The following is a 70,534-nucleotide window of genomic DNA, read 5'->3' as shown; positions in this document are numbered from 1 at the left end:
AGAGGGTGTGCGGAGTCGGAGGAAGTGGGAGACGGGGCGCAGGGAGGATGGAGCTGACCAGAGGGGTCGGTCCCAAGGGCTGCCGCGGGAGGCAGGGTCCTGCACGTAAAGAGGGATCCAAAAAGCCCGAGGGACCGCGTAGGAAGCCAGGAAAACTTCCCTGCCGGCCCCTCACTCCCCCACCAGCCGGCTTCCTGATAAATCTGAAAACGGGCCCCCAGCCCTCCGCAGGCTCTCGCGGTACCCGCCTCCGCTCAGGGTGGGGATCTGCTTCGAAGAGGAACTGATTAACACGCTGCGCTGAGCCCTACTGACAAGTTAAGGGAACGCCTGAAACGTCAGCTGAGAATGTGTTCCCAGAACTTTCGGTACGGGATCTTTCCCGGGCCGGCTCCTGGGGCCCTTCACCCCTCTCTAATATTTTCACCCCTCCCTCTTCCTTAACTCTGAATTCACAACTTTTACCAGAAAGAGAGAGGTTTAAGATGGAGAGGGTGGATTTTCCACAACTGTCCACAGGAACAATTTCTGCTTATCCAGATCTTAAATCTCACTTCTCTGGACGAAGATCGGCATGACCCCTTGGAAATGCCCCCTGGCATCCAAGCCCAGTTCAGCATTACCCCAGCCTCCCCCTTCTCTTGGCCAGGACTAGGTAATTAGGGCCTGGTGTCAAATGCCCATAGGCGTTGGAAACAGGAGCACAATTTGGTTGGAGATTGTGTATCAAGAAGGAAGTGAGAAGGACTCTTCTTTTCTGTACCAAGAAAACCTGGAGTTGTCATCAGCCAGGAAAGAGCTGGGTCTCTGAACCCCAACCTTAATACAGCCTGGCTATTCACTTGCATAAACACAATGTCTAGGGGTGGCAAATTTAGGCTGTTTCAACTCAGGTTCCCCCGTTAATAGTAAAATTCGCATGCCTTTAAGCCATCTGTAAGTGTTCAGTTACTGAGTAGAATGGAATTTAATAGCAAGTAATTGTTGCGGATTATTAAAACAATATAAGCCATGTCTGCATGAATTAGGGGATAAGAATTATCTTTGAAGGTCTGGGGTGCTCCCTCCAGCACCTGAAACTTTACTTCTTCACTTTATTAATAATTTCACTGCATAGTAAGATAAATACAAAATTCACAGATCCTGGCAGATGTCATTTTATAGTCATCAGTAAGAATATTATTAACACATAAGTTAATGTATACTATAGAATAATCTAAAAGATGTTAAAAGTTTTAGTGTCAGCCAAATGCAATCATTTTACCTTTAATGAATGTTAATTTCATATGCAAATAAATTTTCAGCAAAGATTTTCTGAACTACTCAACTCATAAGAATAAATCAGTTACCTTCATTTCTCAACTGTAGTTATAAACTAATTTTAGATCTATTTTTTCCTCTAAGGAAAATAACATTACTATAAGAGCTTGATTATTTTCAGAAATGATAAAAATCTTTCCTCCTTTATTTTCCATTAAAGTTGTGTTATTCATTTTAATAAGAATGGTTTTGGCAACTCTGTATCAATATTTTGTGTCAATAAAATTACTATATGTAATCTTGAGCACTGCCAGAAAAAAACACATACAGACTTCACAATATGAATATTTGATGATATTTTAACTTTTGGCCAAAAATATGCACAATTTCTAGATGTCTTCCAGCAATAAGATTGAATCGATCATCTCTTCAATTTGACTTATTATAATAGAATAACTAAATGAACACAGAGACTAAATAATTGTTGATACCTAGAATATATGTGAAATATGTTTTATATAACAGATATTTTCTAACCAGATATGGTTTATTAAAATGTATCTATTTAAAACTAAGCAAATTTGGAAACGTCTTGGTTTCCTAAACTGATTTTTACAACAACTAGACCTGAACCTCTCTTTTATATTCATCATCATGGGTTGTGGATTCTAGGTCCCAATTCACCCATAAGCCTGAACAAACTTCATCTACCTCAAGCACAACTGTAGGATAGCTGGAAACACATTGCTAGGGGCTAGAAACATATTATGCCCTCCATATATATTCCTCCATATATTTCTCCACATCATTGTAGAATATCTCAAAGGACTGAGCCCTAAAATGTACATTCTACCTCTTTAATTTCTAAATTCTCTAAAAGATTGGGGAACGGTGACAAGGGGCAAGGAGGGAAAAGGGAATACCTAGAGTCATTTTACTTTTAAATGAAAAAAAATTTTAATAGTTTAAATGATTATAAGTTTAATAAAACAAGCAAATATTCTCTGAGAACTTAAGTCATATTTCTGTGTATATCCAATTTCCTACATTCCTAAACCTAAAGGCAAAATACACAGGCTATCATTCACATTGTTTTCTGTGAAACTGACATACTGTTTTGAAATGAATCATACCTACCACATTATTAATTAAATAACAAGGATAAACTAACAAATCTTATATGTAAATGAAGAAATTCTTAAGGAGGAATTATTGAAAAGTAGAAGTAGTGTCCTTAATTTTCCTCTATATCTGTTACGTTTATTCTCCTTTTGAGCCCCTCCTGATTCCAATTACTCTGCAAGTTACCTGTTCTCAAATTTATCTTTTTCTTTGCATTCTGGGCTTGTTGGTTTTACCTTTCTACTGTTTTTTGTGCTACACCAAAATTCTATGGGGGACAAAGGTTTATGTTAAACAAACTTCCCCCAGCTCTGACCCATAACCTCCGGGAGTGAAAAAGTAAATTCAGCCCAGAGAACTAGAGAAGGGCTTCCAAGGAGAACCGGTGACCCACCCTCCTGTCCACCTGTAGAAGCTTAAAGGAAACCTCAAAGAGACCCGGCCAGCGTTTGGAGAAACCGCAGAGGCTCTCGGGACATTCAAATCTGCATCCCCAAACTGCGGCTGGAGTTCAGGCTCCTCTGGTCAACACCATCCTTTTGGAACAAAGTGAACACTCCACTCACCCAAAGGAATGACACTCCCTACAGGGAGTGCTTCAAATGCCCCAGTGCTTTTTAATTTGTCCTCCCTGTTACTACAGATCTACCTGCCACAGAAATTAAGCCCTGGAAATTGGTGGTGTGTTGCCATCTTGATGGCAAAGAAAGGAATGTGGAAAATTCTGAAGCCAGCTAGGAAACAAAGCCAAGGGAAGTTCATTTTTTTCCCCTATGTCAAAGTTCAGGGGAAGGCAGCCCAGCCCTCTAAATCATTTCGGATCTACAAAGTACTCGTTAAAAAGCGGGTTTAAACCAATTTTAGATTTTTACAAGATGTTTTTCTCCACCTGCTAAAGTATTTAGTTTTATTGGAGGAAGTATTCAGAACCATAAAACTCAAAAGTCGAGAAAACTTCCCCAGTCCCACAGGGTTCCTGGGGACCCTGAGAGCTTCTTCACTCTCATTGCTCCTCCAGGAACAATAAATCCTCCAGGATCTTTAGGTTCTTTCCTAAACCTCCCCATTACCAATTGTCCTGAGCATTAGTCCCCCAGTTCTCCCCACTGTTCCTCTCTCTTCCTTCGCCCACTATCCATCTTTGTGGAAAAGTCATTTGTAGGAGAAATACAGTCTTGTGTCATGGCTGTGATCAAACAAGAATCTCTTGACTCCCCCAAATATAAACTTTTCTCCACTACCAGTTTTGTTTCCTGATTATCTTATTGAATTTTTGAAGGGGGGTGAGAAAAAATAAAAAAAAGACCAGAGAGAGATGTGTATGCCACACCCGAACTGTCTTCTATGTAACTAGCAACTAGCAATCACCCGACATTAATTTATACGGTTTGCACAAATACCTAAGCGATTTAAAAGGCTGCTCTGGGCCGTGTGTGGCGGGGAACATCTATCTGCTGAATAGGCAGTGTCACACGGTAACATGCTCCCTTGTCAAGGCCGATTGTGTTTTAGGCAAACATTTGCGCAAACATAAAGGCAAAGGTCAAGGACTGTTCAGTCCCAGTATGTGCTAATTCACCTAGCGAACCAATGGGGCAAAAGTTGCATTTTATATGCTCGCCCCGCCAGACCCAAGCGCAGGAGTCGCGCCTGCTAATGAACAAAATCGCCTCCGATTCGCGATCAGCTCTCTTGTCAACTTCTCTCCGGCTCCCTAAGTCAGTTTCTCTGGGCTTCCTCAGCAATAACTGCAAAGATTTGTTTGTCAACAACTGGATCGGCTCTGCCCAACCTTTGGCGCAGTTCGCGTTTCTTCCACTTTCCTGAGTAGGGGAGAACTAAAACTGATTAAAATCTGGCTCGTGGAAGACGCTTGCAGGTTTAGCGCGTCAATGAACGACCACTCGGCACGGATGCCTAAATATTCGTGTCATGAAATACACAGCAGACCAACAATATTATTCAAACCACAAAACCGAATCCCAGAGCCGCGGGTTCGCGAGAGTAAAATGCATATAAGTACGCATCTCCAACACATATCTGTGGAAATGTGTGCGCGCGCGCTGGGAGCCGCCTTCCAGTTTCTTTGGGGCCACTTTTCTACAATTCAGCGAACATGGGGTATCGCTTTCCGGTGAGATGTGTCTCTCACACTAATACATGTCTACACCATCTCCCACAGCTCACTCCTAGTTATTTTTCCCACCCCTGGAAAAAAAAAAAAAGATACAAGCGATTTCGAGTGGATGTCAGCGTAAGCAATTCGGAAGTGGAAGACTTTTAGGGTTAAAGAAACGCGCCCGCGCTCCAACCCGTAGGGTTCACTTTGCATCAATAATCATCTGGGCGAGAACCAATGGCTGACTTTTTCCGAAACCCTCCATTTAAGGGAGAGTTTTTCCCCCTGATAAACCAGAGGGTCTCAGCTGTGCGCGTCCACAGGCAAATAGTTTACACGTGCAAAATTCACTCCTGCGAGGCGAGCCCCTGGCTCGGCGCGGCGCGGCGCGGCGCTCGCCCGGGGCCAGAGGCCAGGACTTGTTGCCCGAGCCGCTCTCCAAGCCCTGGGCGCTCCGGGCTCCGGGCCTCTGGGGCCGTGACGACAGGGCTCGGGGAGAAAACGCCTCCCTGTGAAACGCCCGCAAAAACACGGCGAAGTACCAGGAGGCAGCCATCCCAGGAGGGAGCCTGGAGTTAGTTTCTTTTCCCCCCAAACAACAGGTTTCTAGAGAGGAAAAACTCTTCCCGAAGTGCATTTTTACTGCTATCCAAAACCAAAGAGAACATAGGAGAGGGAAAAAAAAAGTAACTTACCCCGACCTGCCACAACACTACATTTTGGGCGTCCTTTTAACACTTTGATTCTTCTTTTAATGCTGCAGCCTTTTCTTTCCTCTTGCCAGAAACCAACTTTCAAACTAGCTACCATGTAAAAAATAAAAATAAACAAAAACTAAATAAAACCAAGTTTTACCCTTCTCACATCTTGCCAGTTAGAATCTGCCTCAAGTACTTCTTCTTTCATTCTTTCTTTACCCAAATTTCCTAAACACCACCTGGGCAGCTTCACAAGGCTTAAAGTTTGTGTGGTTTGTGTGCGCAAATGTGCTCGTGTGTGTGTGAGTGTGTGTGAGTGCGCGCGCGCGCCCGCGCGGGTGTGGGAGTTAGTTGCTTTTAAAAAGACGTCGTTGTCATTCAGAGTAATAGAAGTGTGGCCCCCATCTTTGGGTGTGGGTTTTTACATGCACCTCTCACTTCAGTTAACTTTTTTTCGAGCTGAGAAAAGCTGCTAGCTTACTTTCGGGAGACTTTGCTCGTTATTCATCTGTTTAGTCGCCTCAGAGGCACAAAAGCCGATCCGCGGCGTTATGAAAAATGGCCGGGGCGCGGAGAATGTCACAGTGGTCGGCGTATTATTTTAGCCTTCTTAAAAAAAAAAAAAAAAAAAAACTCAGGGAAAGTTTGCTTTTGATGAATTCAATAAAAGCGAAGCTGCAACGGAAGAGATTTTCAGCTAAAATCATACACCATGGGGCAGAGCTTACAACAGCCAGATGGCCAAAGGTAGACTCTCGGTTTCAAAACCCAGATCTGGAGTTCCGCCGGCTGAGCTGCTTAGTTTATTTAATCCCGCATGTATCTTTATTTATTTTTTTCAACTGATTTCCCCCGCTCTTTTTTGCACCTCTCTTGTGGTCCCCCACCCCACTATCCACCCCAGAGCTGCTGGCAAGACCCCGTCTTGGGATTTGCAGAAGTCACTTTGCAATTTCCCCTTTGATAATAGAGTTAAACTTTGCAGCGCACGCAGCCTGGAGAGAAGCTAAGTCTGAAGGCGGTAGGCCCGCTGTTTGTGACCCATCGTCAGGTTCTTAGTTCAAATGCCGCGGCCTTTGACAGCTAAGGCCTTTGAATACAAGGACAAATGTGTTCATCCCACTCTGCCTGACCGCGCCCCCTCCCCCATACGCAACCGCGGAAAAGCAGAAGAGCTCGGCTCACTCAGTTTTTTACCCTCATGGGTCCCTCCCTTACGATCCCAGCCTGCACAGCGTTAGACTCCCAGTAAATGTCTTAAGGGTCCCCTATAATATCCTTAGGCGTCAAAGAGGAACAGGCTGGAGTGGCCACTGTGGCTTCATTCCGACTTGGAAGGGGCGTTGTGAAATTAACACATATGCTATTTAAACCTTGTTCTTGAAGTCTGATGTTGGCTAAACAGAGAACTTGGGGAGGGGACAGTGAAAACGGATGACAGGACTTAAAACCTGCGCCCCTCCTCTCAAGATGTAAGGCAGGATCAGAAAGCACCCAGGATCCCATTCCTCGGACCCGGCCCTCAAAGGATTTAATTTGGTTTGCCAGTTTGACCACTGTCTCCAGGAAGGCCTCCGGATGAACTCTGTCCTAGAATCACTGAGACTCTCCAGGCTAAGGCGGGTGTGAAGGGGGCGGGTCTTCAGAAGGAGTTGGCGAATTGGGCAGCAGCCTCATCTAGGCTAAACCCAGAAGACACCTCCCCGCCGCCCCCATACACATGGCAGATGGTTAGGGGCATGGCTGGGAAAGAGGACAGAACGATCCAGAGGAACAAGGATTAGCACTGGAGATGCTGCAGGGGCAGAGAAAGGGGAGGCACCCCTGACGTGCTCCACCTCCCCAAGCCAAAGGGGGGATGCAGCCCAGGAAAGGAGAACCCTGGGGCCTTCAGGGCCCCCTGCCCCTAGCACCTGCGGTGCCACTTCATAAGGGTCCCTGAATAAAGTCCCAGCCCTCTGTTTCCTTGTGGCTCAGCTGTAAGGAATCCGCCTACAAGCGGGAGACCTGGGTTCAATCCCTGGTTTGGGAGGATCCCCTGAAGAAGGGAAAGGCTACCCACTCCAGTATTCTGGCCTGCAGGATTTCATGGACTGTAAAGTCTGTGGGGTTGCAGAGAGTTGGACACGACTAAGTGACTTTCACTTCTGCTTCCTCATCTCTAACATGGGCATAAAAGTAGGCTCTGTTTCAAACGGGGGTTTTGGTTCATTCGTTTTAAATAGGACTGAGAGTGCAAAGCGCATAGAGAAGGAGCACAGTAAGCATTTACTGCCCGGGTGTCAGGGTTACTTCCGCTGTTTTTGCGATAAATGTGGAGGCAGGCTTTGTGGGGACAGTACCTTGAGGCATAGGCTCACAACAAGCAGGTCTCCGGACCCACTTCCTCCCTCTCCCGGCTCTGGAGATCCAGGATCGGGTCCCTGGAAACTGACGGGAACCTCGACAGTCCTGGGGTTGGACTGGCTGTCCCCTCCCGCGTCGACCCGGTCCTAGAGGCTGCCGGGCTGTCCCCCTCCTTCCAATGCGGAAACCTGGGGAAACCGCGTGCCTCTGGGAAGGCCTGGAGTGTCCCCCAGCCTGGTCGCTCAGCAGTGCCCAGACTCCAAAGAAAGCCTCCCGCAGGGACTGGAGAAGACAAGGCGCTCGCTTTTCTTTTGGAGCCGAAGGGGAACGAATGGGAAGGGGGGACTGGTGGAAAGACGGGGGCGGCCAGGAGGCTCAGGCCACGCACCCGCTCACTCCAGGTTATCACCTCGGAGCTTCCTTTGCAAGTGTTTCTTGCAGGGATGCCTTTCTTTTTTTTCTTTTTTCAGGAGGAAACCTCTGCCCTGGGCCTCGCGGACCCGAGAGCAAGCGGGCGGGGAGGAGCCGACTGGGCCCCCCGGAGTGAGAGCTGTAGCCCCCACCTGCTCCAGGACCCTGGAGGAAAGAAGCAGACCGGAAACCAGACCTCGTCTCTGAATGACTGTCATAATCAACGTCCCCATCCTGTGGGACAAACCGGGCTAGACATCCACAAGACCCGAGGCTGGTTCATCAACCAGCCTTAAGGGGCACATAGCCCACCAGCCCCTTAACCCGCTTGGAGTCCTCGCTCCGTGTGGTGTCGGAAGTTGAGAAAGGTGATTCCTGGTCCCCACCTGGTCTGAAGAGGCAGTGAGAACGGGTTCCGTCAGTGTTTTTCCTACTCTGGGCATCGTGCACCTCAGACCTAAATTAGAGCACTCCCACGGGCCCTCAAGAAAAGGGGGTCTCCACAGAGAAGGGGGTACCTCAAGAGAAGGGCGTACAACAAAGTCCAGCTGAGGCCTCGGCTTCTCCCTCCTGCAGGGGAAGCCGGGTCAAGCATCCCTGACTTTCGGCGGGGTCCCCGCCCTCCCCTCCTCTCCCGGCTGCTGCCCAGATCTTTCTCAGACAGCCTCCTGGTCGCGCACCACCTCGAATATTGACACCCTCAAGAAGGACAGCGGGGGCGAGAGGGATTCCAGGACTGACTTCAGTGCCTAGGTTGCTCTGAAATGGGGGGGATCTATTGGCTTTCTTCTGAAGATTCCTGTAGTTTTCACTCAGAAGAACAAACTGCCTGTGGCCGACAGACATTTGTGAGGGTGGGGTGGAGTGATTTACATAACTGTCCTAACACACCTCTGACCTCTGGGCTGAAGATTCCATGTGATTGATGAACAGCCTCTGCTTTGCGCTTTACAGTTATAATTAAACTACTAGGGACTCAGCCCAATTAAACACCTGTCCAGCTCTGACCTGATGAACCTGTGGTTCGTCCCAGGCACCGGCTTAACCTCAGCTTTTAGGGCACTCCATTCAGACAAGGCCACTGGGCCAACGTTTACTCACGACATATTTCACTCGTATTTCACTCACTCCCTACCCGAAAGATCCCCCTCTTTCTTTTCTCCTGTCTCTCTCTCCCCCCCTCTCTAGTTCTCCGTGTTCTCGGCTTTCTGAGTTGGGCAAGTACCCACAGAAAGGAACTTGGGCGCGGGGTGGATGACTTTCCCACCCAAAGTGGAGCTCGCGCATCAATTGTCCCAATAAATTGAGATATAGTGTGCATAATGCAACAGAACAATATGGTTATAGTCCACGTGTATGACTTAATTAAGCTATTTGCAGCTTGATGCTGCAAGTCAACGGGTGTGCAAGTGGATTAACAATTGCCTGCTCCCTTATCCTCAGGATGGCGCATAATTACTTTACTAGCGGTACATATCAATTTTTGATGATTGCGGAAGCCACGCTCGCTTCACCAAGAAGCCGCTTAATAACTCTCCGTTGTGTATTAAAAAAGTAGTGTTTGGAAATATTTTGAAGTCGCTCTCAACGTTTTTATAGGTACTGATGGTGGCCTTTAATGGGCTGCCGTTTTATTCCTGATGTATATTTTATAAAGGGGCAAAGGCTAAATTCTTAAGTCCCTGCTCCGAGAGAGAATTGGAGCACCCCTCCTGCTCTCCTCCCAGCGAACGCCTCGCGCTTCGCTCCAAGCCAGCTGGCTGACTGGCACGCTGTGGATCCCTATAAAGGCCGGGGCAGCGCCCTTTAAAATCCCTTACAGATTCCCCGCGCCCGCTCTCTGTCACACACAAACACACACACACATCTCTTTCTACTTAAAGGTGATTCAGAGTGACTCTGAGCGCCCCGCTTCCAGGAGCCCCGTCTCAGCTCCACAAACACCTCTGTCCTGAAGGATGTTTGTCCCTCATGGGTAAGCCTGAGAGAAGCGAGGCGTCTGGTGGCCCAGCGGGGAAGTGTGTATAACACGGCTTGATAACATTTGCCAGAGGACTAATAAAATTACACAACCTGAGGACAGACATTGACATTTTGACTTCCTCCTTCCTCGCCCTTTGTTTGGAGTAAGATGGCGCCAACGCCCCCGCTCACTTCCATCCTGGTGGCCTGCTGGTTGGGGATGGTGAGGACGACGTGCATTTGTTTCCTGTGATTCGCTATTTGAATCTCAAGTCAAGGCTGATCGTTTGACCTCTCTGGATTGAACTAAAATTCATCACCTATAATTTTATTAAAAAGCCTCGTGGCCATCAATCATAATGAGAGCTGGAGAGGCAAGGTTTCCCAGGGAAACGCGTCAACTTCACAGACGCACGGCGCTTGCACCATCCCTTTCAGGCCGTCCTGAGCTGAGCACGCGCACCCAGCGCTCCCTCTGAGGACACACGGCTCATTCCGCTCCCGTGGGTGATGACATCTGAAAAGAGGAGCTCTTGGCTTGCCTAAGGCCAAAGCTGAGTGAGATGATGCCAAGATTCAGGCTGAGTTCTGAGTCCCCTTCCTTTGCTCTCAAGAGATGGTTTAGGAACTGTGTGCCCATCCCCAATCCAAAGAAAATTTTAAAACATCCCCCAAATTCCTGTGAAATCAGGGTCAGAGCTGATCTCCCTCATTCTTAATATTGCTGCTGTAAATCACTTTGAAACTACAGTCTATCTCAGCCCTACATCTTTCTGAGTATCCATGTTATTGCCTTCTAGTGAAATAAGTGTTACATCGGTGTCATTAAAACAGTTAAGAAGGGTAAAAATTTCCAGTGGTCTTTAGACCCAACTCAACATTAATTCTTAAATCTAAGGTGACAGAGTCCCTATTTTGGAGGTTTCTGGGTTGAAGTCTATTTGTCCTTCTACCTGAAGCAGGTGATGTTTCAGCACAGACATCTGAATGACAGCGGGAGTGAAAGACAAATCTAATAAAGCCTAATAAAGCGTGAGCATCGAAATGTCATTAAACTTACAAAGATGAGACTCAGAATCACCAAAAAGGTAAATGTCTTCATTAGTCTGATCTCTGAAGACTGTCGAACATTTCATTAATTTATAATTTATGATTGTTTGACAAATATTGAAAAGTATGTAAATATGAGCCAGATAATGTCTTTTCTGCGGGAGATGAGGAAATGACCCAAACTGTACGTGCCTGCAAGATTACACATAGGACCCAGCTCTCTGTTATCAAACTGTGCCGCCCCTTTAGCCAACATATTGTGCAAGTGACAAGTGAAATAGTGCAGATAAACCAATGGTTTAAAACGTAATAAAGACAACAGCCATTTGCATTTTTTACATTTTATTACAAAGGTAATTTACTATGACACATTTCTGAATGTAATTTATGAAAACATGTTAAAGCAATTACATCGCATATACAGCCCTCAGAGCTACAAAATTCAGATAAATAATAATATTATAGACCTTCAGAGACTTTCACTATTGAAAACATATCCTTTATTTCAAAAATGGGTTGTACAGAAGAAAATAATGGCATTAAAATTTTAAATTAAGAATAAAAACTTAGAGAACAATAGAAAGTAAATGAATAATATTCTTTGCTGGAGTTGCAAAATTAAACCTTTATGATGACAATGTGCTTATTTCACAAGGTTTATTATTAAGTTGTTTTTTTTTCCCCCCCTCTCCTTCCTGGAGTCAATGTTAACTGCAAAGTATTAAAGGCTTTGGGGGAGGGAGAGACAAGAGGAATGTCTGTTTCCTCTTTCAAACTTCTGAGCTCATTCCTTCACCCCATTTCTCTTTTCCTAAGAACAGGACTGTGCCAGCTTAAACCTAAAGAAAAATCCATTCCCTGAAGGTCAGTACTGTCTGAGCTGATCCTTCAGGCAGATTTTCTACACCAGTCTGTCATGAGTTATCAGAATGGGAGAAGATTTTATGGGGGAAAGGAGGAGGAAAGTTTACATACTAGAACAGGAAATAAAAATTGAAATTAACCAAGAAATGTTTAATTTGGGCTCCCACCTCCCAGACACTAATTTATTTCATAATAGCTTCATATTATGTTTTAAATCTGGAATGCAGATTTAAGAGTCAGCCTTCAACTATTCTTATCAACTTTGGCAGGGGAGGGGGGGAATGTGCCTTCTTTTTGTCTTTTTAGGTAAAATGTTTTGCAAATGCTTTAGCTTTAAAAGTCAATGATAAAAGCAAGCCTGAAATGGGCCCTTTACTTGCCTGTGTGGGGAATGCCATGAGTTTATTGTGCAACCTTGAGACTATCTGCAAGGCCTGTTGTATATTTGCCTGTTTTGCTTGGAAGATCCCTTAGGCAGTGTGACCTGCTATGATGGACTTACAGCCACAATTTCCCTCCCAGCCATATTAAACCTTCAACTTGAAAAAATAAATAAATAAATAAAGGCCTCGACACAACTCAAATCCGAATCTAGGGGCACTGGAAGCATATAAGAATTGTGCCTAGACCTGTTTTTCAATTGGGAAATGTAACCAGCCTACAAAATTTCCCCCAGGCCTCCATGTTGGAGGGCTCAACACAGTCTAGTGGATGCACAGGTACAAGGGTTCTTGGAGGGGCCCATGGTGCTGTCCAGTCACCACACGTGGACCATCGCTGAATGTGGCACAGTACTTGAGAGGCGTGGGCAAGCGAGGCCCCGGTCTAGTGACCTGGACTCGCGAACTCTCAGCTCACGAACTTGTGCTCTGCCCCTCCCCCTAGTATACAGAGCACGTGCCTGACACTCCTTCCACCTTCAGGAGAAGAAGGCCCCATCGGGAAGGCTCCTCCGCCAAACATCCCTCGGGCTGACGTCACTGATGGACAGACCAGCAATTATTCCCCTACCCTGCCCTTTCAGCGCCCTGGGTCGCCCTTCTACCCGGCTTTGGAGAGAATTCTCACTTTAACGCCAGAAATCGCCCCACCAGCGATCCAAGTGCAGCCAAGGCTGAGGCCTACGTCTGTAGTCCCTGGCCCTAGCCGGGAATCGGTACCCCTCTTGGCCTCCAGAGCTGGACAGCGCCAAGGGGCTGGGCTGTGGGTTAGTTTTCACCAGGGCTAAGTCAGCCCTCGGTTCCAGCCTTTCTCTCTTGGGATGTTTAGGGGCTGCATATGCTTTCGTGTTGCAAACAGCAAGCGGGGTCCCCAGGAGTCCCTACCCCATGCCTTGACGCGAGACGAGTTCCCCTGGACGATGTGACTCGGTGGGCCTCTGGGTGACGGTCCTGAGCAAGCGCATTGCCACGCACATCCGAGGCGGAGCAGACAGGCAGCGCCCGCGCGCTCACATACACACAGAAAGTTCCTAGGTAAATAAATAAGTTACGAATGAATTGCACTGATGATGAACTCTCTGAATTCAGGGACTAGATGAAGGAGGGAAATATGAGAGAGGGGATCAATAAAGAGAAGGGGCAGAGAGAGAAAAAATACCTGCTGACGCGTCAACTGCAATGGGCCAACTCTCTTCTGACAACAAATGAAACAATGAGAGGGCTGCGTTGCTTCCTGTTAAGCGCTCCATCCATGACCCCGTTTATATCTGCACAGCCACGTTCTGATGACTTCGAACATATGCAAAAACAAACTTTCCCGTGGCGTTGTTTTTTTCCTCCTTCTACTCTGCTTGTCAAGCTTTTCTTTCCAGACAGTCAGATGGTTTTAAAAACAAGGCAAAGGAGAAGAAACGGGCTGAGGGGGTGGGGAGGGAACTCCACCACCATCGCTACCCAAGAAATGATAAATAGCTTCGAATAGCTAATCGCTGGAGGGCGCGTTTACCAATTCATAATCATTTATTCTGGGTGATGTATGGCTCTTACTCTTAAATCTGAAAAGCTTCTATTTGAAGGTGTAAATAGCTTTTTTTCTTTCCTGGAGTAAACCTTCCTGCATTAGCAGTGATTGATCTCATGTACAATCCGTCCCAGAGTGCTATTTTACAGGGGGAACACTAGCTTTTGGAGATTAACTGGGGAGTCTGTTACATATTAATGAAGCCGGGAGATATACTAACGTTTTGGTAATTTAGTTATTTGTGTCTATAGCTATCGTCGTTATTTTCTTTTAGACCCCTGCGGTTGTTATCCATCGAATTAAAAAGTGGTCCTTAGAATTATTTTTTTTCCACTGGCGACTAAACGCCATTTAATGTGAAAAACAAATGTTGACTTCTCTCTTGAAGGAAGTGTGTTTCTTGGCAAGACATCAAAGTGTTTTAAACTGTATTAGTGGGTAATGTTAGTTTTCTTACTCCGCGGAGCCTGCGCTGAAGTAATAGCTAACTAGAGGAAAAAGAAGTCTTGGATTGCCTCTAAGAAAAATTATTTGATCTTCTAGGAGAGGGGGAGGTTAAAACTCTAGGATAAAAGGGTTCCTGGCAAAAGGTCCCCCAAAACATCTGGAAATCCAAGTCAGTGTTGGGAATGGAGGTGGGGGGCGGAGATTGCCCATTGATTTGCAACTTGATAATTAATATCCCATCAAATGAGACATCAACGTCATTAATGCCTGTGTATTCCCGGAGAGAGACTTAGTGAATTGCAAACCCGAATAAAAGCCACGTTCCGCAAAGAGATTGCTGCAGGGCCCGGGATAAGATAGCACTACTTCTGTTTTCTCGTAGGAATTTTATGGGGAAGGTTTCCCAAAATGCTCCGGATTCCCACCGAAGATCTGGGGGAATGTCTGCGGGCAGGAAGTCTCTCCTGACACACCCCAATTTCCCAGGGTCTGTTGGGAACGCGGGACCACTGCCGATGGCGGAAGTAGGGCTAGGAGAGAAGCGGCTGCGGAACGCTCTGGAGAGAGGAGCGAGGTCTTGCATAAGGAAAAGTGGATCCCATTTCCACTTCCGGGAATTGCCCGCTGAGCTCAGGAGCGGCCCGGAAGTGGCATAACATCCCCAAGGGACACAACTGACCCCGGGGTCCTGACCCTTTGAATCTTAGCCCCTTGGCCCTTGGGATCGCCTACCCCAACCCGGTGCGTCTCCCCTCCCCAAAGGGAGTCCCCTCTATATTCCCCGCGCGTAACCCATTACCACAGTCCTTCCAGAAGCCCGACCCTGGAGCTCTAGAGGATTGGGGCCTTCCAGCGCATCGTTTGCAGCGAGGGTAGCTTCTAGACGCAACACACTTTCTAGAACCGCGAGACCCTGAAGCGTGATGGCGCCAGTTGGCCGGGGCGCGCCCCTTTTGTTTTCGGGGGGCGATTTATGTTCTTTATAAAAATGTGGTTTGGGAAAATAGAAAGGGCCTTGAAAACGTTGTTACAATGAAAAAGGGACAAATTAGAAGACATCTTCCGTGATCAAAGGCGGGAGGGCGAGCGCGCATGGGCATTCACAAAGCTTGACTTATTCACTCCCCTCCTTTGCAAGCCGGGGCAACAAGCGTGTCCCCCATTGACAAGGCGCCCTATTCAGACTGCAGGTGCGAAGTGGGCCGGCGCACCCGGCCACATTATGTCAAGGTTGTTGGAGATTAGTGTTCGGCCTTAATAACTAAAGCGCTTGATTTACATTGGAAAAAAGCCCCCTCAGCCGTGAAAACAAAATCGTTGAACGCGTGATCATTGCGAGGGCGGCTGATATCCTAATACTCGCATTGTTCTCAGCTGGGCCCGGCGCGCCCTGGCCTTCTCAGGAAGGGCAGAGCCTGAGTTTCTGACCTTGGACCAGGTCTCCAGTCATACCGTCTGGGTTCTGGAAGAAAAGGCGATGGATAGAAGTTTTACAGGGGCCTGCGGAAGACTGAGTGGGAGGGTCCCTCGGAGTCCTGCTGTGGGCCCCCAGTTGTGGCAAAACCTGGGATGGGAGAATCGTGGGGGATTCACGGCTCAGGGCCCAATGGTGAGGTGTCTTCAGGCTGAAAGGCCTCCAGTGTGACTTCGGTGGGACAGTCAGGGGACTTGCCTTGAAGTGTCATAGGCAAGAACAGTCTTACTCCAAGGTGAGGATTCTTTGGAAGTGACTGGAGAGCTGAAGGAACTTGGGAAGGACAAAGACACGCCCACTAATTTGGACTGCTCCAGGCCAAGCTGCTGAACTGATCTGAACCGAGGAAGGCCAGAGTGTTCAGGCCAAACCGTTTCTTCAGAGAACAGCCCACTTCCAAGACCTGCAGAGCTGCTGGGAGCCCCTACTTGGCGTTTCCTGCACTTGCCCTGTTCTACTTCCCCAGAGATGGAGGGGAGGGGGGTGTCCACCTTGGCCTTGCTCCTGCTTCCCCCGTGTGGGTATTTTAGGATAGATTCTCTCCGCACCCTCATATATTTGTTCCTCCCGAACTCCCCCTCCCCCACCCATGAAAAGGAATGCAGAGAACAGGAGATAAGCGGTTGGGCCCTAAGATATGATATGTATCTATTCTAATTGCAGTATCTTTTTAAGAAGTCTAGCTACTTAAGGCAATTTCCCCAAGGTCTGCGCTGGAAGAATAGGTTTGGTGGGGACAAGGTGAGGAGGCTGTGAACCATTGTCTGGCCCTGAAAAGGTCGGAAGTCAGCGCCGTGGTAGCTGACCTGTCAGAGGAAGGTATAAAGGCTTTATTCAGGCGGTCGCTGCAATGTTCTCAGCTCTCACAAAAGTGTTTCTTATGATTTGATTCTCTTACCTCTTTTCTTAATTAAAAAGCTGAACCATTAGAATAGCACCTGCATTGTGTCCTGACGGGGCCTGCATACTAATTCCAGAGCCTTTACAACACGCAATTATAACAAAATCGGAGATTGAATAAAACAGAAGGATTTTGCTCCCAAAGCCCTGCTAATCCCCTTTTAAAAGGGTCTGGTGAAATAATTCAGAACAGTATCCGGAAGTTGGATTACCGCTCCTTTATTTTTTTAAACTTTTTACAATGAAATGATATTTCACATTTAAAGGAAGTTCTGTTTGTCTATAACAGTTTGTGTGTGTGTGTGTGTGTGTGTAAGAAATTTGGCAGATTCTTTGAATGACACAAAGCATTTGACTATGAATTCCTTGCTTACTAAATGCAGTGCCAGAAAATGTAGAGGAAATTTGTAAGACAGGTTTGAAACACATTTGCTGAGGTGAAAGTGGTTGCAGTGTGATTGAGAATTGCATGCGTGCATCAGGCAATTGTTCTCCCTTCTCTTGGAGGAAATAAGCAAATCTTCTGGGGTGATGTGCTTGTTTTTTGTGACTTGGAACACTTCCCACTAAGATACTGGGTGTACTTCTTAAAATAATGCTTAGTGAAAACATCCTTGAGCTCACAAAAGCTAGATGCCTCCACTCAACCCTGAGCAAGACCTTGCAGTGGCACAAGCCAAGGACCTTGAGCTGTCTGCAGTTTCTCCCCAGTTCTGGCAAAGAACATTATCCTCATCTGGCTAATCTGATCTTGCACGGGCCGGCAGTCAGTCGCAGACAAGAGAAAACTGGTCATCCTTCTGATTTTCTGTATGAATCATCTGATAATATTGTGGTTGGGGTTTCCCCATTTCTTCTTCCCATTATTCTACAACCATGTGGCACAGACAAAACATAGAAATGTGCCCAATTTGGGTTTCTGTTCTCTGCTGACATTTCTCAAGCCTGCCCATTTATTACTGAGGTTCAAAAGCGTGCACAGCCTGCTGGACTTGTTTTGAATTGATGAATATTTTTGCCTTGCATGTTGGCTCACACAGTGTCTGAATTGGATCTAAAGAAGCCAAAACTGCAAGACAGGTTTCAAGTTCATTTCCCTGGTCCTATTTATATTTTATCAATTTATGTCCTGAAGTAATTCTTGTCTTCCTTTCTCTCTTTCTCTCCATTTCTTTTCTTCCACAGCAGTTTTGGATGTTTGCAGAATACTGGAAAGTTCAGAGGTAAACGCCAAGACCTCTCTTAGTTGTCTAATGAGTTTCTCTTAAATGATTTTGGGGTCTGGACTTGGTAATGTTCCTAGAAAACTCTCAGGCAGTTTCCTCCTTGAAGATATTTGACTAAAAAGGCAATGCTGTCCTGTTGCCCAGACAGGAAGTTGCTGACAAGCAGAACATGTTATTGTGGGATTCTCAGTCACTTGGTGACAAAGATGTTATTAATTTTCTCAGAACAAGAATGAGAATTCAGCATGAAAAAGTGATTCAACATTCAAATGAGGATTCAGCATTTTAAACTATGATTTTTCTTAAAGGTTCTGATGCCTTCCTAGAAAGAATGCACCTTTGTGTGACTTTTGCCCCAAACGGCTCTGTCCTGGGTCGCTCACTTTTACCCCCCACTTGCACATTCCCGCCCTGCACACCTGGGCCATGAAAAGCCCACCATCTGGATTCAGAGTAAACGCAGAATTATGGTAAAAAAAAAAAAATCAACATGTGGGCCGGCTGCAGTGTCAGGGTCTCAACAAGCCATGGGAGTGACTTTAAGATGATCAGGTTTCTCCTGCTTAGTTCTGCACAGAAATGAACTCGATTTCCTCCCATTTTTCTTGCGCTTTTAAAACTCAGTGGCGTCTCTGCGTCCGCGCTCTCCTCCCTCCCCACACTGCACCCGCACCCAGAACTCTCAGAGTGCACACACTCCTGTTGTTTGCGGACCCTCAGCTGGCCTAGGTGCTGCCTGGAAGGACACACCCTGCTCTGGAGCTTGAGACCCTTGCAAGCGCCTCGCTTTCTAGGAGGGTCTGGAGACCTGATTCAAGGAGGAGCTAAGTGATGTGTCTGAAAGATGGAGTCTTGTAAGTGGTCCTAATAACAACAACGTTAACATCAAGCACTCAACACCTACACTCTAAAGGGCTTCAAGGATCATCCTATTTACTGCTCCAGGCAAACGTGTGAAGACAATTCCTGGAAATTCTCTTTCAGCAGACAAGGAAACTGAAGCACAGGGCCGCGGGTGGACAAGCCTAGCCAGTCCTCCCCCCTCACCGGCACTTTCCACGTGGTGCTCGCATTGGAAGCAGCGAAGAGGCGAAGGCGTCCCCAACCTTCCGTCGAGGCTACCGGTGTGGGATCAGAGGTGGGCAACTTCCCTACAGATTTTCTCTAGGGTGAACTAGCCAGGGACACTCGGGCACCAGTGACCACCCTCTGCCAAAGGTCACACCACTCAACTTTTCTGCCAAAAACAACTTTTCTCCCAAGGAAGCCCAAGCACTCGCAGGGCAGCGGCGGGCCGGTGCCCGGCACACTCGCGCTGTCCTCTCCCTCCATCTCTAAGCCGGCCGGTTCAGTCCCGGGTCCTCCGCCTGCGACCCGCGTGGCGCGGCGGGGGCGAGCGGGCGCGGGCCGCTGCCCTCCGCGCAGCTCCTCTCGGCTCCCGGGGCAGGCCGGGCTAGACTCCCCCGGCGACCCGCGCTGTCCCGGGCGGGACTAGGGCGGCGTGGCTGGAGGGGTCAAGCTCCTCTGGCGGCCGCGAGGCTCCGGGCCCGGGACCAGGCCCAGGGTCCCCGGGCCTTCCTCGTGCTCACGTGCTCCCCCAAGGATTCCGTCGGTGAGCCGGCTTTACTGAGCGCCGTCTCCCGCAGAGGCGGGGCGCAGAGGCCCCGGAAGCTGGAGAGGCTCTATCCCGGCCCAGGCCGGAGGGGGGACCCTTCCGCGAGAAGGACGGGAGGGGGCGCTCACCAGGGCTGCGGGCCCGGAACCTCTTCCCCCTCGTCGCCCCCGGACGGCGACGGGTCGCGGCGGTCCCAGGGCCGCCCCCGGGGCGGCCTTTCCACACTCGCGCGTCGCCCTGGCACCTTTGCGCGCCGGGGCCCCTCCCGCCACCTCCTCTGCGGGCCTGCCACCCTAGCCCCACGAGCTGGCTCTCCCGAGGTGTTCTCGAAGGGAGCCTAGCACCCAGAGCCCCAGAGCCGTTGTCCTCTCAGCTCATCTCAAGCCCAGCCGGGCCCCGAAACCCCACTTCCCTTCCATCAGGGCAGGGGCCGGCGGACTCCTGCGCGTTCGGAGCGGAGGAGCACGGCGCGCGGGCGACCAGAGGTTCCGTGGCCGCAGGGGAGGGGGGGAGAAGGTTCCGGTGGTTCGGGTGGTGCTGATACATCTGAAATGATTTCTCCAGTGGCCGGACGGGGTGGGAGAGAGCTTCTCCATCAGATGCTAAAGCTCACTGAATCCCGACCTCCCAATCCGGGCTCAGAGAAGGGTCCCGTGGGCTCGGGCTTGGCTTTCGGCAGTTCCCTGGAGGGAGGTGAACGGTCTGAGCACCGGCTACTCCCAGACGGGAGCGGCGTCCGCTGGGAAGACTCCTGCGGGCAACTGTGCTCGAAGTACCCTCATGAGGGCTTATGTTCGGCGTTGTGCTTAGTCGCTCGGCCGTGTCCGACTTCGCGGCCCCGTGGACTGCAGCCCGCCAGGCGCCTCTGCTCGTGGGATTTCCCAAGCAAGATGCTCGATTGGGTTCCCATGCCCTCCTCCAGGGGATCTTCTCCACCCAGGGATCGAACCCACTTCTCCCGCATCGCAGGAGGATTCTTTACCGTCTGAGCCACCAGGGGAGCCCCATCGGGGCTTAGGGAAGACTTGGAGGCAGCCTGCCCTCTCGTCTGTCTTCCTTGTTTTCTTCCTGCCAGGTACCAGGCATCTCTCTAGGAAGTTAGATGTGGTTTGTGAGAGGTTGCGGTACTGCAAGACAGCCCTGCTGGGAACACACCAAAAGCATCGGCCTACCTTTTCCCCTTCCGCGATGGAAACCAGTTAAGGAGTGCCAGTGTTACTGGGGTGAAAGTGGGGGCGAGAGAAGTCTTCTTTAAGAAGGGCCGCTCTGGTGGGCCCTTCTGTTTTTGCTGCTCCAAACGACTAGACTTTGGAGATGTATCTGGAAGTCGTGAGGGATGGCAGGGAAAAGGGCGGGATGCTGCTGGGCGGGCCCCAAATCTCTCCCAAGACGACGAAGCAATAACAGGACACTCGAATTCCAGAGGGAAAGGGGAACATCACATCGTTTATTTCCAAAGAAAATAGGGAAACGTATCTCCATGTACATGAAGATCTTTGGAGGGAAAAGGAATCACGGGTTTAATTCATTTTTACATATTTACAGCAGATTAAACCACAGGTTTCAACTATATTTTCATTCGACAATCACTTTCAGTGAAACACATAACAACTTTTTTCCTTTCAAGTTAGTTCATAATTTAAGGATGCTAAGGGGACGGATGATAAATCACTAACAGTGTGGGTAGAGAGGGTACCAAATAGTCTAAGGTTTCAGCCAGGCTTTCTTGCGTGAGTAAATTATGATCACAAAACATTTGCCTGTCTGTATAATTCACATTCATTGTAATCATTACATTTTCCCATAAGTTAGCAATATAAACAAACATGTGGGGACCTCCAGTAAACAAATAAAAGTCAATATAAGACAACATTTTGTAGCAACTATAATAACAGCATGGGTTACAGCTTGGGGAAACTTCTTTACAAATCATTTAGTCAGCACACACGGGGGTAGGGAGGCTGGACCATCCTCCTTTATGTAAAACACCTTTAAAACCACATCAAAATGCCTGGGGCAAGCTGGACGGGGTGAAAGTCTCTCTCTTTCCTGGGCACAAGATGAGATGGAGGACTGCACCTGGGGATGGGGAGCGGGACATTTGCATGCACTTTGGGGTCGAGGACCTTCTGAACTCCAATTGCCAAGATGCTGAAGAAAACAGGAAATTATAAAAATGTCTCTCTCCCTCAAGCCCCTCTTCTTTCTGTTAATGGCAGAAAGGGCTTGCTGATAGCTGCTAGTGGGAAGAAACACACAATGGGTCTATTTTTAGCTGAGATTGTCTTTGAAGGAGCAGGAAATATGAACAATTGCATCACTGTAGCTTTAGGTTCCAAGGATCGGGAGCAAGAATAGTGGGAGCTCGAGGGGTCCCCAGGTGACCTGACTTGGACTGACCCGAGTGCAGAGCAGCAGAGATAAGCGGGCCGCAGTGTGGGCGTAGGGTATCTCCGCTGTGGCTTCACTGTCTCTGCATTCCTTCCCTCCTGTCCCAGAGCCTGGGCAAAGAGCCCCCTCAACATCTGCACACCTCCACAGGCTCTGGGCCTGATGTCTCTGCAATGCTTTTGTTTTCCCCTTGGCAGGACTTAGCCCTAAGTTACCAGTTAGTGTAGTCTGCATGTATTTTTTTTTTTAAGAAGTTAGATTTTATCTCTTTAGAAACGGTTTGAAACTAACGGGGCAGAGAGAGTTTGACAGAGAGGAGAACAAATCGCTGACAAAGAGCCTTTTCCGTTTCATCAGCGTTGTTAGGACGACAAGGAGGAATGTCTCAGATAATAACTCCCACTTCAAAGATTTCTCAGCTGAATAGAAAGCGGACCATCCTTTTTATTCAACCACAAGGACTGGCACTAAAGAAGACTCCACTGTTTGATTTTTTTTTTCCACCGTGTTTATTTTTCCCCTATTCACAGGGGTACTTGGATAAAATAAACAACAAGACAATTAAGGGAACATGGACTTCTAACTCTCCTTCCATCTTCCCTATCCCCTTGGCCTTGGGCTCTTGAGTCTGTAACCAGGCCAGCCAGGCCTCTGGGGGTCCCTACACCCCACCCTGGGGAGAAACAAGTTTGGGGGTGTGTGAGAAACTTCTGGGACAGAGGGGCCGAATGAGCTGTGCTGGGGGCCAGAGTGAAATGTCCCAAAGGCACAATCTGAACTCCCCAGACTCATCCAGGGCGGTTCCTGCTCCTTCCCCCAAGTCCCATTCAAATTCAGGCCTCCAACCTGCTCCAGAGGCGGAGAGCTGCTCCACACAAAACCGAGCTGGGGATGCTCATTTGTTAAGCTTCCGAGCTCGCCCGAAAGTTATTTACTCCTGACCCTGGAGCCTCTTCGGGGCGCAGTCAAGATGCGCGGAGTCCGGCTCCTCCCTTTCCTGAAAGCGTCCCTGGTGTCAAGCGCCCTCCCCCGCACCAGAGTGCAAGGTGAACCCCTAAACGCTGGCGAGGCAGGTCCTAAGGAGGAAGTATATACTGGAGAGCACAGTGACAGTATTAAATGGCGTGAAAGCAAAGGTCAGTGCAAATGTATCTTAATAGAGTGTCTGCAGTGAAGTGTGCCGCCTTTGAAGCGGCCGCTCCCCGCGCGTATTTCCATGGCGAGCCTAACGCGGCATGCTGATGCACCGTCAAACTCACACTTTCAACCCCAAAACCCGACTCTTTGAACAACCCGAGTTTGATTAGACCTTTCTCCTTTTCTTTCCCCTCTTACAAACCATTTCCTCGCCTTTAGAAACTCGCCATCAAACCCAAATGCGCCCTCTGATCACCGCAGAAAGCAGAAACAAAGGGGGCTGAGCGGCGATTCAAGCGGCCCTTTTCTTCCCTCACATTATTATCCATTTTTATTATGATCGGGAACAAGTGCCCATTCGCGTGGGTTTTGTTTACCGGAAATTAAATGAAAATGATTTAGTCCGCGTCAAACAAAAATATATACTTGTATACACAAGAAAAAAGGCCTGTTAGACGTAAATATTATGTCCTTAATGAAAAGCCTGGACGGGCTCCAGGCTCGGCCTTTCAGGATTTCAGTGCGCCTTGCCCATTGCCATAGAAATCCTAACTCACCATGAAGATGCACCGTGGCGAAGAAACATTGCTTTGTGCGCGGCCTCTTTGATGTCGCAGGCGCGAGATGCGGGCGCTCAGCTGCGCCGGGCGAGATTACCTTGCGAGCAACGCGGTGGACATCTGTAACAAGCAAATGAAAAATTAAAGGCGATTAGTGATCGACTACGCATTTTTTATTTTATTTCATTATTTTGCATGGGGGTGGAAGGAAAAATGGGGCCTAGAAAAGCGAGAGAAAGAAAGGAGTCCTCTTTGGAGACTGGGACATTTTTTTTACCATCTTCAGAAGACGCAAGTTCCCCAGACGTCCCCTGCACCTTGGCGGCGCGGCGGGAGTTGCTGGATGGGAGAGAACCGTTTGCAGCCGACCTCCAGCCCTTGGCCAGACGGCCTCTGGGCCCTATTGTGGTGGGGGCAGGGCGGGAAGAGGACTGCAGAGCCCCTTCCAGAAGGGCGAATTCACTAGAGATGTATTTGGAAGATTCTGGTTTTTATTAGGGGTCATGGAAACAGTCCCTCTCCAGTTAGGACGTTATTTATCTGATGGAAGTGTATGGCGATGGGGCAGGAGTGACAATCTTCCAGCGGTGTCTGCAGAGGAAGGACCAGAAGACAAGCCAGCAGAGGGGCAGAATCTGGGCTGGTTTGCTGTGTCCAGCTTTTTAACTGAGCTCTTTGGGGGCTCCCCGTAGGTAGGAGTATCACACCTCTACTTACCTCCAAATTCTTAAGGGGCTGAGATGGGTCTACCAGAACTTTTCGCTTGTGTATCTGCCCCTCCCCCCAATCTTGGCAGGAATTTGGGGGCAGCGCCATCCTCCCTTCAGAGGGTAACTGGCTGGGAACCCGGCCCTGATCTTTCCGCCCCCTTGGCAACAATTGCAGACTTTTCCTTTTCCCTGCCCCCAACATCTGCTTCTTTTGCAGGGGATTTGGTACCCAGCACATCAAATACACATTCAATCTAGACCCATTGGGTGTTTGCCTTCAAAATATTTATTCTCACAGTTTGTCTCTTGTCCCACGAGCCCCTCCCCCCTTTTAAACAAAACCAACATTGTGTGCTTTTTGACAAAGACCATCAGAGAATTGCTGCGATGCACCCGGACACTGTCGCCCAGGCGGGACCCCTCTGCTGCGGAGGCCTAGACTCAATGACGTCACTGGTCCACTCTGCATCCCAACCGCCCAGCACCCTCAAGACTCCACAGCCAGCTCCTGGACCAGGGTGGGGCGTGGGGGGAGCGTGACTGGTCTGTGGAGTCCTCAGAGCATTGGCTCCCAAAGCCCCTTTAGCACACTCTGTTGTGTCCCGAGTTGGGCCTTCTCTCCTAGCCCCGGTGTATAACGTAGGCCGCAGCTGCAGCCAAGGCCGCAGACTGTGCCCGGGCCAGCCTACGGAGGAGGCGCCCCTGATCCGCAGGGCAGGAGCCTAACCGCCCCTCCCACACTCCCACCCCCACTTCCCTCTCTTGTCCTTTACAGAAGTGGCTGGAAATCTTTCCATCTGGGACTTGAACAGCTGGGGGAGGGGGAGTGTAGGGAGGCAAAAGAGGAAGAAAACAGGAGAGGACATAGGGCTCGTGAGTTTCCTCTGCCACCTTCCCGCGCAGGAATTCCGAGGAGGCTCCGACTGGGAGCTGGGAAGGGAGTAGGGGTCGCAGTCGCAGAGCCCCAGGCCTCGGGGAAAACATTTCCCACTCCGTGAACACACAGGGCTTTGTGGTCTTACTTTTGCCACCTGCAGTTGCCAAGATTGCTCGGAAACTCGCCTAAGATGTGTTTGTTTTTTTCTGTTTTTTTTCACCTTCTGCCTCTTTCTCCATTTACCTTACCCCAACCCCGGCTTCACGCTCCTCAGTCGAGGGCATCTGGGTGGGTGGGCAGGGAGCTGGATGTGACTGCACAATCCATGTGGTACCTTATTGATATTTTGAGACAATGGACATTATACTGGCATATTCGGTGAGCTCTGCCCCCGATCAGTGGTGACCTCCCTCCCTTCCCGCTCCCCTGGCTTCCTCCCTCACTCTCTCTTCCAGCCTCAGTAGCCCGGCCTAGACCTGCCCGTCTGCGGAGCGGAAGCAGCACCCGCAGCAGCAACCCTCGCACAGGCGGCGGCGGCGGCGGCGGGGCCAGGCGGCGGCGCGGGGCTTGGGGGCGCCGCGGGGGCAGCCGCCGCGGGGCCCGCGCCCTGACACACGTACCATTCGCTCAGGTCGGCGCCCCGCGCCGCCGCCGCCGCCGCCGAGGAGGCCGCCGGGGGCTCGCGACCCCCGAAGTCCGACGAGGGCGACACGAGGGCAGACGGCGGGGCCGAGTCGTAGCCAGAGCCCGGCGGCGGCGGCGAGCGCCCGTGCACCTTCATGTGCTTGCGCAGCGAGCTGGGGTGCGTGTAGCACTTGGCGCAGCCGCGCACTTTGCACGTGTAGGGCTTGTCGCTCGTGTGCACGTGCGAGTGCTTCTTGCGGTCGCTGCTGTTGGCGAAGCGCCGCTCGCAGCCCTGGAACTCGCACCTGAAGGGCTTCTCCCCTGGCGGAGGCAACGCAGAGACGTTAGTGCGCGTGGCAACGTCCTTCCCCTTCCCCACTTTCTCTTCCATTTTGGGGAAGAGGGCCACACACAGAAATTCAGAAACCCCCTTCCCCGGCGCAGCAGGCCCGGCACCCCCTCCCCCCGACTCCGAGCGCCCCGCCAGCTCTCCCCTGCAAGCCTCCGGCCCTCCCCCTCTCCCGCCTGGGCCTGGGGGGAGGGGAGGGAGGAGGAGCGACAAAGACTCCATCTTAGTCCAGTTGCCTTCCTGGGAATATCCAGAGCCACTCCGGTTGTTTTCCTCCAAATTTTCTCCACTCGGAGCCAGAAGCACCTTTGCCCGGAGAAGAGAGTTGACTGTGGAGCTCGCATCTGCTCAATTTAAAGTTGCTGTTCCAGCCAAACGTCTCTGCTCGCCCCCCCGCTCCCCGCCCAGCGGCCCACCCCGCACACATCCAGTCCTGGCCCACATCGTTTCCTAAAGTAGGTTTTGTGCAAAGGCCAAGGCGATGGGATACTTTCAGGATGCGCAGCCGATGCACACGGCGTGTGCCCAATGCGCACTCGAGCTGCAGGGAAAGGTATTCTGAGAAATGATTCACTTCAGTCGCGATTTTTACGGGAAATGGAGCCCCCTCCCCTTCCCCTTTACCCCCCGAGGGCAAACATTTAGCAGCATTCTTCAAATCTTGCCTAAACTGTCCGGGATCCCTCCAGATACGCGCGCAAGCAATAATATTTTATTACGCTGCTCCAGCGGCCTCCTGGAGACTGTGCCTCGGGCAGCCGTCTCTCCCAGGCCAAACTGACTGTGAGAGGTCGAGCGGCCTCCAGAGACCACCCACGGCCCACGGTCCGGCCTCCCGGGCCCGAGCAGGGAAACCAGCGAGGCAGGTTCTGCCCGGGCCGAGCGGGATCTGTGGCCTCTCCAGTGATCGCACCCTTGTCGCGGCGGCTTCAGCATGAGCGCAGCTGCTGCGGTCAAGCCAGGCCTGGCTAGGTGGACGGGAGGGCAAGCGGGCAGCCGGCGTAGACCCGGAAGGTCTCGGCTCCGCGGTGCGATGCCCTGTGGAGCCGCGGGAAGGCGCGAGCGCGCGTTAGGGTGGAAATACTGGCTGCGGACCGAGACCCAGCCTGGGAGCCCACAGCCCGCTGGACTCGCTAGCGTCTGGGGGAGGAAGGGACCGCAAGAATCCGGAAGCCCAGTTTTCTGCAGGAGCTGCAGATGCTGCGGGAAGGAGGGGAAGCAATGTCCGGCGCTTTAAACAAATGGAGGCTGTCGGGCGCCCTGGGTTGAGGGAGAGGCTACCGAGCGTCTGGCTAAGGAGGAAGGGATGCGCGGCTGGAGGACTGTTTGCCTTTGTGGTCCTTCTCCCGCCGCTTCCAGGAGAGACGAGTGCTTTGGGGCAGGTTTGAATAAACAAAGCCCCTGTTCCTGAGTCCCGTGGAGGCTTAGGCTGACCCAGAGGTTTGCGCACAACCCTCGCCTCCGCCCGGCAGCGGGTTAGAAGCCCAAGGCTCCCTCACCGCGCGGCCGCTGTGAGTTCCCACTGCAGGAGTATTGTTAGTTCAGTGGAAACACTGGGCGCTGCTGGCATCTGCCGTTTCTCGGCACACTTGTATAATTTTATTTAAAAAAAAATAGGAGAATGATGCAGAATAAACCAGTGTCCCGAGATGCCTCTCCTTTTCTCCCTTCTGCTCCCTGTCAGCATTTGCAAAACTACAACTTTTCTTCCTCCCTTCCTTCCGTCTTTTCTTTCTAAAATCACGTACAGAAACCATGTATTTCAGGGCCTGCAAAAGAAAGCAAGACTTGCCAAGACAACAGAGGACAAATAGAATTTGAGGTCGATTGCAACCCCCAATATTGCTTCCTTCCCCAATCCATCTTGTGAGCGCCCTGTTGAACATTCACGTAAAACAGAAATAATGATTTCGTCCCAGACGAGTACTGAGGCGAAAAAAGCAGGGCACTGAAGGTGATACGGGCAGGCTGGTAGTTCGCAGGCCCAGGGGAGGCCGCGCCCCGGCGCCCGCCCGGCCTCTCCGCAGCCGCAGGAGGAGCCCCGGACTCCTCGCCTAACTGCACACCCCACCCCACCCCACCCCGCCCCTACACCCAACAGCAGCCTCCCGCCCGCTCCCTCCCGCCAGATCTGGGCGCTGCGCCCTGGGTGGGTGGGTGGGTGGATGGATGTGGGGAAGCAGGGTTGGGCCGGGGTCCGGCAGCCCGCCCCGAGCAGCCTGGGCCTGAGGCTGAGTCCTGAAAGGCCGGCAGTCTCCTCCCAGAGGCTCAGCCGCCGAGAGAGGCCTCCTTCCCCGGCCCGGGCCCCAGGCCCGCCCGACAAAGTTAGGCAGCGGCGGGGCGGTTCGGCTAGCGCCATTTTCTCGCACTTGTGGCTGGGCCGGGATCTCCGAGCATCGGCCCCGGCGCGGCCTCTCTTCTCTGCCTTGGATCCCAGCCCTGCCTCCCTCTACCGTCAGCCTGGGAAAGTGGGGCGAGCCACCGGCCCAGGGGTCCGGGGAAGGGCGCCGGGCAGCCGGCCCGCGTCTCCCTCGCGGCAGCACCATTGTTCCGGGATCGCTGTGACCACCGCGAAGAGAAAGCTTTCGGAGTGGGCTCGGAGCCGCTGCCTCTGAAGCCGGGCCGGGCATTCGGATCCGAGAAAATCTCAACTCCCAAGAAAGCGGCTCCTGATTGCCGCTCCCGCGACTCAAGGAAATGAAACGCCATTAATATTTGAAAAGGCAATTATTTTCCTGTTGAATCGAGAACTGTCTTCATGAATAATTTGTAGTGAGGTCTATTGCCATTTCAGAAACATTTTGTCGTTGTTGTTTTTCTCCTCTTTTCATTACTTAGGAGGAGGGTTTGAGGGAAACGCCAGGGCAGAAGCTCTGTATTTTTTTTTTTCAACTCCGTGCTAATGAATCAGGACTGCCAGTAGAAAGGGAAAGGATGTACTTAGAATTCTGTTGTGAACAGACGCAACCTGAGCCAGCTCGGGCGCACTGGACTTGCTTCTCTGCTGTAGGTCGATTGCACTGAGAATTTAACCATTTTCTGCTTCACGGACTTCAAACAGTAGGCCGGCAAAGAGCAGTAAAAGTTTGTTTGTTTAAAACCCCCTGTCATTAAAAATGAGTTCCTTCTCTGGCTCAGGACGCGAGTCTACCTTCGCGGTGCGGGTCGCCAGCTCCATGAATAGCGAGCCTGAGGGCGGCGATCTGGGTCTCACTCCTCTCCTTCTTCCCCTGGATAAAAATCGGAGGGGGCGGGGAACAAACTCTTGCACGAGATTGTGGCGGGGGGTGGATCCTGGAAGCAGCTCGGATAAACCGTGTGTTTCCGGAAATAAAGTAGGAGACTAACAGTGAACTTTTCTTGCCTCCGAGTGTGCCAGTGTCCTGACGAAGACCTTCCCCAAGACTGCAGGGTTTGGGGGGGAGAGAGTGGGATTTTAGCAAGCTTCTTTTCCTGGGCAGTGCCAGCCTAGGGGAATTCTTTGATAATTGCTGATGTTTCCACCAAGAATAGAGGAAGGGCAGAATGCCAGGGAGTAGAAAGGGGCACTAAGCTGAAACTTATTTCATCCTTTCTGTCTCTTCCGTACGTCCCCTTCTCCCGTCCCCAAAATGGAGGAGGAGAGATGTTGACTTCATAAACTTTGAGGAGGCAGGGCAAGAAAACCCTAGCTAAGGAGAACGAAAACCCTGGCTGCTAAACTAATTAATATAACTTCACAGGCTGTTCTGGGAAGTGTGAAAACTTTCTCCTTGCAATTGCATTAATTAGAGATGCTTCTGGCCAGAGGAGTTCAACTTTTCAGGCTCTTGAGCTCGTTCCTTTCCTTTCTGTTAACTAGAACTAACAGATGTTGTTGACACATGTCCCCATTTCACTTAACAGCTCAGTAAATGACATTTAAGGCAGATGAGTCTCCTTGGGTCTCTGCTAAAGCAAAAGGGTCTGTGAAACATCCGGACTCTGGGTGGCCACGGCTTCAAAATAGAGGTGAAGTTAGCCCACGAGACTCCCAACTCCTGAAGAAGGCACGAAGGGGCTGGGGAGCTCTCCATCCAGGGGGCGGTCAGGTTGTCAGGCTGACCGCTATAGGACTGCTCCCCACACAATTCCAAAGGGACCAGGAAAACAGACTCTTCCTGTGTCTTCACAACTCTGATGAACGGTGCCCTTTAGAATGCCTTAATAGCAAATTCGATAAGCAGGGACCACACATTTGCACACACAGAAACCCAAGCACCCTCCCCACCCCCTCCAGCAGAAATCTCACACTATCCTTTCCACACACAGCCTCAGGAAACTTCTGCGACTCTAATAGAAGGGCATAATTAATATTTTATGAACTTGGCTCACGGAAGCACCAAAATATTCCTCCTCCCCCCAGGTGGAACTTGAGGAAATCCAGCTGGAAGGCCCCAAGGAGGCCCCCCTTTTCCCCCAGAGGGTCCGCACGAAACAGTGCCGAATACTGACCTGTGTGAGTTCTTTTGTGTATTTTGAGATTTTCTGATCTAGCAAAGACTTTCCCACACCCCGGGAAGGGACAGGGGAAGGGCTTCTCGCCCGTGTGCACGCGGATGTGATTTACAAGTTTGTACTTGGCTTTAAAGGGCTTGCCCTGGCGCGGACACTCCTCCCAGAAGCAGATGTGGTTGGCCTGCTCCGGGCCACCGACGTGCTCCACGGTGACGTGCGTGACCAGCTCGTGCATCGTGCTGAAAGTTTTGGAGCAAAGGCGCGGGGGCACCGGGCCGTCGGCCGCCAGCCACTTGCAGATGAGCTCCTGTTTGATGGGCTGGCGCATGTAGCGGAAGAAGGCGCCGGGACCGTGGGGCGCGGCGAGGTTCACGGTCAGGTTCATGCCCCCGTAGCTGTGCAGGGCGGCGGCAGCTGCCAGGGCGTCGCTGCGGGCCACAGGTCCCGGCGGGAAGGGTTCAGGTCGCGCGTACATGTCTCCGGGGAGCCCCAGACGCAGGAGTCCATTCAGAGTGCCGCCAGGGGAGGCCTGGGGAGGCTGCTCGTGAAGGCCCGGGAACACCGAGGGGCTCGAGGCGGCAGCGAGCTGGGGGCCATGGTGTCCGGAGCTGCTACCTGTTGTTGAGACAAACAGTGCGAGTGAGAACGTGTGGCGGGGGCTGAGCGTTCTGCCGGGCCCCAGGGGGCAGGCCCGGCCCAGCCACACCGCGGCCTCTGCGGTCAGCGCCGGGACCGAGAGTCAGACGGCGGCGCTTGCGACCCGGGTGGACAACGCGGGGCAAGCGCCGCCATCGCGGCCCGGCTGGGCGGCTGTTTCGTAGAGCCCCCTGCCGCTTCGTGAGCAGGAGAGTGATTGTGCCGGCGGGGTAGATGGAAGGGGTTGTGGGGTGCGCAAAGCTGAGGCTGTGGGTTGCTGGGGGGGGGGGGGGGCGGGCTCTGCTCCAAAGGGGTCCGACCGGCAGCTCCGAGTGCGCTTTGGCGGCCAGCTCCCCAGGGTGGGGGGGCGGTGGAGGTGGGGGAAGTGGCGATGTTGTAGGCGGCGGTGGTGCCCGAGCGCCCCGGCCACATATACGAATTTCAGCGCCCAGATCGGCTGAGAGAAGGAGGCTTGCTGCATCCCGGCCGGGGCTCCCTGGAGCTCCTTGGGTCGGGGCACTCAGGCCACCGTCACCTAAAAGCGCGGAGGGGAGAGAACAATCACAAACAACTTCTGCGAAGTTCTCCCCCCCCCCCCGCCCCCGAGTTTTGGGTTGTGACTTTTTTTTCTTCCTCTCTCTCTCGGTCTTTAATGTCTACTTGAAATCCCTTACACTGCAGAGGCAGCAGCGGGGCGCGTGAGGAAGTGAATAGAGATTCGGGCCGCGGCCCGGGCCCGCCGAGAGGAACAATCGCCTGGGTCGCCCATTGGCCCGCGGCCCGGCCCGACGTCAGCGATGACAGGTCTCTGCTCGGGGGACACACACAGACACACACGCTCGGAGGCACAGCTGCGCGGCTCCCCGCCCCGCCCCCACCTCGCGCTCCTACTGCACATGCGCCTTGACCCGGGCGCGGATTCCTTTCTCTGCTCTGGAGCCCCCTCCGCTTCGCTCCCGACAGCCGGGCAGATCGGCTCGGCCTCCGCGCTCTCGGAAGCGAGCGAGGCTGGGTTTTGCCTCCAGTCACCACGACTTCGGGGAGGGGCCGTTGCGATGTGCGTCATGTCCTCCGGGCGGCCCGGAGCCCCCAGCCCGGCCGCCGTGGGCGCGCGGGGACGGCTGCCTGCTTCGGCAGCTGGTCCCAGGTGTCGGGAGGCGAGGGCCGGGGATCCGGGGAGGAAAGGCGGCTGCAGATTAGGAGGCCGAGAGCAGGGGAGCTCCCGGGCTAGCAGCCCTTGCCCCTAATTTTGTTTTCTCGCTTTCTCCGAATTAGCTTGTGTCGCTCAGCTTTCACGCTCTCGCTCTTTCTCCAGCTCTCGCTCTCAGTTCCACGAGCCCTCTGAACACACTTCGCCTTCCTACTTAGAGCCTTTCTCCTCCGCTCCTCCTCTCTTTTCCCTCCACTCCACATTTTTCCCGTTTAGCCTTGTCGGCCCCTCTTCCCGGGTGCCTGGAACACTCAGAGACGGGCGGACTCTAGAATCGGGCCCGGAACCGAGCCCCAGGAATGGTCCAGAGACGGCGATGATCTAGGAGAAGCTGGTTTTGAATCCACGCCGCCCCCGGGAGAGGGCCCAGGGATCCTTCCTCCCGGCCTCGAATCACAGCGAGCCTCAGGTCGACGGGCCACAGAGACAAAGGCGAGGGGCGCGCAGCGAGGAGGGCGGCTCCTCGACCCCAGGTCTCTTCCCTCGGTCCGTCTGCGGTCCTGCCCCTGGGAAACGAGTCTCGGGAATCGCTTCCACCCTGAGCGCCCTCGGGCACTTGTTGCCTGCGGCCGGAGCCTGTCCTCTGCTAGCTTGCCTAGAGCCGAGGCCACGTTGACCGGCCGGGCTGTGAGAGCCACGGCCAGCCGCCGCCTCCTCTCCCCGGACGCCCTCCCGGGCTGCGGGTTCCGCTGTCTTGGGGTGGAGGGTCGGCCGGTGGAAGAAGCCTTCAGTCCTGGCCCAGCCAAGTGTGGCCTCAACGGGGGCGGGGTGGGGGGGGGGGGGAGCGGTTCTTTGTTTGAGCAGACCGGCTGGGGCCGGCTGCAGCACCCGGCGTTTTAAAGGGCTGCTAGTCTTCAAGCCTGCCTTGCAGTCAGGAGCCGAAAATGCCAACCTAAGTTGTCTCCGGCCTCCCCGGCGGCCACAGAAAGCGCCCTCAAAGCAGTGAAAGACTTAAGAGAAGTTTTAAGGATTGGGTAAAAGACCCGGCTCCCCTAGCAGGGGGTGAGGCGTTTGGACAGGTTACAGGGAACTCTGATGGAGTTGACTGAGTTGCCTCAGCCACCCCCAGCACCAAGGACTATTCTTAAACATTTCCTGGTCAGTCAATAAGGATTTCTTTTAAATTTTTTAAAATAATTAACTTATGTATAATGGTTGGCAGAGTCTTTGAGACTTTCTTCATTTAATGCATTGTTCCTTGCTCAGGGCCGCAATTTAGTGAGGGATTAACTTCTACAACGATTTCCCTCGGCTTTGACAAGTCCGGGTCTTTCTGCTCCTCCGGCCGGAAGAGCTTAAGCAAGCTACCAATAGATGCTGCGTTAGCATTAAAAAAAGAAGCAGCTGAAGGAGAGCGTTTGACAGCCGGACCCCTTCTGCTCTGAAACCAAGGGCTTCCACCCAGTGGTGCTGAGACTGGCCTTCAAGAATTCGTCTCCTTTCCTGGGCTTTCACCCTCTTGCACACTCTCCCTTGCTGGATTTTATCCCCTCTGCCCACAGGTGCCTCCTTTCCATCTGCCCGCCCCCCATTTTCCCTTCCACAAAGCGCTGGTTTCAAGGCGTCCCATGGAGAAGGTGTCTTTTGAATGGTACAGTGGTCTAGGCGAACCCATGAACCCATGACGGGTTCTGAAAACACATAATCCAAAAACAAAACCAATGTCTTCCTTTATGGGACCTCTGGCCCAAAGGCTCTTTCTCCTAACCATTTATCAACATAGAACTTAGATCCTCCTGTAGCATTCAGGCCTCATTCAGTGTAGGGGCAGTAGTCCAGCAATTAAATTATTTTATTTCACTTAGAATATTTTCTTTCCCAATCAAAAGTAGGTGATCTACAACCTAACGTTCGGGTTGTTTGTCAAACTAACCATCTACTTTGTTTTCCACTAAAACTGATTTGCACAAAGAGGAACCACTCAGTATACATACACACTGTGACCCCATCTGTGTCAAAAGCTTTGAATAACAGCACAGAACAGGAGTATTCAAGTTGGTCTTTGGTTGTGGACTCTCCTGGAACCCTGGCAAGCCTGGTGAACATTAATAATCCTCTGTTTGTTGTCCACACTCAGCATATAACATTCCATTAGAAGGTGGTGAAAATAAAGATGCTTTTTTTTTTTTTAACCATCTGAGTTTGTGGACACCCCCACCCCTGGAATTCGAAGCACCTCCACAGAAGCCAGAGATAAGAAGTAGAGGTTTTACATACAGAAACTGTTACTACACCACAGTGTTTCTTGATAATTTTACCAGTGAAAAGCTTTGAACATGTGTGTGACTTTTTGTGCCAACAGTGAAAAGGCAGATGCATCTGATTCAGCCAAATTCATGGACAGTAACCCGGCCCCATGGAGCTCTTTCCCAGATGCAGTCTTCTCCTGAAGCACTGAAAACATCTGGATGCATCCTGGGTAGATGCTTCTTGAGAAGTCAGGGGTCAGTTGGCCTAAGGTCACTAAGGTTGCTTAATCTTTGCAAGTGCCTTGGAGCCACGTGGTTCACACTTTGGTTGGCTAAACACAGAATGGGACCATGCATTCTCCCAGAGGGACATTTCCCCAGGGACAGATATAGGGAGGGAAAAAACATTTTACTCACTATTATTTATAAAGAGGGACCTTTGGGTTGATAACATAAGGGTCTTCAAGGTGATTCTCTAAAATAAACCCCAAAGCAGCATCCAGCTGGTCACAGATGACAGGTAGGGCACCGAAATCAGGGAGGCATATTTTAGTTTTCAAGGCTCTTCCCCTGAGTCTTTCAGAACCCAGGAAGCAAGGATTCCAGGTTCCATTGACTGTTGACTGGGCAGGTTGAGTGGTGCTGTCCCTCAGTAATGCTCAGAATTTCTCTTTCAGAAAGTTATCTCTCCACACTTACCCCAAATACCAAATGCTTGACTGGAGCAGTCTACTTTCTAACCATGCTAGGGGAGTATAGCATTGTTGAGTCCACATTTCTGCTTGATATACAGAAAGAAAAGATACATTCTGCAGCTCAGAGATCTTCAGCAGAGTTTCAAGAAGCACTGCTGGTTTTCAGAGGAGCCTGTTTGGAGTAAGTTCTACCACCAGACTCCAAACATCCCTCCAGACCTCTGAATCATGCCCTAAGTGTGGTTTACTCCAGCCATGATAAAGCAACATCATAAATTAAAGTGATTTTCTAGTCCTGCTGGATAGAAACATATTTGGTGACCCTACCATCTGCCATAGCAACTCACATCACTGGCTTAAGTGAGCAAAGGTCTAATTTCTCTTCCTTGGAGAGAAAAAAAAAAATGAGAGAGACATACAGTCAATAGCTGGGCTATTTTTTCTATTTCGATCTTTTCACCAGTGCTAAGTGATGATTTCTTGCAGGTTATGCTGAGAGCCAGGATCCCAAAAACTGAGGGCCACTGCTCAGAGCCTGGCCAAGCACTAACCTTGTTGGCTGAATAGTCTGCATCTGGGTCTGCAAAGTCACTGGTTTAATCTTTTCTTCTCTCTTTCTAGCTAGGGTTACACCCAAAGCGGGGGGGGGGGGGGGGGCAAATCCTTTCATAGGCTATTTGTAGGCAGAATTCAAGATTCCTAGAGTGAGAAGCTGTCTCTAGTCTTAAGGGGAAAAAAAAATACCTTAAGCCCCTGAAGCCTTCTATGGGTCCATGACCACATTATAAGAGGAGGTGAGACCTATCAGGATTTTGAAGATAAAGGAAGATACTCCTCCCCTCTGCTATGTAAGTTTGGGATTTAATTATCATTAGTGGAAGTACGTATGAAAGAAAATATGCTTGGATAAAATTTAATTTCCAAACAAACCGCCTTTTGACAAATGATTAGTAAACATGGTTAAAGGATCTTCCAGAACAGCACTGAGGAATTAAAACAACAGAATTTACATAATAACCACATTTCCCTAGAGAATTCTGCCATCAAATCCTCCCAAAATAATAGAAGAGAGTCATTTCATAAGTTGTCCATTTAGCTTTTGTTAAGAAGGTTGCTTTTCCTATCAACAAGGCAGTTGTTGGTATTGGAGGCAACCATCAGCTGGTGGTGTAGTTGGAATGAGGCGGTCTAGATGCCTGAGAAGGGGAACTCTCAGCCCTAAATCATATGCTTATTCTAAATGGAATATTAAATTAAATTCTTCACAATGAAGGTATTCCTGACAGAGCGGCTGTCAGTCACTTCCCGTTCAGACACCACATTGTGGGAACATCGTGGCTGCCACATTGCAGAAGGCTGGTGTCCCTGGTAAAGATGATGCATATCATGTAAACCCCATCACCAAGATCAAAGTCTGCTCCTTTCATGGAAGCCAATACATGTCAAACCTCATTCCAATCAAATCGTCCGGAAATGAATTCAAGATGAATATGTCATAGAATAATGTGACAGTGGAACTGCAGAAGGTCAGGGGTTGTTGTTTCAATGAGAGAGTCGTCAAATATTAATTCTAGAACGTCCAGATGAGTAGACATTGAGGGGGATTAGCTGGTTGCTGGTGAGAAGTTGTGTTGTTGATTTGTATGCAAATGCATCAAACACTAAGGTGTTGTTTTAAGTTTCACTGGAATTCAAGAAACACCCCAAACTCACAACCAACATAACAAAAAATCAACAACAACAGCAACAAACATACAAAAGTAACTTACTTCCTACTTAAAAAATAACTTCAGCAGACCAATATTCAAATGAGGATACTAACTTACTTGACTCTTTCAGGGCGTTTCGGTAGAGCCGTATTCGTTTCCTCATCACCAAAGAAGTCTTGGATCTCATTTTCTGACTTTGAGCCTGTTTGGGAAGAAAAGACAGTTACTAGTTAAATGATTTCCTAACATGTTTGTACGGCAAGACTGTATGGACTGAATGTATGAGTGAAAGAAAGTGCTGGTCTGAAGAGCTTTTCAGTGTTTCTTTGACTATTTTCAAATTTGCAAGTGAAAGAATTCTGCTGAGAACTATCCCTCTTTACAGCAAAACAATATATCCTGGGTGATGAAAAATATTAAAAAACATCATTTTCCAACTAGATTTTTATCTGTAACTTATTTGTGGGTCTCTTCGCAAGTAGAGTTACCCACCCTTTCCATCAGCCAATGTTCGAACATGTCTCATGCCAGAAATTGAAATTTTTTAAATCTGAGAAGCCCCCATCATTTTCTTTAAACTTATTAATTAATTAAGTTTAGCGAGAAGGAGGGCTGGGTGTCCTTTGGGAGGTGAGCAGGTTAAAAATTGAGTTGTAAGTGTTGGAACTGATGGGAGAGGGAGTTTTTGCAGGTGCTTAGCTCCTGGTATGCCCGAGGTGATGTGGAATCCCTAAACCTCATATGGCTTGCACCTTCTCACCCATTTGGAAGCCGTAGCTTGGTTTTTCAAAGTTAATGTAAAATTCATCAGATTGCGGGGAAATCTTTTCTATCATTTGGTCCTGGCTATCCACATTTCTTAGTCAAGAAGCTCAGAAATAACCCACCCCACCCCCAAAATATTTGCATTCCTTATCAGATTCACTTTGTGGGTACAGCTACCCAGTCTTTGGCCATCTTAAAGACTTAAACCCATCCTGGGGAATCCCTGCATCTGTCAGGCAAGGCTGAAAGCAGTGGAACAGCCAAACCGGCGATCCACCCAGCCCCAACCCTCAATTTGGACTAGAAAGACAAACAGTCATTGAAAAGTTCTCGGGCTGGACAAACACAGCAAGCTCTTTGTCAATGAGGACGTCTGCCTGTCTTGACACTCCAGCCCACAGAACAAGCAGTTGTTTAACTTGTTGAACCACAGGCCAAATCCAAGTGGGGCTCTGCTATCTCAAAGGCTTTCCAGTTCTCTGTGCTCAAAGATCTCTTTCTCTAGCCTTCAACCCCCAGCCCGGGCTTGAACTGGCTTAGGTGTTTTCTCCCTTCCCTCTCCCGTCTTTTCTAGGTTTAAGTCTGAGGGGTGGGGGTAGGGGGTTAGACTCACCTTTTCCCAGAGTGTTTTATTTATTTTCAATTCTTTCTAACCAAAAGGCATCTGTCCCCAAAGGTAATAAGCTCCTTTCCGCACAGATCAGGAAAGAAAGGAAGCCCAACTTCACATTCCTACAGAAGGGCGGCATGCTGGGAGTCCTTGCTCTAAAATTTCCTCATGGCAGGATGTCTGGCACAGGAAAAGTCCTGGTTGGTTGGAACTAATAGAATTTACTTTTTTGCTTCAGAGGGAAATGGGTGTGAGTTTCCCTAGAGACCTCTGTCCACCCACAATGCTGCCTGAGCCCTCCCTTTAAGAGGCTTGGGTCACTTCTACCCCCAGTCCTGGCGGTCCTTTGTGCATTATAAACCCAAAGGCATGCAAACAAATGTTGCAGAGGCTGGACTTCAGGCGGGCAACTGGGACCGACCTTAGGCTGCTCCTGTAGCAGCTCCATCACCGGCCTGTGCATGGACCCTGGGTAAATATCTTCTCCTTTGGTTCATACTCTGACCCCACTTAGCAAGCCAGTCATCTTGCTGGAGGAGGGGTAAGAGAATCTAGGGGCTGTCCCTGGGCCCCTGGACCTCAGGTTCTTGCTAACCCAGGGATCTAAAAGCCCTGAAAATTCTCGGCTTGGCTTTCCCCAGATGGTTGCTCCTGACTTGTCTTCTCACCCCAGCCCTGGGCGCTGAATCACCAGCCGGAGCACAGCCTGGAAACTTACTAGACTCTGCCTTCCTTCCCTTGAGACAAGGACCGGGTGCCAATGAGCATCGGTAATTCATCGCGTCAGGGGAAAGCCACGAAAGTGGGGCCAGTAGGTACAGGCAAAAGGCATCATTTTTCTTTGCGGGGGAACACCAAGGCTGCACGTTGTGGGGTCGCCCTAGCAGGCTCCGGCCTGCCTAAGGTCAGAGGTCGTCTTCAGCCCGCTTCCCAAGCCAGCGACCTCAGTCCCCGAGCCTTCCCCGCTGCTCCACACTGATTACCCCGCAGGCGCGCCGGCAAAGGGATGCCCGCCTCTCGGCCACAGCTCAGCCAGCGGGGCAGGTGCAGAGCGGGGGGCGGGGCGGGGGGGTGCCTGCAGGATGCCTAGGAGCGTCCCGGCTAAAGGCAAAACGGCTCCCAGCCTCTGCCCGCGGTCTGCGCTCGCCAGCTGCACCCGGCACCTCCCGGGTTCCCCTCCGTCGGGCCCTCAGGCGCCAGGAAGTTGGGCTGCGAGGCTGAGTTGTGCGACGGCCTTGACTCATTCTTCTGTTCTCTAGAGGGAAAAGCTAGGGTTCCTCCAGCTAGGGGCTGAAGTCTGGGCGACCTCCGTGTGCCCAGAATAGAATCTGCGTTAGTGGGTCCCGTAAAGGACCAGCCTGGACATTGAACCGTCCCTTTGAATCGCCCCCCGCCTCCAAGCTGCCGGCGGCTAAAGTGGAAGGGTACGTGGTCCCTCTTCGCGGGTCGCTCTGAGGCCATTGCTGTCGGAAAAGGGGTCGAAATATGACCTTGAAATCCAAAGGGAGTTTGGATTTCACCTGCAGACAGTACAGGCTAAGTTGTGGCCCCTCCAACACCCCTTCTCCATTCCTAAGACCTCACTGGCTCCCAGCTGTCCCCACGGACTATTCATCAACTCCAAACTTTCCTATTAAACCTTTGGGACAGTGCTAGATTTCTTTCACAGTCTCTGTTCCCGCCCCATTTGTCCCTAATTTCTAGGGCCTCTAGATGTCTAGGGCAGTGCCGAGAACCCCAGATAGCTGCGGCCTTCTCCCTTGGGAGCTAGTCGTAGCCCTGGTTCGCATCCGGGAGAAAGCAAGCCAAGTGCCCATTCCACGGGCGGCCGGGCGAAGAGAGTGGATCCCAGCGGCCAGCGTCCCGAGGCAGGACCAGACCGCACCAGGGCGAGGATGCGGGCCCCGCAGCTGACCCAGCCGGCATCTCCCGGCAGGTTGGGGCGGAAAGGCTCCATCATCTTGCAGCCAGCCGGCCTAAGTCGGCTCCTTTGGCCCCGGAGAGGGGAAGCCGAGTCCTTCCCCGCCGTCCTGGGTGGGGGGTGGGGGGGCATGACGGAGAAGCTGCCTACAGGGGACCCCCTCCTGCGCGGGCCTGGGGGTGAGGGAAGCTCAGGGCCAGGACTCCTCTTCTGGTGCCAAAGGTGGGGCACCCGGGCGATTTACAGAGAGGGGAGGGAAGGCGGGCGGCAACGAGCTGCTCCTGGTCCGAGTGCAGTGGGAGCCCCATTCATCCCCCTTGCCCACCCCCCTCTGAGAAGAAGGGATGGACTCATCCCCAGCGTAGCCTCTCCGCGGAAGGGCCCCCTCCTCCCCTCAGTGTCAGTGGGGTGGGGCCTATACCCACAGTTGGGGGGCTAAGGGGGGGGGATGGGGAAAGACATCTAGCTGGGCCTTTTACCCCAGAGGGGTTTGGGTGCGTTCTACCTCGCGGCTGGGGGTACAGGTCCGGTCAGCTTGCCCCCCGGCCTCACGCACTTACCCCGCTCCACCTGTTGCCGGGATCGCCTCATTTCTGCACATCACTTTGGGGTGGCTGAGGGGGGACCACAGAACCCTCCAAGCCTCTCTTTTGTGGTTCCAGCGAGGCGGTCATCTTTCATTTCTCCTTTTCCAGCTTTCGGGGAGCAGTTAGGGAATGTATGATGAAGCAGAAATGAGCCGTCAGGATGATATTTTAATGGCTTATGTGTCACGTTGGTGCATGTGGCTTTGAACTGGAGCCGCTTGCGTTTCCTGCAGAGAGCGCCGCAAATCCCACTTGGTAACTTCTACAACCCACAACTTTTTTTTTTTTTTTCTCACATTCACTCTTAGTCTGTATATTTGGACGCGTTTCCTAAAAATACCCTCTTGTCAACGTCCCCCTTGGATATTCCACGGACTGGAGAGGAGAGGACTGACTTTCTTTTTTGTAGAATTATTTTCCCTCGTCCCCCCTCCCAAGCACTACCCTTCCCTCCTCAGTTCCCCTCCCTGTTTTTTCCTTTTTTTTGAAAGGCAGGCGAGGTGGGTTCAATATTTGTTCTCCCTGGTGAAAGCAGCAGAGCCTATAGAGAAAACTTCACCTTGCAGATAAGATTTTTATGACCACCGTGAGGCAGGATCCAAATTCCCCTTACAGGGAACAGAAAAGACTCTGAGTGGCTCCGCTATATCTCTTTTTGAACAAAGTGTATGGCAGTTAAAGAAGAAGAAAAAAAAAAAACCACCCTCAATCCCTTTGCCTCCATTCCCCATCCCAGTTCTACTCAAAGTTGGCAGGGAATTCCGGGGCTGCTGCACTCAAACTTGTTGCTGGGGACTGAACATTTGTTTTTGTTTTTTTTCTTTCTCAAATTTCTGTTTCCCAGCACAACAAGCTCAAATGCTCAGCCAGGTTCCCTCAGACACCAGGAAATCATCCCAACTAACAGAAGTCCAGTTTTGAGGCGGGAGAACCCAGGAAAAGAGCAGCTCAGCTCGCCAACCCCAAGCCGGAGTCTAGTTGGTGAAAAGACAGAAAACCAGAAAGGAGGAAAGGCCGACTCTGACCCTGCCTTCCTCCAGCCAGGGCAGTATGAGCAGACGGCTGGGCAAAAATATTCATTTTCATTTTCCTCTCGCCCAGGCACTGGTGAGTTTCCTAACGGGGCCGCCTGTGAAAGGATGAGTTGAGGTCTCTTTGTCTGAGAAAAGAGTTTAGGGCTCTGATTCAGCTGCAAAGAAGCCAAATGAAGTTAGAAACAAAGGGCAAATTGAAGGATTCCGACTCTTGGCTTTTTGTGTTTTCCTTACTAGAAAATAATTAGACCTAATGAATATGCAGACGCTTCTGCTAAATCCTCGGCCCGGGCTGCTGGGTTTTAAACAGAGCTGCGGAGAAATGCAACCTTCATCCCCCAACCCCCCGTAACTGCATGCATTTTTTGAAATGCATAAATGTTGCTCGCCTTAATTGATTGAGTCACAGGGATTTTTTCCCCTGCTTTTAAGTGCCATACTCCTCTACCTTTCAACAATCATTTTAATATATAGTCAATGGCTCTTTGTGGACGGGACAAAAAGCAACTACGCGCAGTTGTTGAATAGACTTTGCGCTGGGCAAAGACAGGTTAATCGAGGGCCGCATCGCGAAAACAAGCGAGTGTTGTATGTTTGCACTGAATCCAAATGTCTGCATTTTCCTAACTAAATCAAAGGGAGTGTTATTTCTTTTTCTGCTCACTCATCTGAAGGTAAGTAAATTTTCTCTGGCGATCAAAAGCCTGGTCGGCAACAAAGACCGCGCCCGCTTTTTCCACCGTCCTGGTGTGGCGAGTTGCGGAATTTCAATAACTGTGACAAGGGTGACTGATTTGTGAACTAGAAAAGGTTTGAATGTCACAAAATTTACATTGGTCCTATCTATCGGAGATTTAAATACCAAAAAAGTATTCGGGGATTTCTAGGGAGCTCTGGGCAATCCTGAAGAACAATGGCACGTTGGGAAATTTACAGTTTTACCTGAATGAAAGGGGCCCGGGTTGGGAACACGAGTGCAGAGGAAGGGGTTAGCGGGAGGGGCAGACACGGGAGACTAGGGAAAAGGGAGAAAAGAAAAGAATAACACAGGAAAGGAAAAAAGAAAAGTCGGCAATAATGTTTTTAATTTGCTTAAAAACAACAACAACAAACTTCAACCAGGAAAGTTAGAGCTCTGATCCCTGATCCACCTGAGCTTTTTTTTTCTTTTTTTTTCTGGGGAGGGGGTAGGGCACAAAAAGCCTGATTGATTTAATAACAGAGAAATCGAGGCAACCGCTCATCCTGAGAAATAACATTTCTTGGGAAGAGAGTGTGGAGTGCCTGTGTGCTCCCGAGATCTTAAATTATAAGCAGGAGGGGGACGAAGCAAGAGGGAAGCAAACTTCAAAAGGACCAAATAACAAAAGCCTCCTTTGCTTCCCTTCAAGGCGGGGACAGGGGGAAAGAAAGAAAAGAAAGTTGCTGAATCGGGACATTCTGGAAGTGCCTTAGCTGTGTTTACCAGCCCCATCCCCGCCTCCTGTTCTCGGAGACGCCCGAAGTCGCTAATCGCTCAGCTAAGAGCAGGTTTGCAGAAGGACAAGATAGAGAGGAGGGAGAGGGGTAAGAATAAAAAGAGAGAGAATGTATATAACCGCGAAAAGGAAAAGAAATCGTGGCAAATTTTTTTTTTTTCCATGAGAAGAGGGGAAAATTTGGCTAAAAAAAAAAGTTGCTACTCCTGGCAGCCCTGTTTGTCAAAAGGGGATGTCAAGCGCTTTACAATACCTGGGATTGATGAGGCGGGCGGGCCAATGAGCGGCGCGCGGCGCCTCGGCGCGCCCTCCGCCGGCGCGGCGGCTGCGGGCGGGGGGAGCGCCGGCGCACCAATGGGCGCCCGCGTCAGCGGCACGTGACGCCTCCCCCTGCTCCCATTCATCAAGGGGGGGACGGTGTCGTCCTTTCAATTCATTTATCTGGAGGAATGATTGCTGCTATCAGTCTCGCGCTCACCGCCCGGCTGAGGAGGTGAAAGTTTCTCCCCAGGAAGATAAACCGCAAAAGACAATATTGTGCATGATTTGCGCCTTTTCTTTGGTTTTTTCTTTCTTTCTTTTTTTCGCCCCCTCCCTTTTTTTTTTTTTTTTTTTGCAAAAAGCAGAGGGGGAAAAAGGAGAGTGAAGGAGCGAGGAGGCGAGCCTGATAGAAAGGAGAGAGAGAGAGAGACAGAGAAAAAAGAAAGGGCGAGGGGCTAGTGGAGAAGTGAGGAGGGGCGTGCGGAGCGAGGCGGAGAGACAGCGAGCAGTCGCGGCTCCGGCGCTCACATTCCTCTATGCTACAAATCCAGGAGGAAGTTTTTTTGGGGGGCTGAGATGCTCCATGCCTTTCCCCGGGCAGCCTTGACGCGGGGTCCTCTCGGCAGAGACTGAGCGACGAGAAAGTGAGAGCCGGGCCGGCGGGGTCCGGTCGGCGGGCGCCGGAGCCCGCGTTGCTCGCGGCCCGCAGCCGTCCGGCTTCCCTGCGCCTGGCCAGGCGGGCGCCCCGGCGCGCCGCGCCGCTGCCTGCGGGCTAGGACTTCGCGAGGTGGGTCGACTCCTCCTCCCTCCTCTTCTTCTTCCTCCTCTTCCTCCGCCTCCCGTTCCTCCTCCTCCACCACCACCTCCTCCTCCTCCTAATTTTCCCTCCTCGGCGGGCGAGGGTGGGGGGGGCGGGGGAGGCCGGGGCTCGCCCCGAGCAGCCACGATGCTCCTGGACGCCGGCCCCCAGTACCCCGCGATCGGCGTGACCACTTTTGGCGCGTCCCGCCACCACTCGGCGGGCGACGTGGCCGAGCGAGACGTGGGCCTGGGCATCAACCCGTTCGCCGACGGCATGGGTGCCTTCAAGCTCAACCCCAGCTCGCACGAGCTGGCCTCCGCGGGCCAGACAGCCTTCACATCCCAGGCTCCCGGCTACGCGGCTGCGGCGGCCCTGGGACATCACCACCACCCGGGCCACGTCGGCTCCTATTCGAGCGCAGCCTTCAACTCCACGCGGGACTTTCTGTTCCGCAACCGGGGCTTTGGCGACGCGGCGGCTGCAGCCAGCGCGCAACACAGTCTGTTCGCGGCTTCGGCCGGGAGCTTCGGGGGCCCACACGGCCACACGGACGCCGCGGGCCACCTCCTCTTCCCCGGCCTTCACGAGCAGGCTGCGGGCCATGCATCGCCCAATGTGGTCAACGGGCAGATGAGGCTTGGCTTCTCGGGGGACATGTACCCGCGGCCCGAGCAGTACGGCCAGGTGACCAGTCCGCGTTCAGAGCACTATGCCGCGCCGCAGCTGCACGGCTACGGGCCCATGAACGTGAACATGGCCGCTCACCACGGCGCCGGCGCCTTCTTCCGCTACATGCGCCAGCCCATCAAACAGGAGCTCATCTGCAAGTGGATCGAGCCTGAGCAGCTGGCCAACCCCAAAAAGTCGTGCAACAAAACTTTCAGCACGATGCACGAGCTGGTCACGCACGTCACCGTGGAGCACGTCGGCGGCCCGGAGCAGAGCAACCACATCTGCTTCTGGGAGGAGTGTCCGCGCGAGGGCAAGCCCTTCAAAGCCAAATACAAACTGGTCAACCACATCCGCGTGCACACCGGCGAGAAGCCCTTCCCGTGCCCCTTCCCGGGCTGCGGCAAGGTCTTCGCGCGTTCTGAGAACTTAAAGATCCACAAAAGGACGCACACAGGTACGGAAACGGCTGTCCTAGACAGCCCTCGGTTCCCTATCCCGGGCCTGGGACCCGCAATTCAAAAGTCAGCGGCGGGGGCGCACAAACCCGGCCTCGGTTGGGTCTGGAAGTCAGATTTCAGCAGACAGCGAAAGTGTGCTCTGGGTTTTAGTTTGAGGCTTGAAAGTCTAATAACGTATAGAGAAGGTTGGAGGAGAAGGATCTGGGTATATACATTTTAAAATAAGTTAAAAAAGGCCGGGAGAGCTAAGAGACAAACCGGCTTTGGTGAGCCCTTGGTGCGCGAGAAGCCGGGAGAGGTGGCTGGCGCCCGGCGGCGGTGGAGGCGGAGGCGCCAACCGCTTTAGCTGCAGGCAAATCTAAACGTTTGCTTCCAGCCAACATCCCCTCTCTACGCACCTTAGTGAGGACTTTGCTAAAGGGAGGAATTGAGGAAACTGGAGGAGATCGGATGAAGGGGCATAGAAACAAAAACAGAGAAAGAAAAGAGGGGGTGGCCGTGGTGAAAGCAAGTCAATCGGGCCTGTGGAGGCTTTTGAAGGTTTATGCATATTTAAAGAGCCCCGATTTTAATAATGACGTGTCTGTAAGTAGATTCGAGGAGTCGGGAGACTCGGCAGAAGGCGGAGAAGTCCTTTTTGTCAATTAGATTCTATGAGGACGTTTTCAAAACACCGAATACCTTGAGTTGGCCTTTAAAAATAAGGAGACCAGTCGGGAGCAGTTAAAAGTTCGCGGCGAGCTTAGGGCTGCAATCTGGGTCGGGCAGGCCGTTCTGGGCTTCTTGGGCCAACAAAGCCGGGAGTCCGGGCTGCTTCACAATTCTGGTGGGCCTGGGTGATTTCTGAGAATCGCGTGTGGAACTTGGCGTTTAACGCTTGAGTCAGAGAACTTGCAGTGCTGAGCTCTCGGCCCAGATTATCCTGTAAAATGTGTGCTTAGGAGGTGGGGTGGGGTGGGGGCGGCGACGGCGAAGAGGAGGGTGCGCAGCGTTGAGGAGGGGGTAGGGGGTAGGGGGAGGAGAGAAGAGCCAAACAGCAGGAGAATCGGCCCGGAATGTGAAAATTAGACATCGAGAGCTAGGTAGAAGCTTCCAGGAGTCGTCTGTATAGCCCCGGGCCTAAAGACCTGCAGCCAGACCTGCTGCTACTCTGGGATCTAAAAACCACCACCAATAATAATAATAATAATAATAGTAAAATCTGGATCTCATTGGATCGAGTTAAAATAGTCCAGATGTTTATAATTCCAACGCAGGTACATGATTTCACTAACGACCCGGGTCTTTGCGCTTGAAAAGTGCTAACCCTGAGCTGCTGGTTTTTTTCCTTTTTGTCTTTACTTTTACTATTTGTTTTTCTTTTTAAAGAGCCGCGGGGTTTGTTCTAATCAGACCTCTCTTTCTCGCCTTTCGCACCAGGGGAGAAGCCCTTCAAGTGCGAGTTCGAGGGCTGCGACCGCCGCTTTGCCAACAGCAGCGACCGCAAGAAGCACATGCACGTGCACACGAGCGACAAGCCGTATCTCTGCAAGATGTGCGACAAGTCCTACACGCACCCCAGCTCGCTGCGCAAGCACATGAAGGTAGTCGCCGCGCTCTCGCCGCCCGCCGTGTAGCCGGGAGCCCTCGCGGCTCTGCGGCCGGGGCCGGGCGGCGGGTGGCCGCTGGGCGGTGGCAGGAGCCTGCAGAAGCGGAGAGGCCACGATTCCTCTCTGCAGACTGCGCAGAAAGGGCGGGGGCTGGAGAAGGGGTTGCGGGTACCCACGGCCCTTCTAAATGTACTGTTCAATAATGAAAGTCAAAAGAAGCGAGCAGAGGCTGCGACGGAGGGGGAGCCAGGACACTCCCGGCGGGATGGTGCTGCCGAAGCTGCGGCCTCGGCGGCTTGGTTGGCAGCGCCTGCACGGAGTTGGGGTCTTGCACGCGGGCCTGAGCGCTGGCTCACCTACGCCTGAGCCGGCAAATTTCAGCGGTTGCTGGGGTGGGCGTGTGTGTGTGGGCACCATCTCGGGCTCTGGCCTCACATCCAGCCTCCGGCTTCCCAGATCTCTTTTCTTTTGTGAGTCGGGGCGGGGAGGGGGGTGCACTGGCCTTTCCCGGAGCCGGGTCTCTGCAGGCGGGGCAACCGACCCAAGTCCCACGGGTCGGGCCTCCCTGGAGTTCAAGGGGGTCCAGGGCTCCAGGGTGGGGGGGGTGGGGGGAGCTGGGGGCGGCAGGCAGCGCTCGGCCTTCAAGCTCCCTAAGCGGCCGCCGCGGCGGCTCTTTATCTCCGTAAAAACGCGACTTTATTCCCGCAGGTCCATGAATCCTCCTCGCAGGGCTCGCAACCTTCGCCTGCCGCCAGCTCGGGCTACGAGTCCTCCACGCCGCCCACCATCGTGTCTCCCTCCACAGACAACCCGAGCACCAGCTCCCTGTCGCCCTCCTCCTCCGCGGTCCACCACACAGCCGGCCACAGCGCGCTGTCTTCCAATTTTAACGAATGGTACGTTTAAAATCAGAAACAAAACACCAACAAAACCCTATTTGAGAGGCCGAGCACACACGCGCATCCAACACTAAGGGAAAGAACCCTGAACACGGAAACAGCACCCCCACCCCCGTCCTGTTTTTAATAAACCTGCCGATAGAGCCAGGACCGAGTCAGAGAAAGCACCAGACCTTTTCTTTTCTTCCTTTATTTGGGCAAAGGCTTGCTAGCCAACGGGTGGGAGGGTGGGCGAGGAGAAGGCGGCCGCCTGACCAAACGCCGCCAGCCCCGAGGGCCGGTTTCTCCTGGGAATCGGAACAGGCTCTCTGGGATTCGGCCTTTTTTTTTTTTTTTTTTGCTTTGCATTCTTGTAAATACAGAAATTTTAGCTTAAAACTGTACTGTTGGATTCTGTATATAGTTATATCTCGGTTGGAACGGGCGGGTGGGATCGTGGCGTTGTGGTCTTTGCATTGGGGGAGGGGGAGGGGCCGGGCGGGAGCGGGAGGGGGAGGGGAAGGGGGGTTGGGAGGCCGAAAGCCAACTGTTTGTACTGAATGGCCAGAATGTTCTAGTAAATGTGTACCAAAATGTGAATTACTTTGTACGATTACAGTCTCCACGTCGACCTAACAGAATATTATTGGTATTAATGTGCTTTTTTTGTATAAAGTGCAAACATTTCGTCCCAAAGTCTAAGTACCTTAGTGCAGTAAAATGTTGTTTCACGTCCTGTCAAGAATTCGTATAGTACAGCCTGGATCTGCGTGTCAAACTGTTCCATTTGTTTATGTAAAGTGATATTAAAAAAGATATAAACTATAACTGTCCAGTTGCTTTTGGCAGAAGATACAACCACATAATGTATATAATTCCTAGTTTCCATATTTATCCGCATGTAAAGGGCCGGTTTATTCATGTTACAGCTATTCAATATTTATGGCTAGAAGAACTCGTATGTACACTTTAGTTTCCAGAACTGTTTGGTAACCTTTCGTACCTTATTAAAGATTCTGAAATCTCAGTGATTGTGGTAGGAATTTCTTCTTCACCCCCAGCAACCTGCTGCCTCTTCTACCAGCCTTAGTGGGTCTCGGGAAAAGCTCACTAGTCTTCCCATTCTGTCATCGCAGGTCGTATAAACATGATAAATGAAAGCTACCCTGCTGGCTCTCCGAGAGGGTGTAATTAGTATTTATATCAAAATTTATGAAACAAATTTTCGGCCGCAGTATAATTTAAATGACCTTTGCAGACGTAGAATAACAACCATAAAAATAACAGAAATAGATTGCACAGGCGACATCAATATTAATGTAGGCGAATTGTCAGAAGCTCAGGGGCTGGATCTGCAGCTTTGCAAATGAACTTGCAGGCTAGGGTTCCGCTGTCCCCCAAATTAAATTCCCCCAGCTGAAACCAAGTTGCAGATTTACAATATCATATTTTAAATTGCCGTCTTCAATTAAACCATTTATGGCCATAACTAATTTTCAGGATATCGACGCATGCTTTTCCAGGCCTGCCTTCTTTGTACAAAAGTAAACGTCCATAAAGCGTTTTACTTATATTTCTTCAAACGTGATGCTAATTTAAATTAATTACCTCCTATGATATGTTATTATTCCTATAATTTTGCCACTGTTATTAGTTCTCTCAAAAATACATCTAGGGAAGAGAATTATTTTATGTAATTTGATTATCTTTCTCTTTTATTTATTTCTCATTTACTTAAGAAATTCGTTCCATTGGCTGGCGTTGATACAGTAAATTTGTAAATGAGGAGACAATATAAAAAATCTAAATTACTTGTGCTTAATGACTGTAGCAGAACGCCTTTTCTCTAAATCAGATTGTCTTTCTTGCAGTTTAGTTTGATAGATTTGCAAGCTATGCTGCTGCCTCGAAGTTAGCTGCACTGGTAGGAACGCAAGCTTCTTTGTCTCTGGTTGTAGCTTGCATGATCGCCCCATTAAGCAGACAGCGTAGCTGGAGATCACAAATCAGGGTCTTGGCTGTAGCTGCAAGGGTGTGGATGGGTCAGAGCTGGAAGTAGAAACTGACCTCACTGGAGGCCAGGAGGAACCCAGACTGGGATGTTTAATATACTGTGTGTATTCAGAAGTCACAGGCCATACTGACTCTGAGAATGAAAGCAAGAGGGAAAAACCCTCAAGAGTATAAGAACCCCTTAAAATACATCTGTTCCAAAGAATACCTTCAACCCATTACAAAGTCAAAATGTTAAATTCTCTTAAATTTTGGGGGGCTTTTCCTTTCGTTGCTTGCTCTTTGTCACTTTTAGTCAACAGAATTTTATTGGGTAAGGAGGGGATTTGCTACACTTTCTGCAGCACATCAAAACACTAGAGCTGGTGGTGTTTAACTTAAAAAACAAATGTTACTGTGATCTGTGAGAGTAGATGTCAACCTTCCATGAAAAGAGCGCCACCTTGCAAGGTTTGGTGAGATTTAAGGAAGCTGGAACACCTAAGCAGGAATTGCTGCTGGTTCTGAAGTTTTGTGCGAGTACAAGCTGGGCCCCAATGGCTTTGGAGGTTTAAAACTGACTGACAACATAGTATTGAAGTGACTCCAGACATTAGGCCCAATAACTAATAAACCTAGAAAGAAGAATAAAAATAGCTCAACTTTCTAAGAAGAAAAAGTAAGCGCCTCAATAAATAATCCTTTTCTTTAGAGATCAGAATTTCTGGGAGCCTTATATAATTATAATATTCATAGTAATAACAGTACTTTTGTAACTTTGTTAGGTTGTTGACATTTAAGAAGATAGTCAGTGATTGAATTTTTTCTTTGACTATTCCTGAAAACAATTTACCTCAATTTTTAAAATATAAATGTTTCATTATTTGTTATATACCTGATACACTTTTAAACTTTAATAATATAGTATAATAATGAAATATCATACTGTGATATATGAGTTAAATAGGATATTTTTAAGATAAATTTTAGGGACAAATATTTACTTCACAACTACTTCATAGTGTAAAAAATTTTTTTTTAAGACATTGAAGGTCAAATAATTTTTTTAAGAAAACCACAAAACCATTTGAGGAGTACTGTGTGTGTGAATAATCACTCCCACCAGAAGGAATTTTTCTAGTAGCAGCCAATATTTATGTCAATTCCTCTTATGCATTCTCTTTTCTAACACTTATCACAAAGAAAAAGTCATTAATGATGTAGGTTGCCTAAAATAATGCTTCATACTTAAATGTAGTCTATTATTTTGCTGGTACCTTTAATGTCTGCTTCTTGAGATGTATTCTTCATACTTTTCTTCATGGGCTATTAGGTTTTGAAATACATGAATGTGAACAGCGAAATACATTGTTAGACCCTATTTAGCAGGAGCTGAAGATGCTGCAAATGGCTGGTTTCTGTGTGTAGCTGTGGATTTTGATTTAGGCAGAAAGTCGTCCTGGTTCATATTTTGACTGCATTGTATTCTGTTACTGTCAAATGATAAGAACAGCTAACAAGTTATTAAAAAGTTATATTGTGTCAAAACAAAAAATGCCTGAGTACAAGCAATCATATTTGAGAAATGAAGAGAAATGAGTTGTGGTATGTGTGTGTGTACATTTATAGAGTAAGCATGTAAATATGCAAGCACCATTTATGTGGGGGCTAAGTAATTTTCAAACATTTCAGGTCCTTTGTTTTCTTCTTCAAAAGCTACCCCCAACTGCTTTAAGCATTTGCAGCTGATGATTTTGATTTTTTAAAGTCAAGCATTCAAGTTAACCTTTAAGAAGCAAGCCACCTCCAAAAGAAAGATGTAACCTTTCAATTGCCCATATGCTTATCATTTTTTTTCTTTTTCCTTTTTTTTTTTCGCTTCAGCTGACAATGAAAATAACACTAACCTTCTTTGCTGATGGACCTGGCATTTAGCTGTTTTTATTTGTTGATGGGGAAGTTTTCTCAGAACTTTTGAAGTCTGGCAACAGAAGGAAATTCCCTAAATACCTTACCCAGCCTAGACGCCTTCCCGATGCTCCCTTTTCAGGTCAGACTGTCGCCAGCGTCCTGGAACCCGTGGGAACCGGTGCTGGCGGGGCTGGTACCTGAGCATATGCTTTTCAGGAAGCAGCCTGGGGAGGCCATGGCCGTTAAAGAGCATCAGTTTAGATCGGGCTGCGGAGGAACTCGCTCTGTGTGGTTTGGCAAAATCAAAATGAAGGTGCTGAGCTTGTGCCTTTGACTATTTGTGAGCTAGGTATGATGTCAGCAGATTCCCAACTCACTTTTCTTTCTTTTTTACGACTCAAAATACTAATTACAAATTTATCTTCTCCTGTCTGGGTATAGCGTTCTCCTTGTTCCTAGCATCAAATGTTGTTCTTAAAACAATGTGTTCATATAAGGAAAACAAAGTCTTCGTTGTTTTCATAAAATTTGCCACAGTTGATATCACTCTCTAGTTTTAGAATTCTTTAAAATAGAGTGACAGTGGAAAGATTTATGTTATCTATGCCAGGCAAATCACTAAAGGTTCATATTACTCCGTTGTATTTTTTTTTCAACTTTTTACCAACCCATTCACCATCAGTAGTATGTACACATTTAAACTGGTTATATATACAGAATGAAAGATTTTATGGGGGTGACTATAGAGCAATCTCTTTTTTTCAAATGGTAATCACTAGTTTGGGGCTAGAAATAAGAAAAAAAATGTTAATAACTTCCTATAGCACGTCACATTTGAGCCTTTCCCTCAAAATTTTTTGCAACTATAATGGCATAATATTAAAAAAAATAAGGGAAGTGTTCTCTATTTATCTATGCAAGGCTGCTTCACTCCAGAATGTCTCACCAAGCAAGAGGAAACACGATCAGGCCAAACAAACAAGGGGCTATTTTTACCATGCAAACTGAATTCTGGCATTAGTTCCTAACGTTTATTTCCACTTTAGAGCAAGGACCTAAAACAGTATGAAGTTGCCAATTGATGCTATACCGGTGGGTTTTTCAAGAATAAGAAACTGACTTTAGCTATCTAGTATGTAAAAAAACATTGCTTGGCAATAATACTAGAGACTTACCATTGTCTGTCAATTGTCCACAGAAGTTTGGCTGTCTCTGACATAGCGGGTGTACTTTGTAAGTCTATGCGTAAGAATTCATGGGTTGTGAAACTTGCACAGTGATATTTTCACCTACAGCATACACAAGAATCAATTATTAAGCGTGGATATAAACAGATGGGAATGCTATCTTAAAAAAAAAAAAGACATTCAACGGCTAGCGACTTTAGCAGACTTTAAAAAAGTATGATTATTTTACATCTACTTTTGTGTAAAAATCCCCATTAAGCTACAGAAAACATAAGGAGAAAAAGAAGGTCAGAGAAGCTCACATCCTAACTCCTTTAAACATTTTTTTCTGTCTATGCGGGAAAATCCTAGCCTCTGGCAAAGAAAACTGAAAGTTGTGGAGGAAGGTAAAACCACGAAAAAGGATCGGGGTGGGTGAGTCTGTGAGTCAAGGAAGATTTTTGTCCTGGAGAATTTCTTGAAAACATATAGACAGAGGCTTTGGAGGTGAGTCTGTGGTGGTGGGATAGAGCATCAGGGCTTCCCCACAGCACCTCCACCGAAGGTCTGGCGGTCAGCGTTTGACCGGCCCCCTTCGCCACCCTGCAACGGGGCGACAGGCTTTCCAAGTCACTGCCGCCGGCTGGGGCTGGGGCTGGGAGAGTAGTGCGCATGCGCGGCCCGCGACCCGCGAGCCCACGTGCTGATGAATATGCATGAGGCGTCCCCCGCCCACGCGGGCCGCCGAGGAAACAGCTCTGAGGCTTCGGCCTGCGAAAGCCTGTGGCCTGGCTGCCAAAGTAGTGCGGCGAGGAAGCTGCACGTGTTTGTTTTGAAACCTCGCGGGTTTAAGTGAGATCACCAAGCCAGGCAGACAGCGTAGGCTCCGGCAGTCGGGTGGGCCGTTCAGTTTCCCCTTCTTTAGAGACCGCCCCGGTGGACCACGAACCATGCCGTTTGGAAGCGGTCCTCCTCCTGTCCCCTTCCAGGGAGCTGGCATCATGGCTGTTCTGACACCCCTTCGCCCCTTGGAGAATACGTCCCCTCCAGTTACCTGACCTTGTCCAGTCACAGACCCACGCCTGAGATGGTGGGCAGGGTACTAAGGGTTTTCCTACCACCCACCCTCTTTCTTTGCTCTGACCCAAGCCTGTCTTTGTCTTTCTCCTCCTTTCCTTTCTCTCTCCGGGTTCCCAGTCCCTACCGGCTCATCTGGTGGGCTGTCAGCCCCTTGTTTGTGAACAGCTGCTCTAAGGTTTTCACTCGACCCTTCCCAAATAAGACGTCCGCTTACACACGTTTAAGAGCTGGTGTAGTCCTATTAAGCTCAGCAGTAGCCACGGGTGGAGGAAGCACTCTGTCCAGGAGAGCCGCAAAGTGTGGGGTTTGGGGAGAGAAGCCCAGAGTTCAGCTGCTGGGCTATTGCTTTGCTTTCCTGGCGACGTCCTTTGGGTTCTGCACTTTGCATGATATTTTGCGGCCAATGTGCTGACATTCCAGAGCGAGTGCATAAACTGTCTGGTGGAGTGACCAACACTTGTAAGCGAAGGGGAGGGGTTGGCGCGCCCCTGGGTTCCTCCTTCCTCACACCGGTGTCCATGGAGTTAGGCTTTTGAGTGTTTCGGTCAAAAATCCTAGGTTCCATGACATCAGAAAATGGCTCCCAGACAGGTCCCAATCCTCTTCTGAATTTTACTTTCAAGTAGAGGCAGGCCCATTCCATGGGGTCCACTCCTCTTGCTCCCCTCACTGCCAACAGGAGAGGCCTTTTATCACTGCCCGGTTCTCAGTGCAGCTAACCAAGAGCCAGCTTCACGCCTGCCAGTTCTGAGATCCCGGCGCCATAGCATCATTTCACCTGGCAGCCGTCACTAGCCAAGTCTTCAGCTTTGAAACTGGAGGTGCAGCAAAGGGAGTTTGGAAACGTTCCTGCTAGGAAAAGGGCTACCCGGAGGCCTCCGAGTCTCGGGTCTCAGAGCTAAATAACATAGGGGTGGCTGGATTAGAGCTGCCGGGCACCTGGGCCCGGGGAGGCCTGGCAGAAGTCAGCCAACCTGGATCGGAAAGGGGTTGCCGCATCAGAGTTCTCTTGTTCGAGGTCCGGGGAGGACAGTGCACCCATCGTCTATTTAGAGGAGAAGAGGCCCTCGATATCCCCGAACCTCCGTTACAAGGGCCACCCCACAGGAAACTCCTTCCGATTTGGGTCCCTTTGTGTTTTAATATGTTGGGGGGAGGGTGCAATTTTAACTCTTAACTCCACGCTAATTATGAAGACCTGTGTCAGCTCATTCTAAGCAGAAAGCTCAAACCCAGCGTGGGTTCCTGCGTTCTTGCCCCAAAGGCCAAGACCCAAAGAACCCTTTTCATTTGGCTTGGGGCTAGAGGGGAGGAGGGGCGGGAACGAGAGCGGGCCCGGGTCCGCGAGCCGGCCGCCCTGCGTGGCGGACTGGTCCGGCTTCCTTGCTTGGCCGCCAGCGTCCGTGCGGGCGACGCGGTTGCCCTCTCCGGGCCAGTGAGTTGGGGACGCCCCTTCCCCGCCCCCGGCGCCCCCAGCGCCCCCGGGGTCGGCGCCAGAGACCCGGCGGCCCGCAGGCTCTGACTTGAGGCGGCGAGGCGGGCTCTGGGGCCTCCCCGGGCCAGGCCGAGTTTAGCCTGAGGCGGCGACGGCGGGGGACGCGGGTCAGGGCCAAGGAGCCGGGGACCCCAAGCGGACAGGCGCTGTCTTCCCCTCCCCCGCCCTCCGGCCAGCCCCAGTCCCTGCCCAAGCTGCCTGTCTCCGGTAGGACTGACCGTCCGCCCGGCCTTACTTGGCTGCCCACCTTGCCCGCCATCTAGACACCAGATCCGGTAAGTCGCGTTCTGCCCTCACCCCGCCCCGCCACCTTCCTGGCGGACTCCGCGGGCGGCGGCGTGTGCGCGCGAGCCGCCGGGGGCGCGCGCCCAGGACTTGGGCCCCCGCGGCTGGTGCGCGTGAACACACAGCGCCCGGGGCAGTCCGAGGTGTCGCTGGGCGCCCCTATGAGGAGGCGGCGGGCGGGGGTCCAGCCTCGCTCCTCCGGGTCCTTTGTCCCTGTGGACACCCACTAAAGTATCTTTTAAGATTAAGCTTTCTGCTGGTCTCCAAAGTGTGTGTGTGTGTGTGTGTGTGTGTGTGTGTGTGTGTTGGGGAGGGAAGCAGGGGGAGGAGAATTGCCCCTTGCCCTAAGCAGTTTCTAATTCCTGAGGTCCCCAACAAAGTTTACTCATGATTTCCATTCGAATGTTGTGAAGTTATTATCATTACTATTTCAAGTGAAGATTTCTGAGAGTCACAGCTTCTCAGATATACGTGCCTCTGGAGGGCATTTCGACAATTACCTTGTCCACTAACTCCTCTCCCTTCCCACTGGAAAAAAAATAAACTTAATTTTTCAGTAGTTGCCTTAGGACACGTCGTTTACAAGTCCCTAATGTGAGGGAAGAAGGGAAGAAAGAAAAACAAGCTGGGCATTTCTCGTTGGGACTCCGCGTGCTCGCTTACTGAAACGTGAGCGAGGGATTTTGGGGGGAGGGGAGGCAGGGCGCTGGGAGAGTGCTTTGGAACCGCGCTGCCCCGGTGCACGGGGCTGACCTTTGGCTGACACGGCCTCGGAGCGGGCCGTTCGTTAACGAGGATTTGATACATTAGACATCCGAGCTGGGCGTGTAAACCCACACTCTGAATCCAGATTTCGCTCAAATTAGTGTACGAGGAAATGATCTTTTTAAGTCCTGAGGCTTAACCAAGTGTCAAGAGGGCCGACTGCTGCCTGGAAAGGGCAGCGAAAGACACTGGACAAATGGCACATTCACTGCTCCTTAAAAAACACACAAAATCAACCCCCAAATCATCAGAAAAATTTCCGAAATCCTCCAAGTCGCTACTTTTAAGTGATGCTTATAAATAAAGCTGATCATCTCGTTCTCGTGAATTCTGTTGTATTAATTCCTAACACGAGGCAAAGCTGTGAAGACAGTGTCACACATATGTATATATATGTGTGCATGGAAATATATACACATATATGATATATATGTAATACACATTTATATAATTTTTCCCTCATTAATCACGAGATGTTAGAATGTGACAGTTCATTTCTGCTAGGCAGTGGGCCACATATGGAGGGGAAAGTCAGATTTTAAAACCGTTTCAAAGTTGACGCGTCTCGATTTAATTTGGTTCCACTCGTATCCAGATTTCGGGGCCCATCAAGGGAAGACAGGCTGGCCACTGGGATCCCGGCCTGGCGCGCGGCCGCGGAACCTGCAGCTCTCCAGGCTCACGGATGAGACTGAAGTTGGGGACTTGACTGTGACAGTGGAATAGGAGGCCAGTTGGAGGCTGCAGCGGCTCCCGCGGTATTTACTGACTTTGGAAAGGTGTGATTTTATTAAAGCTGACAATAGAGCTCCAACATTAAAAAAAAAAAAAAAAAAAAACCCCTAGAAAATGTTTTTCTCCTCTTTCTCCCAAAAGCTGAGCCCGTGAAATGCTCTGAATACGAGAGTGGGGGGAGAAATTCGCTCCTGCGCGAGTTCCCAGCCATTGTTAGGGTGGAAAGGGGAGGAGGAATCTGTGCCCCGCGCCCTGCAAAGGCCGATTTCCCTCAACTACCAGCCTGGGGGAGGGTCGCGGCGGCCGTGGCAGTTTTCTACACCTGAGTGTTGGCTTCTGCCTCAGGCTTTTGCTGGGGCTGCGCAGGGGCGGTTCCTGGAACCAGAATTTATTAGGCGAAGCAATTTTTGGCCTCCAGTTTTTGCTCTGGGAGCCTGCCTCCAATCCCCTCTCTCCTCTGAGTGTGGATAAAAAGATGGAAAATTAAACGAGAAAGGCACCTACTATCATGAAAAGAAAGAGAGTTTCAAAACAAGGATGCTAGGGGAGAGAAATGATTCTCCCAGACCGACGATGAAGAAATGCAGACGGGCCCAGGAGAGGTGCAGGATTTGCTCCAGACAGAGCTCTGTAGACCGAGTCCCACGCACAGGCTGACAGGCTCGCGTGTCCCCAGCCTTTAGGGTCAGAGCAGCTGAGCGGGCGGAACACTTTTCTGGATTCAGGCTCTGCCCCTCTTTGGAAAAATCACACCTCTGCACAATCTTGAGAACGCCCAAGGTTTGGGAGGGTTACAAAAGCTGGCCTTACGGTGAACAGGAGAGTAGGGGAAGAAGGCAAGGTCGCGAGTGGAAGGAGAGAGCAGAGTTTGCTTCAAGATCGAATTCATTTTTCCCCGGGGCGGGTCCCAGCACATCTTTATTCCCCAGGTTTGGAGCGTCAGCAGCCGGTGCTTGGGGGAGAAACTCTCCGGATCACCAACTGCCAAGTTGTGTCAAGTTTGAGGTGGAAAAACAGTGGGAGTGTTTCATTTTAAGGTCCACTTCTGGAGTCAGTGGAAACCTTCTAACGTTGACTTGTATAAAGAGTGGAAGGAAGGAAGCCCCTGCAGCTTGCAGACTTGCCTGGAGCTTCTTTGGCCCGCTTGTCTAGACCGCCCACCCGCGCCCAGCCCCGGGCGTCTCCGCGGGCGCTGGGGCCTCCGCACGCGGTGCCGCGTCTGGGCGCCCGCGTGTGCTCGGAAGCGGACGCCGCGGTTCTGACTGCGGCAGGACTTTCCGGCCAGCGCCAGGGCTGCCCCGTGGGCCTCTTGGGGGGTGCCTCGGCCGTGACCCGGGCCCCCTCCCCGCAGCCCCCCGCGGCCCCGGGCCTGGCCGCCGCAGGGGCCGCCCTGGGCCTGACGCGGGCAGCCGGCCGTGACGTCAGGGGCTCCGGCGGCCCGAGCCCCAGCCCGGCCCGGAGGCGCGCGGCGCGGGCGTCAGGAACGACCAGACGCCAGAGGCTGCAAGGGGAGCCCAAGGTTTTTCAGGAGGCAGCTGACTTTGAGAGTTATACGTGTGTGTGTGTATCGTGTGTGTGTGTATCGGTGTGGGTGAGCGAGAAAAGAAAAGGGGGGAAAAAGTGGAGTGAGCAGCAGTGACTCGGTTTCTCAAAGCACAGTCAGCAACTTCTCCCCTCGGCGTCCGGGCCCGCCCCTGCGTGCGCCCTGCCGCAGCGGTGGGCTCCTCACTTTGTAGCTGGTTTGGCAAATTTTCGGTGGAAGCGCCAGCATTTGTTCCTTCGGGACTCGCATCGACAACTTCCCTGTAGATTCAAGCTTGAGAAGCTTAATTATCTCCAGAACCCAAGGGAGTGAGGTCGGGTGGGCATTGCGTCCTAAAAATGGACCTAGGATGTTCGTATCACCCTTTCCATTTGGTTAGATCTTCAGCCAGAGATCTGATATTATTATTGTTGTTGTTGAGTAAAAAGGAGGGGGACCCCACATACACCGATAGGGTCAACATAAATGAATAGTGAAGTTCGGTATTAGCAACGAAACCTTTCACTGGTAACGTCAAAAGCAGCTTTCCTTTTGCCCTTTGTTTTAAAAGGAATTAGGCATGCAATGTCTAGCTCAAAATAGAATTTTAAGCGGTAATAACTTCTTCAAAATCGCACCAATTCTTGGTTCTAGCTCTAAAACATTTTCAAAAATCCCTTCGAGGATCACTGCCGAGTAAACACAGGCAGGGTCACTGTGAGGCATATTCTCTCTCGGGCCCTTCTCTACAAAGGGAACAAATTTAGTGTAATATGATAAATTCCACAGGTGATAGTGAACTGATTTTCTGGAAAAAAAAAAAAAAACAAAGTGAACTTAAACTAAAACCCCACCTAAATTAAAATTTTTATGTAAATGGGAACAATAATAGACAAATTCAAACGTCTGAAATATTATCTTATTTGCCATAAATTTCCTCAAAATTGGCTAGTTGAATTAGCCATTTGGAAGATCCTGAATATAAAAATAAAACTCACATATATCACTGCATATGTCAGTAAATAGCTCTCACAAATATAAAATTATCTTCATACATGTGAATACAGAATGCATCTAATAGTACCCAGAGTCAGAACACAAAGCCTCTCTAGTTATATCTATAGGAGGTAAAAATATCCTGAAAAGTTAATTTGTTAGAGTTTCACTGACAGAAAAAGAATGAACTGAACTTTAGTTTTTCTTTTGAAACTTTTAGAACCCTATAGGCAACTTTTGATTCAGATCTGATGATGACCATTTTATTCTGAAATCAGTAATTTATTTTGAGCCAATAATTATATGATAAACATTTAACAAGTATATACTGATTTCTCAGAAGAGACCTAGTTCATAAAAATGAGGAAAAATGGAGCCCATGCTTAATACCAAGTGTAAATATATTCGTAGTATAGAAATTCTATGGAGAATTTAAAAAAGTTTAAAAAGTCATATTAATACCTGTGTTGAATACAAAATTCCAGAAACACACACCAATAAAAATTTCTAGGAATTGTGTTAAAAGTATTTGAAAAGAGATATTTGCATACAAAGAGAAAATAAAAAAGAACCTCAGGGTAAATAAAAACAAAGGTCCAAGTTCCAACCTTTTTCTTTAATTATTATTATCTGTTTTTGTGGCTTGTACCTAGATTTTTATTTAAGATTCCAAAAATGTGTGTTAACTGTAATAAGAAATTTTTGAAGTTGAGGGCAACAGTTAGTCGGCATCCTACAACTTCAGTGCTATTTTACTTACTACTACTTTTATATACCATAAATATTCCCAGAGAGTTCTGCTCTTTTTTGGTGCAACAGGTTGCAATTTATAGGTCTAAGATATTTTCCAGACTATATGTGTCACACTCTGGCTGAGAATAACCATAAGATATTCATTAGATTAAAAAAGTCAGCTAATATTGTTATAGTTACTGAATCAATTAATTATTTACAGATTTAAGGCAATAATTGAATTGAAGTGCCAAATTTCAAGGTCGTCATGTATGTCTGTGTATCTCCACATAAGTAATCTATATGATTTGGATAGTATCCTATGGGGCTTATGTGATGTTTGGTGTTGCCTCAGTCATGGTTTCACTTGCTGACCTGGTAAACTCAGTTAATATCCTTGACTCTCAGCTTTTCCACTGTAAAATTAGTGCCCTAGATAAGATGCTCACTGAAATTTTATATAGTTCTTAAAGCAATGGTCTTGCTTACTCTTACTTATAGATTGACATTTTAAAAACTTTAAAGATAGAATTTTATTTGTGAAAAAATTAAATCAGGAAAATTTACTTAACTGATTGGATATAAATGTAATCAGCTAGCAATTCCTATTGTAAAACTCATTGTTAAGGTTTTTCTTTTGTGTGTGTACTTGAGAGAGAGTCCTGTTTAGAAATATGCGTTCTATTAAATAAGGGGTGGGGGATACAGCAAATCTATCTTTCTCTTTTTCTTAGTTTGAAAAGGAAATAACATACATTCCTAATGCTTTGTTTATGTGAATTACAAGGACCTGGGGCAGAGAGTACTTAGGAGATGGAAACGTTATTAAATTCAGTTGTTTAAGGGCATGCATTTGGAAATTGTGAACTTCAAGTTCTGGCTGTATGCAAATGTATGTAAAATATGTTTGCTGTACATATTAATTCACTGAATTTACAAATCCCAGTATGTAAAATAACAAAAATAAGAAGAAAACACAGTTCTGCACACTGTCATTCCCGGATCAGTGTGAAGGGCTTAATATATTGAGTGTATTATTCAATCTACAGGTTTTGCAGCTGTTGCTTGTTACTTACCTGTAAACTGACTACACTTGACTGGACCAGTTAATTAATTGATTGATTAATTAAACCAACAAACATTAAAGACAAGTATGGTAGTTGTTGCTGAGAGTATGGCATTTCAAAAAAAATTCCAAATGCTTTCTTCCCTCCAGGAATACAATGGGGGAGACACATAGAATTAAACAAAATTTAAGGTAAAATATGGTATTTGTCAGAAGGGCGGCATGAACAAAATATGGTTGGGCAGTGTTTGACTTTCTGATCACTTGCTGATTTACAAAATCAGAACAAAGTCGTGCATCACAGACTTTTTCTCTGTCCTTCATGCTCTCCTCTCTCCATTCCCTCCCTGGCTGCCCTCCCTTTTCTCTTCCCCTCTCCCTGACTCTGGAACCTAAGGCAACATGACGTTTGCAAAAGACCTTTCTCAGGGTGGTGGTAGTGGGCTTGAGCTTGCTGCTTGAGCCCTCCCCAGGCCTTTGTCTTCGGGGGGCAGTTTTCTCTGAGTGCCCATCTATAGCCAGCTAGCCTGGACTCCCATGGATGAGCTTAAGCTCTGTGAATGTGGGGCCTTAGAGCTGGGTCAGAGCTTTTCAGGTACCAGAGTGTCCACTTTTCTGGTTGAAGTGGGTCAGGCCAAGCAGAGACCAGAGTGTGACAACTCTAGGCAAATACCTGAAAAGAGAACACTGATTGCTTGCAAGGACATTTACACTTTGCAGAACTGTGCAGGATTTCTCTCTCCTCTGTTATTTATTTGATCTAAATACAGGTTCCTTGTTGCTAATAAATAAGCCTTTTCTTGTTTTTATGATGGTTCATTTGTTCATTTCTATTCAATTTAAATTTATTTACTATAAAATTTTAGTATACTAATTGTTTCATGAATTTTTGATCTGTTCTATAATGTTAAGCCATTGAGCTATGTTTTTCCTTTCTCCGAGGCTCACTTGATTTTCTGGCAGTATTTTCCTGGGAAATTTTATGTCTTGCTTATAATATTTGATAGTCACCCCACAAAACCAAGGAATAATTAATTTTCTCCAAAACAGGTTGCACTCAGGTGTTTTAGAAGCTCTAAGGAGGAGTAACTTGTAACTAACCAAAGAAGTAGAAATAACTGGTCAGGTTATATATTATTCAGATTCTCCTTTCTTCTTCTTTGTTGCTGTTCTTTGGGTTGATTAGAAAGTGGCACAGCCCAGACCAGTCTGATTAGTACTTACTGGCTGTTTGGGTGAGTAGATTCAGCCGGAGGGGTTGCAACGTGTGTTTGAGGACTTTGTTTTATCATTTTTGTGTGATTCCTATCCTCTTTATAAAATAAAGTTTTCATTCTGAACGATTTCTAATATATACAAGTAATAAATCTCCGTTACCCTACATCAACATTTATCAACTCATAGCCAATTTAATTTTGTCTTTATTTCCACCCACCATTCTCTCCCAGGATTATTTTGAAGTACATTTTAGGCATTATATTATTTAATATGTAAATATTTATTATTTAACTATATATAGTTAATGTTTGCTATAAGGCAGAGTAGCTTTTTCAAAGCAACTAGTGTGTTTTTCTGAAACACTGCCTGGTTTGAGCTTTTAGGTTGCTGCACTTGATCCTTTTAACAGTTTTACTTCTAATAACAGAGCCCTTATTAGCCACTGGAATCAAGGAGCTCTGTAGTTCTCAAGAGGAAAAGAATAATTCAGTTGATTATCTTCATAATCAATGAAGATGGAAGCTTCAAGTGGGAAATCTCACAATTCCCAGAGTCTAATAGTCACAGTGGAATCAGAATAATTTACTCAGAAGTTTCTGAGTTTGGAAAAATGTAATGACTATAAATTCCTTTTATAAAAAATAAGATGAACGTGTAGTGATATGGAAAAACCATTGTACTTAAAAAACTATCACCTATATGCCTTGAATTTCAACTTCATACTACCCAAGGCAACCCCCCACCAATTATTCATACAATAGTAAATATGAATTCATGCACTGTGACTTATGTATAATGTTTTCTTATTAAATTGTATGAAGCCATATGTTGTGGTTAATTTTTAAAAAGAGAGTACTGATCCTTTAGAGTTCTATGCCAAACTATTTATGGATGAGGTAATACAATGTCTAGAACTTGTTTCAATAATCTTGGGTGAGGGGTGGTGAGTGAGTGAAAGAAGAATCAAGATTTTTATTGCTGGTTGATAGGTACTTGATGATATTCTCACTGTTTCTATAAATAATTTTTTTCTTAATAAAATAGTAAAAAAAAAAAAAGCCGGGAAAAAAAAAATCCCACTAAACTGTCTATCACTTTAAAAGTATCAGCAGAGAAGTCAAAAGTTAGAATGAAAATGTTTGGAATTTAAAATAAAAAAGGTGGAGGTTTATTTCCTTCATCTTGGACTACCTATATGTATACTTGAAAAATCCAATGAACCTCTTTCAATTTGCATTTTCACACGTATAAAATACTCCATCTGGTTTAAATAAATGCCAGAATTTTTTCCATATACCCCTATATGGTAGATAAAAATTCCTGATGTGACTGAAAGTAGGATCTGCTGCTTGCCACTCAAAAGTCAATAAAGAGGCCAGGTTGATGGAAAGGAAAGTTTGCAACCTTGGGCAGGGGGTGGACGCCTGTCTAAAGGCCAGATCTCCCTGGTGACAATCAGGGACAAGAGCTTTTATAGACAGAGCAAGGGGCTGCAAGGAGAAGTAGTATAGTCAGCTCTGCGAGTCATCTTGAAACTGGTCATGCCGTAGTCTGACCGGCATCATCTTGATTGTTTTTAGGTACAGTTAATCCTCAGTTCTAGGGTGGGTTGGTTTCCATTTCTTTGAGGTCAGTTCTCAGAATCGTGGCAGCTTATGACATGGCTACTGTCTGACCAGCATGCAGTTAACTGCCCCACCTGGGGTTTTACTGTCTATAAGACAGCTTGCAGGATATGAATCAGAATATTATCTGTGGCCCTTGAGAATGAACTGAAGGTCTTTGACTATGCTTAACGACTAAACTATTGTTTGGTCCCCTTTGACTGTTTTCCTTTGTTTCTGCATCTTCTCACTTCTCTGATTCTTTGGCTGAAGTTTTTCCACAGACAAAAGGCAGGCTGCAGAGATGGGGGCAAGACCATGGAGCCCTGCTCTGTTCTGCTAACACCTTGCTAGCGAAAATGTTGCTTAATAATTTAAACTTGCAGTTACTTGAATGTTTGCTGTCTAGTTGTTCTGAGATCTCTGGAAAGACCCAGTCGTTACTTTCTGTTTGTACTTGTTTTGTGCATTGATTCCAATAGAACTGCTCTCAGTATGTGAGGAAAATAATGATAGCTGTAGATTTTAAAATGAGATCACTGCTATAGCACAGTGCTGGGCCTTCCACTTTCCTGGTGGGGGATGGAGACTCTTGAAGTTCAGGGTTAACCCCTGCCTCATTGTTTCTGCCTTCATAACCCATCTGCGCTTCACACTCTCTGGGCCATTCCTGCTGGAGAGAGAAAACTTAGCATCCTCAGCGGTAATTCATTGTGGAACTCGGAGTGGAATCATGATTTTCAGACTTGGGTTTTCATAACATATCTCTATTTTTAGATTATGTTGCCCTTCTTAATTTTCTATCTGGTCTGGAACATTAGGGACGAGGACAAATAAACCCTTCAAAGTGGCAAGTTTACCTTCCCCCAACTGATCTTTCCAGAGATTGGGATTCTACATCTGCTGGCTGAGCCAGGTTTTCCTGTCTTGAACTCAAATCTCCCCTCGGGCACAGAACAGCCCTAGACCTGAGACCGAGCCCTAGACCAACATTAGAAGCAGTCTAGCCCTTTCCTTTCCGGCACTAGATCCTAGTCCATTCATCCCCAGTAGCAGTGGTTATTCTGCCACACTCAAAAATGGTGACTTTTCGTATCACTCTGCTATGCCTGCTATGACAAACTTTTGGTACCAAACCATATTTGAACATGCCAAGCTTTGGATGCCATGCACTGAACTAACTAACCTTCCCTGGTCCAACCTTTATAGTCAAGTTAAACTCTTTCTGGGCCACCGTTTCCCAGAGGGTTGGCATCAAAATCAATGGGAGGATGTTTGTGAAAATTCATATTCCTGGCCTTTACTCCAGGTCTAATGAATCAGGATGTCTGGGTTAGGATGCTCATCAGGACTGTGACTTTTATTTTATTTTTTATTTCTTTGGCTGTGCCATGCGGCTTGTGAGATCTTAGTTCCTCCACTAGAGATTGAACCACACCCTTGGCAGTGAAATCACGAAGTCTTAACCGTTGGACTGCCAGGGAATTCCCAGGAAAGTGCATTTTAATTAAATGAAGCTTAAAAATCACTAACTAAAGCCATAGACTTTGCCCTTGGATTTGAGTTTTTTTCTGAGCCCGGGTTTTCTTTTCTTTCTCTGGTTCCATTGCTATGATTTTAAATTTGCCAGATTCCTGCACTTGCTGGTATCTTGACTTTAGCAGAAATGTAGAAAAACAAGACTGGTTCTTGGCATGCAAAAGTGGTTGTCTCCAACATTCTACTTGTGTTACCATCGGTCCCCTTACTGCAATTCACTGTCTTCTTCTTGATCTACTATTAGAGTAAGAATAAGTACACTATGTTAGTAATAATAATGCACATGAAAGTGCTTTTTATGAAGTTTAAAACACTATATAAGTGCAATGTATTATTTAACAAACAGTTAATGAACTCATAGTCATTTGGGGGCACTGTATAACTTGCCCCCTGAACATAGTACAGAGAAAATGAAGGACATATTTTCTGCCCAAGGGAAGTCTATAATGAGGATAACAGGCACACATAATGTTACATGAAGACGATTGGAAAGCAACATAGCTGATTCATACCCCAAATATTCTCTTCAGTGATGCAAATCTGAGTTCCCTGGATGATACTGGGTAACCTTGTGTTTATGTACCAACCACTGTATATGTTGATGTATCTATGAATTTATGTAGTCATCTTTCTCAAATGCCTGGTATTTATCATATCTGTATTTTTCTGCTTTTAAAGTGGATGTGAGGTATTTAGAATATAAGCTCCATGGGGGTGAACATTTTTCTCTGTTTTCTTCACTGATGTGTTCTCACTACACAGATTATGTTACACAGATTATGTCAGCTCTGTAATGTCTGTTCAATAAATATTTGTTGTCTGACTATCATTATGGTTGACTAAATGAAGTTCATCAGAAGAGAGTTCCAAAAGGTGATGAGTGTAAGGGAGACCTCACAGGTGCCCACAGGTTGGTAGGAAATGGTTATAGGTGGAGGCTATGGGATTGTAAGATAAGACTGTCTTAGAGGAGATAAATGTCTTCACGATTGACAGCTGTAGTCTGCCTCCTATGGGCTGATCCAGTTACTGGTGGCTTGAGGTGGTTATAATTGTGACTCTCTGGCTCTGGGGAGGAAACTGCACCCCCTTTTAGATCTGAGACTGTTATGAAGTGGAGCTTAATCCTGTTTGGGGGAGTAGGCACAGGAAGGTGCTTTTTGGAATTAGAAAATTTTCTTTCTTTAGGAATTCTGTCTGTTTGCCTATAGAAATATATTGAATGGTGAAATACATGTAGCAAGTCTGACTGGTAGTTTTACTATAGGAACACCTCCTTTGCAATCTCAGTTTCCAGTGTAGTTTTATTATAGGAACACCTCCTTTGCAATCTCAGTTTCCAGTCTACATGAGGTAAAAGAAGAAGATTTTCTCTTGGAAACTGTAAGTGCAGCTAGTCAAAGTTGAACCAGCTACTGACCATGTACTACTGTACCCAACCAGGATTTTAAATCCATCCGAAATATAATTTGGCAATCTTTTGATGTATGTCATATGTGATATTTTAATTGCTAAAAATTATTTGTGCTTATAGCAATTTAGTTTGTTGTTTGAATCCCAATACTGAAGAACAGTAATAGTGTGTGTGGGCATGTATTTTAAAACTGCACTTTTCAACCTTTCATTCGCTCACTTAACAAGTATTTATTGACCGCCTCTTAAGTGCCAGGCCCTCTAATAGTTTCTGGAGACTGGTGATGAACCAGTCAAAGTTCCTTGTGGAAATTACATTTCAGTGAGTAGACAGGTGATGATAATAAACATGAAAATGACACATGTAAGTGGGAACTTTGGATAGTCTTAAGGGCTGTGTTAAACCAAAATAAGGTGACAGGCTAGAGAAGACACAGAGGGATGGAGAGTCTAGTGTAATCAGTGGCCTTTCTGAGGAGTCAGTGATGGAGCTGAGACCCAAATGCCTTACAGGAATTAGCCGTGAGAAGAATAAGGGCCGGAGATTCTGGCTGAGGAAAGAAAGTATAAAGGCCCTGGGGCAGGAACGTCTTGATGTGTTCATTACACCATCCATTCATCCTTTCCACAAGTATTTGCTCAGTGCCTATTTTGTGCCAGGTACAACATACTCTAAAGTACTCGGAAAATGGTGATGAGCAAAACAGACAAGTTGGGTTCCAGCTCTGCTAGAACTATGTTCCAGTGGGAAGGACAAGGCAAAAGCTAATGAGAAAAGCACTGGATGATGGTAAGTGAATTAATACTCAGTGAGAAAGAAGAACATGATAGAAACTTTTTTGGTGGAGCCAGAGAATGCCTTTCTGAGTAACTGACCTATATATTAAGAAGGTGCAACGTGAAGTTCACATTCGTGTCACCTACTCCCTTTGGGTATTTCAAACGATGGACTGGTCCCTAGTAATGCAGGCTGAAGATAATGTGTGACTCCTGCAGATTTACCAGTAAACCTGACACTTTCTCCTCCACTGTTGAATGCATGTGGAAATGCAAGGAACTCCAGCTGTGTGTTTATAAAAAAGGGAAATAGTTTGTAAATTTATGTACTTTATTAGTAGTAGCAAATTACATACAACTCTTCTCACCAAAGGCTTGGGATATTTAGGCTCAAAACAGCTGTTTTAATTGATGGGAATGTATGGCAGAATTAAGGAAGTTTTGCTGAATAAATGTTAAATAATAGCTTTAATAGTGATCAAACTTAAAATTAAATATGAGGGCATGCAAATTAATGTGAATATGAGCAACCCTGCAAAGGCAAGAATCAGACTTGGTTTTCACCTTCTTATACTTTTTAAAATTAAAAGCAGTGGATTCAGCATTGAGAACCTTTTTTTTGTATTTCATTTTTTTTTTTAAGTGTTGGAATATTGTTTTAGTTTGTACCATGGAAAATATAGTGGATATTTAAGATAAGAGTCTAACATTGTAAGGAATCCGATTCTATTTAAAGTAGTTCATGTTAAAGGGTGTTTATCATTAGGAAAGAGCATGATTAACGAAATAGAGCTTAGATACGTGATGGCTCTGAAAACTGGAAGACCAGATGTCTCGCTGTCTCTATATATTTGCACCATCTATTCTGTTCCTACTTCTCATAAGCTTTCTTTCCTTAATTATGTTTTCTTTTCTGTCTAAAAATTCACTTTACATATGGTGTTGGTTGATAATAGTCTCAGACTCTACATGGTCTGTAGTTTCAGTTTTCACAGTTCTCTGACTTAATCTCTCCACATCTCTATTCCAAATTCCTGGGAGAGATGATCTGATTTTTCTCCCACCTTGAATTAGATATATACTCTAGTCCAGTTGGCTTCCCTAGTGATTTAGCGGTAAAGAATCTTCCTGCCAATGCAGGAGACGCAGGTTCTATCCTGAAGATCCCTGGAGGAGGGCATGGCAACCCACTCCAGTGTTCTTGCCGGGAGAACCCCACGGACAGAGGAGTCTGGCGGGCTACAGTACATGCAGTCGTAAGAGTCAGATATGACTTATCAACTAAATAATAACAACTGGTCCAATCAGATGTAGCTGGACATGGGCACAGCAGATAGGGGCTGCATGGAGGTACCTGTGATACATTAAGTGAAGTCGCTCAGTCGTGTCCGACTCTGTGTGACCCCATGGACTGTAGCCCACCAGGCTTCTTCGTCCATGGGATTTTCCAGGCAAGAATACTGGAGTGGGTTGCCGTTTCCTTCTCCAGGGGATCTTTCCAACCCAGGGGTCGAACCCAGGTCTCCCGCATTGCAGGCAGATGCTTTATTAACGAATAATCAATACCCCATTACATAAAAATAATTAATGACTATATCACACCTAGAAGCTTAAAACAGTCCTTATAAGGATAAAGTACCATATTTGTAGACTTTGCAGCCACATCAATCCTGAGCCCATTCACCAACCCTCCCACACCACCACAGCTCTCCCTAGAGCTAAACTAGGTTTGGAGATATACACATATACACATGGGTTTCTCATGGGGGGCAGTGAGGAAGAATCTGCCTGCCAATGCAGAAGACTCAAGACATGCGGATTTGATCCCTGGGATGGGAAGATCCTAGAGGAGGGAATGGCAACCACTCCATTCACTCCATCATTCCTGCCTGGAAAATTCCACGGACAGAGGAGCCTGGTGGACCACAGCCCATGGGGTCGCAGAGTCGGATGTGATTGAGCACACACATACACACAGTTGTGCACTGGGGATTTAACATTGAAAGAAATGGGTAAAAAAATAAAATGAATAAAAGAATCCCTGCCTGCATGGAGTTTACCTTCTAGGGTATGCAGAGATAAAACTAAATAAGTGTTATATGACATTTGATAAGATCATAATTGCTGTCCAAAAATATAAACCCTGAGAAGTAGGAAACAAATA

General features: G+C 48.8%; 2 protein-coding genes across 4 annotated transcripts; one reads left to right on the top strand and one right to left on the bottom strand.

Moving 5' to 3' along the window:
* Positions 1 to 20,873: 20,873 nt before the first annotated feature.
* On the bottom strand, positions 20,874 to 38,678 carry ZIC4 (Zic family member 4). Its single transcript, XM_070466614.1, is given in 6 exon segments — positions 20,874 to 23,664; positions 25,752 to 26,076; positions 30,578 to 31,195; positions 37,137 to 37,221; positions 38,398 to 38,418; positions 38,420 to 38,678. Coding segments are annotated over 6 exon segments (1,164 nt in total). The 5' UTR covers positions 38,534 to 38,678; the 3' UTR covers positions 20,874 to 23,663.
* Positions 38,679 to 38,755: 77 nt separating this feature from the next.
* Positions 38,756 to 49,101, top strand: ZIC1 (Zic family member 1). 3 transcript variants are annotated; one of them, XM_070466612.1, is made up of 6 exons: positions 38,756 to 38,866; positions 39,036 to 39,209; positions 41,747 to 43,907; positions 44,227 to 45,603; positions 47,027 to 47,190; positions 47,905 to 49,101. In XM_070466612.1, the coding sequence occupies exons 4-6, from the start codon at positions 44,622 to 44,624 to the stop codon at positions 48,100 to 48,102; spliced, it is 1,344 nt and encodes a 447-aa protein (XP_070322713.1). In that variant the 5' UTR covers positions 38,756 to 38,866; positions 39,036 to 39,209; positions 41,747 to 43,907; positions 44,227 to 44,621; the 3' UTR covers positions 48,103 to 49,101. The 3 variants fall into 3 exon arrangements, with proteins under 3 accessions (XP_070322713.1, XP_070322714.1, XP_020761217.1); XM_070466613.1 differs by lacking the exon at positions 39,036 to 39,209; XM_020905558.2 differs by lacking the exons at positions 38,756 to 38,866; positions 39,036 to 39,209; positions 41,747 to 43,907 and having other exon boundaries at positions 43,914 to 45,603.
* The last annotated feature ends 21,433 nt before the right edge of the window (positions 49,102 to 70,534 follow it).

This window comes from Odocoileus virginianus, chromosome 4 (genome assembly GCF_023699985.2).
Source record: "Odocoileus virginianus isolate 20LAN1187 ecotype Illinois chromosome 4, Ovbor_1.2, whole genome shotgun sequence".
NCBI lineage: Eukaryota > Metazoa > Chordata > Mammalia > Artiodactyla > Cervidae > Odocoileus > Odocoileus virginianus.
This window is presented reverse-complemented; position numbering and strand designations above follow the sequence as displayed.

Coding starts and splice junctions, on each gene's coding strand:
- ZIC1 (XM_070466613.1), top strand. CDS start 44,622: ATGCTCCTGGACGCCGGCCCCCAGTACCCCGCGATCGGCGTGACCACT. Junction 45,604..47,026: donor CCACAAAAGGACGCACACAG/GTACGGAAACGG, acceptor CTTTCGCACCAG/GGGAGAAGCCCTTCAAGTGC. Junction 47,191..47,904: donor CGCTGCGCAAGCACATGAAG/GTAGTCGCCGCG, acceptor TTATTCCCGCAG/GTCCATGAATCCTCCTCGCA.